General features: G+C 30.3%; 2 protein-coding genes across 2 annotated transcripts; one reads left to right on the plus strand and one right to left on the minus strand.

Annotated features, from left to right (window-relative positions):
* Positions 1 to 215: 215 nt before the first annotated feature.
* On the plus strand, positions 216 to 4,806 carry LOC145947707 (uncharacterized). The gene is made up of 4 exons (XM_083057483.1): positions 216 to 455; positions 3,495 to 3,770; positions 4,024 to 4,087; positions 4,277 to 4,806. The coding sequence occupies exons 1-4, from the start codon at positions 433 to 435 to the stop codon at positions 4,448 to 4,450; spliced, it is 537 nt and encodes a 178-aa protein (XP_082913609.1). The 5' UTR covers positions 216 to 432; the 3' UTR covers positions 4,451 to 4,806.
* A 40-nt stretch (positions 4,807 to 4,846) lies between these two features.
* On the minus strand, positions 4,847 to 8,353 carry LOC145947708 (putative cytochrome P450 6a13). Its single transcript, XM_083057484.1, has 8 exons — positions 8,294 to 8,353; positions 7,670 to 8,020; positions 7,175 to 7,341; positions 6,856 to 7,110; positions 6,591 to 6,762; positions 6,022 to 6,240; positions 5,311 to 5,562; positions 4,847 to 5,102 (listed from the first exon to the last, which is right to left on the minus strand). The coding sequence occupies exons 2-8, from the start codon at positions 7,968 to 7,970 to the stop codon at positions 4,930 to 4,932; spliced, it is 1,539 nt and encodes a 512-aa protein (XP_082913610.1). The 5' UTR covers positions 7,971 to 8,020; positions 8,294 to 8,353; the 3' UTR covers positions 4,847 to 4,929.
* Between the last annotated feature and the right edge of the window lie 63,736 nt (positions 8,354 to 72,089).

The raw sequence follows: 72,089 nt of genomic DNA on the forward strand, positions 1-72,089 counted from the left end.
AAAGTAAGATATGTTTTGCACATAATCTATAACAATATTACTAAAACTGATAATTATCAAAATTAATAAACTTAATAAAAAGAAAGGAAAAATGAAAATATTAATATTCTCAAATTTTGTGATTTTCGTAAATTAAATATTTCATAATTGAAGAAATTATATATTAAAAAAAAAAAATTAAGCTATTTCGAATTAAGTTATTGCATTTTTAAATTGTTTGATCATTATAAAATATTTTTATAGCCATATTTCTTCAACTTGACACATAAGCTATTTGAACATATCGGTTTCGATGAGCATTGTGATGACGATCCTGCGACTATAGAAATTAGGGCAGATTTTATTACGACTGCTTGTCTATACAACACACATCCAGATCCAGACATATTCGACAAATGTCGAGCGAAAGCTGTCGCTAAATTACTTGCATATATGGAAGATCCAATCGCAAACAAGTAAGTTCTATTATTATTAAGAAATGTGAATACGACAAATAAATAATCTATAATCTATAACATAAAAACAATTAGTAAATAAAAATTAGTAAATAAAAATGCTTTTTTTTTTATTACTTTTGCTTTATTAAAACAAGATAAGCATGCGTATGTTTGAAATGATATAAAGCATCAATTCTGTTGTCTTATATGTGTAACACGTTGCTGATAAAGAAAGTTAATGCTATATAATTATTAATATAGAAGTCATGTTGCGTGATAATTTGCAGAACAAATTGTTTGTTATAAAGATAAAATCAGTGATTAACAGTGAATAACCTTATTGACGCATCATATTTCCCTTGCTAAAAAAAGGCATGTTAAGTCGATTCTCAAGAGTCTCGAAATATTGTTGCTTCTTTTACGCGATGATGATTGGCTGTCTCGATTCGCGCTATTCGTAGCATCGTGAGGCTGTCATTGCGAGGGATAGCAGTTTGATAGTTTGTCCAAAATAAAATAAAATAAAATAATAATATGTTTTAAATATGTTATAATACTTATATGTAGAGATATAGGTATGTATGTAGAGATCAGTGAATGACAGCCTCTCGATGCTACGAATATAACGCATAACACGTATCGAGACAGTTAATCAGAATCGTGGAAAAGAGGCAACAATAGACTTGTTTTCTATTCCTGCACTGATGAATAAGTGGTGCAATAAGTTAGAATGAGACAAATATATTTTGTGTCTCACTCTAACTTATTGCACCAGTGTGCACAGTTCAGCCAGTGCAAAAATAGAAAACAAGGCTCATATTTGCGAGAATCGACTATATATAGATGTCTTTTTAAAAAAAAAAGTAGAACAACACAAGCGTGCGCTATGCGCGCGCCATTTATCAGTTTTATATTAAAAAAGAATGATATTATTAAAAAAATTATATGTTTTGACAGAATTAGCTGATAACTGTTAAAAAATATTAATCGAGTTTAAAGTTCCATAACATTTTATTTAAAACATATTAGTTGGCCTATTATTCACGTTATTAATTTTTGAAATTTATACGAGCGGATTATTGATATTTTTTAGTTTAAAACATATTATTATTTTAATTTTTAAAACATATTATTTAAATCTATATTTAGCAAATTAACGCTTTAATCAGACGATTTCTGTCAAAAAATACTTCTGAAGCGTTAACTTGCTAATTAAATTTCAATTCAAATTCAAATTAATAATATGTTATAAAAATTAAAATAATAATATGTTGTAAATAATATATGTGTTATAATACTTTATCCTTGATTAATATTTTTTGACAGAAATCATCTGATAACTGTCAAAAATATTAACCCAGTTTAAAGTAGCTAATTTCTATTAAAAAATATTAATAAATGTTTTCGTCAATAATCGTAATTAGTCTCGATGTTGTGATTATCTCGATTATCAAAAGATTCTTATAGAAAAATCTATTTTTTGTTCGCACTTTTTGTTATAGATTTAAATACTGAATTTTTATGCATTGCATAATTAATTAATATATATTTTTTTTATGCACCGATTGCAATGCATTCATAATAATATGTGAACTAATTATGCAATAAAATATATAAAAATTCATTATTTAAATCTTTAACAAAGAACAAAAAAATAGAATTTTCTACAAGAATTTTTCGATTAAAATATTTGCGCTTGTAATAGATCGCGCGTCTGTACACATCCATCACGCTGCACGTCTCACGCGAGACTGACTGCAAGACTCTAAGCAGCGGCAGCGGTATCGCCAAGCACAACCTATACGTCCGCCACGCTGCGCGTCTTGCGCGAGACTGAAGACTGAATCTCGATTCTCGAGACATTGCGATTGCGAGACTGGATCACTGATCGTCAGTCTCGCGCGAGACGCGCAGCGTGGCGGATGTGTAGGCTACGTTTGGCGATACCGCTGCTCAGAGTCTTGCGGTCAGTCTTGCATGAGACGTGCAGCGTGATGGATGTGTACAGACGCGCGATCTATTAAAAGCGCAAATATTTTGATCGAAAAACTCTTGTAGAAAATTCTATTTGTTTGTTCTTTGTTAGAGATTTAAATAATGAATTTTTATATATTTTATTGCATAATTAATTCACATATTTTTATGCATGTATTGCAATCAACGCATAACAAAATATATTAATTAATTATGCAACGCATAAAATTTAATATTTAAATATAAAACAGAAAGTGCAAACAAAAAATAGTATTATCTACAAGAATCTTTTGATAATCGAGATAATCACAACATCGAGACTAATTACGATTATTGACGAAAACATTTATTAATATTTGTTGATAGAAATTAGCTACTTTAAACTCGGTTAATATTTTCGACAGTTATCAGATGATTTCTGTCAAAAAATATTATTCAAGGAAAAAATATTATTCAAAGTATTATAAGATATTATTTACAACATATTACTATTTTAATTTTTATAACATGTTAAGACTTTGAAATTTAATTAGCAAATTAACGTTTTAGTAATATTTTTTGACAGATATCAGCTGATTAAAGCGTCAATTTGCTAATTAAATTTTTAAATAATATGTTTTAAAAATTAAAATAATAATCTGTTTTAAATAATATGTTATGGTACTTTAAACTTCATTAATATTTTTTGACAGTTATCAGCTGATCTGTCAAAAAATATTATTTTTTTAATAATATTGTTCTTTTTAATATAAAACCCAAGAATGGCGCATGCGTAGCGCGCGCTTGTGTTGTTCTAGTATGTTAAAAAGAGTGATACAAAAATCAGCTGATAACTGTAAAAAATATTAATCGAGTTTAAAGTTCCATAACATTTTATTTAAAACGTATTATTATTTTAATTTTGAAAACGTATTATTATTTAAATCTATAATTAGTAAATTGACGCGTTATTCTAGTTATTATAAAACAAATAATAATAATAAAACGACATTAAAGTCATATGTAACGTATGATTTTTTAAATGTATTTAATGAATTTAAATATTAGAGTCTTATAAATTTTTATTTTAATTTTGTATTATAGAATTTCATCTGATCAACAATTTATTTGCTTTGGCCTGATACAAGCAAATGAATCTATCTGGAATCAGTTTCTGCAGAAAGAAAATGAGACATCAAGGAATCATCGCATGTTTCTTGGTTGTTCAGAGAATTTAGACATCGTCGAAAAGCACTTAAATTATTTTGAGGGAAATTATCGTTATGGTTATCTTTTTACAAATATGCTTGAGAGTTTGTCAAATGTGCAAGATGCAGCTATTGATTTCTTTATTAAGAAATTCGACAAGATTGTCGCAGAGTAAGTAACTTTTTTAAAATGTAATTAATATTCTTTTAATGTATGTTTTGTCTTCCTCTTTCTGAAAGATATGTACGTGTTTGATGCATGATGTAATTGTGCTCATATAAAGCAAAATATTTATGTGTATAAATAACCTTTGCTTATATTAATTTATGTAGATATTTATCTGCTCAGAGATAGATATAATAAAAAAAATTATATTTAATAACCATTTTTAAAGCAATTTTAAATAATATATATTTTATAATAGCCGAGCTGATAAATTTATCCTTCCCCTCATTATTATGAATATTCGGGAAGATCAAATTGAAAAGGTAAAATAATATTTTTATATTCTATTAGTAAAATTTTATATTAAAGATAAAATAATACTATTATTATATTATTACATTATTATTACATTATTATTTTATTATTTATCATATAATATTATATTATTTTAAATATTTACACAGTCTGTTTTTCTACGTGTATATTGAATTTTGAAATAACTTGTGTTACAGATAAAAGCTTTTGCTGAACAACATGGACTTGATATAAGTATGTACTTAGCCGATAGGAAAGAAAACTTATCCAAAATTAATAATAACTTATCCAAAATTCGTAATGCTCTCGAAAACAACCAATTCTCTGTTGCGATGCACATTACACTAAATAATGATACATCAAGAAAATAAAATCAACTTAATAAATAAAATCAATTTAATAAATAAATGTGCAAATATCAAAATATTATAAACAATAATAAAGTTATTGTATACCATTAATTATAAATCTGATATAGTCTGTTTTTATAAATAATAGATTTATTTTATTATTTATCTATACATACATATATGTATATGTTTTGATTTTCTGTTTTTTAGTTTTTAGATCTTTATATTACTTGCGATATTATACTTGATTAATATAAATAATTGACATTTTATGTTGCAAATTATAAAATGGTGTATCTTAATTTTGCAGCACACTGTTGCATATATATATTTTACAAAAGCTTGATATATTTTACAAAAATTTAATAAAACATCACACACACACACATATATTTATTTATTTATTAACCGAATTAATTAATATTCCCGTATACACATAAATTGCTCCAATTTATCCAATATAAATTATATCTTATTATTGTCATAAATTAAAATTGCTTCTATTCTTGTAAACGACGATGGATCTTCAACCATATTCCAGATTTACTTGCCAACGTAAGACAAGTCGGTGCAAATTGTAATGGAGTAGCAGTCTTTTCACTTAGTTCCACTTTATAATTCGCCATAAGAGTAACAAGACCTACTTTTGTTTGGAGATAGGCAAATTTCATTCCTGGTTACAATGGAAATAAAATATTACGAAAAGTATACACTATTAATAATTTTATATAATATAAAGCAAGTATATATATATGTATAATATGTAACATTTTTCTCTAGTAGTATTAATGTTTTGAAAAATATAAGAGATTTTTTATTATAGCAAGATAACATATGTTTATATCAACGTTGTTCAACAATTAAATATTTAAATAAATTACCAATACAGATGCGTGGTCCATTGCCGAAAGGTAGATATGTGTGATTATCATGAAGCATCTTATTCTCACCAATAAATCGATCCGGATCGAATACATTTGGATTTTTATAATAAAGCGGGTCGTGATGGATTGCATAAATAGGCACGAGAACTTTTGTACCTTTTTCTAAAACAACATCCGAATCGGGAATTCTGTATGATTCTTCGCAGATTCTTTGCGTCGCACCAACAGGTGGATACTTTCTAAGTGTTTCTAAAAGTGTGACATCTCTTTAAAATTGTCAATATCTCTTAATTAATATAAACATGATTATATAATAATTTATAACCGTGAAATATCAAATTATATGTCTCATTCTATTTCTTTTTGTTTGCATTTTATGCATTTTGCATTTTATGTAATACATGAAGATCGTAATAGTAATAAAAACTACTTGATAATTCTAAATAGAAACAAATAAAAAAATATTGTTAAACAACTTATATTTTATCTTCCGAATTTAATTTTAATAACAATTTGTAAATTAAAATTATCTTAATGATCAAGTGCTGATAATTGAGTGTGTGTGTGTGATCATTGATTTTACTAGCTATTACTGAAACTGTTCAATTCTGTCGCTGGAAATGTTTTGCGATTTGTGCGATAAATTTTGCAAACATATTTACATTTTACTATTCAATCATCGAAATTTCCATACGAATAAAAACTTACCGCGAACTATGCAATCGAGATACTTCATTTCGGATATAGCATCGTAAGAGAAACAGCCGTGCTTCTTGTAGGCGGTTCGTATTTCGTCGTATAATTTTTCTTGAATCTTAGGATTAGCAGCCAACTCATACATACTAAAGCTCATAGTCGTTGATGAGGTATCGAAGCCAGCCAGAAAGAATATAAAAGCCTGGGCTGTGATAAGCCTGTCATCGATGACTGAAACATGTCAAAACAATCGATTTTTTATGTATTTGCATATTAATAATTTGAAGAAATATATAAATGGATTATGCTTTATATACATGTATCATTTAAAAAATTTAATTAATTTATATTTAGATTTATACAAAAATTTAGTTTTTTTTTCTCTAATTATATTATGTTATTCTCGGAAAACGCGCCGCTTATAATATTATTAATATTGCAAATAAATATTGAATTATATATAAATATATAAATATTATATATAAGAGTATATTATATATAATTTAATTATATAAATAATTATATAATTAAACATATATAAAGCTGTGCTTAGAATAAAATCTAAAATATTTTTCTAATACCTATATCATTAGATTTGAATGCCATGTTTTGCGATTGTCCTGGTGCATCTTCTATCTTTCTTTCCTTATATCTTAAATCTATCAAAGTTTGCATAATATCATTTCGTGTTATATTATGCATTTCTCTGTGTGTAATTACTTCTTTCACTATCTTCGTGAAGTAGATGGTAACCTATATAAGATGCAATATAATCAATATAAATTATAAATTAAACAAATATTTTTCTCTCTCTTGCTGTTTACTTATAATAAATTGATACGTTACATCCAGAGGTATAAACCGAACCGATAACCATTTGAATATTCTGGGCATGTAATCGCGTATATATCTCTTCATCGCTATTTCTAACGACGGATCTACGACCTTTTTACACATTTTCCGAAATTCGGAATCATCATTTTGTATCGTATTAGTTTTGAGCCCGAAGAAACAAGTTGCGATGATTTCACTGGTGAATTTGGCAGTAAGATTTTGAAATTCGACGGGCTCTTCATTGTCTGCGTATTGGTCTACAAATTGCTAAACCAGACAATTACTATTAGTTGAATGCAAGATCTATAACTTGACAAATATAGTGAGGTACCTTAAACTCTTTTGACACTTCTGTCATCAATTCAAATACATGTCGAGTTTTGCTGGTTGTGAAGGCTGATGTGAGCTTCGTGCGCAATTTTCGCCACCGTTGTCCACTGATATTAACTAAATTCGCGCTAAGCGGATCAGCATGTTCGTTTATCACTACGCCGCGACCTAAATAGGACTATGAATAAATAATTTGCAATTACCAAGTGTAATTATATTCACTCGAATACAATCACCATGCTACAAAAGTCGCATTAAAATTTTATTATTTATCACTTAAAGAAATTAAGACTATTTATTATTACTTTTCATTACAATTATAAGAACAGAAAAAAAGGGATAAAAATAGACATAGAGAATTAATTTCGGGAAATTAATTAGTGCAACGACAATAAATTTAATTATACATAGAACCAATTAGATGAAAATATTTTTACATTAGAAAAAGAGTTTAAAAGTTAAAATAGTTAAGAACAAGATTTTCGCAGTGACTTACTCTGAAAGCAGGCAAAGTCTTTCACAAGCACACATTTAATTAGTTTTGGATCTCTCAGCAAAAGAACCGGTGTTATAAGTTCATATATACCGACGAAAGGATATCCTTCGTACTGTCTGTATATCATCTGAAGACTTTCAGCGACTGTAATCTTGAACATCGATGCATTTCGGCTATTTCCGAAAAACGAAAATTTAAGACAAGGCACGTTTCTTCTTAACCAGTAGGTATGAAGTTTCGTCCAGTAGTAATAGTACAGTAGTAAAACGCATGATGAGACCAGCAGCAATAATAAAACCATTGTTTAGGATAACGAATTATAATATCATAAAATATTTAACATTAAATTTTCTGAAAATATATAAGTTATTAGAATAATTACATTAGAGTAACTACTTAAAGTTAAATAAAATTAAAGTTTTATTTTATATTTAAATTTAAACAAACACAATTGACACATACACACACACACATATATATACTATCATAGAACTATTATGTCGAATATCGAATAATTTATCTTATATACGTTTCATATTAGATTTGTAAATAAACAAATATTAAAAAGGCTTTCAAACTTATAATGAGAATAGTTGAATATTGATATATTTTGATTAAACTTACTTTTTCTATGAGTGTGACTAAGTTTTGAATTATAAATACATTGCCCGTCTTTTCGAGAAATATTTCGATATTCGAAAGATGCGCGAACAACTGCAAGCTATATTGAGAAATGCAATCTTATATACTCTTGCATAACAAATATATGCGTCTGGTTTTTTTGGATCAAGGTCTCATATAAAGTTACTTTCTTTTAATCAAATAAGGTGGAGATATCATTTTTTCTTCCTTTCTATATTTAACATTGATATCTGCAGCACTGTGTATGTGAATAAATATCATGTAATCAGTCATTGCAAAATATTTATATTAATTTAAGTAAATATATTCAAGAAACAATAATAAAATAATTTTAAATAAATTTTTAACTCTCTTTTGATACAATACATTGACTTTCATTGAAATTTTAATATTAATAATTTTGATACATTTTTGATTTATCTAAACATATCCATTACGAAAAAATTTGTTGTTGCAAACCCTATATGGCGCAGACATAAATTATGTATATTACATAAAAGAATTTGTAGGCTTGTATCTGTTTGGTATAAAAATAATCTTTTAACAATGTACTATCAAAATATACAAGAAATGAATTTTTGACTTCTCTAAATATAGTAATATACATAATATAAGTATGCGCCGCATAGGGTCCGCGGCAACAAAGTGTCGACTAATTAACGATTTAATGAGCTAATTTCTATAAAAAAAAAATTAATGGTGTTTAAATAAAAGTTTTATAATTTTTTTAAATATCAATATTTTTATTACAAAATCGACGAATGGCGCGCGCGTAGTTCGCGCTTTTATTGTTCTAGTAATATATTTGATACTATTGTACACAAGTAATACATATTTATAACATCAAGTTGATGAATTATTGATCAATTAACGTAAATAATTATCGCTATGTCCATTTCTAAAAAGTGCATGTTAAGTCGATTCTCGAAAGTCTCGAATTATTGTTGCCTCTTTTCCGCAATGCTGATTGGTTCTCTGTCGATTCGCGTTGTGTGTTATATTCGTAGCATCGAAAGACTGTCATCGCGAGGGTTAACAGTTAGCAGTTTGACCAAAATAAAATTAAATAAAATAATAATATGTTTTAAATAATATGTGATAATACTTTAAGCTTAATTAATATTTTTGACATTCGCGTTGTGTGTTATATTCGTAGCATCGAAAGGCTGTCATCGCGAGGGTTAACAGTTAGCAGTTTGACAGTTAGTCTAAAATAAAATTAAATAAAATAATAATATGTTTTAAATAATATGTAATAATACTTTAAGCTTGATTAATATTTTTGACATTCGCGTTGTGTGTTATATTCGTAGCATCGAAAGGCTGTCATCGCGAGGGTTAGCAATCAGCAGTTTGACAGTTAGTCCAAAAAGTAAAATAAAATAATGTTTTAAATAATAAGTTATTATACTTTAAACTTGGTTAATATTTTGGCGGAAAAAAGGCAAAAATACTTGCGAGAATCGACTTAATGTCTTTTTTAGAAAAAGATTAGAATAACAAAAGCGCGCGTTACGCCATTCCTCGATTTTAAATAAAAAATTAATATTTTTATATAAAGTTTGTTTAAACTTGGTTAATATTTTTTGATAGAAATCAGATGATTAAAGCATTACATTGCTAATTAAATTTTAACATAAAAATATGTTATAAAATTTAATATAATAATGTTATAAATAATATGTTATAATGCCTTATCTGTGCGATTAATATTTATTGACAGAAATCAACTGATAGCTGTTATAAATATTAATCGAATTTAAGGAATTATAATACATTATTTATAACATATTATTATTTTAAATGTTATAACACATTCTTATTTTAAGAATTAATTAGCAATTTTACGTTTTAATCAGCTGATTTCTGTAACAAAAATATTAATCGAGGATAAAATATTACAACATATTATTCACAACATATATTGCTATATATCTTAATTATTATAACATATTATTATTTTAAAATTTAATTAGCTCACTATATTAATATTTTTTAATTTATTCATTTAATTATAAAGTAATATATTTATTAAGTTAAAAATAGAAGTGAGACATAAATCCAAATTAACAATTAAGGTTCCGTAGCAATTTTTAAGGACAAATATTTCCTAAATAAGACTCATAAATATATTTCGTCCGACACTTTTCGATAATCTTAATATAATTCGAATTGCGAATGCGCAGTAGAAATGAGTATCGACATCTATTACCGCGATATATGTATATAGAGACGCATAATATTAAAAATTAAAATTTTAAGCCGCTGACCCCATACGGCGCGGATTTATTTTACGCATATTAAACCAAAAAGTTTGTAGGCTGATATGGTGATGGTACCATCATAAGGTGCAGGCAATGTACTGTTGAAATATATGAAAGATTAATTTTTGGTTCGCTTTAAAATATTGAAAATTAAAACTTTTTACCCGCGAACCCCATACGGCGCGGATTCATTTTACGTATATTAGACCAAAAAGATTAATATTAGATTAATATTAGATTAATATTTTTTGACAGAAATCAGCTGATAGCTGCTATAAATATTAATCGAGTTTAAGGAATTATATATTACATTATTTAAAACATATTATTTTAAATGTTATAACATATTCTTATTTTAAAAATTAATTAGCAAATTAACGTTTCAATCAGCTGATTTCTGTAACAAAAATATTAATCGAGGATAAGATATTACAACATATTATTTACAATATATTGCTATTTTAATTTTTATAACATATTACTATTTTAAAATTTAATTACCTTACTATAATAATAGTTTCTAATATATTTATTTAATTAAGAAGTAGTATATTTATTAAGTTAAGAATAGAAGTGAGACATGAATACAAATTTACAATTAAGGTTTCGTAGATATAATTTTTAATACAAAAATTATTTTCTTAATTAGAGTCACAAATATATTTCGTCCGACACTTTTCGATAATCTTGATATAATTCGAATTCCGAATGCGCAGTAGAAATGAGTTTCGACATATATTATCGCGATATATGCATGCAGTCACGCATAATTCGTAATAATATGCAGACAATGTACTGTTAAAATGTATATAAGATTAATTTTTTGCACGTCTTGAAATATCGAAAATTGAAATTTTTAAGCCGCAAATCCCATACGGCGCAGATTTATATAACGTATATTAGACCAAAAAGGTAGTACGCCGGTATGCTTATGGTACAAAGATAATCTGCAAACAATACACTATTGAAATATATATACGATGAATTTTTGGCTCGCCTTAAAATATTAGATATCGATACTTTTTTACAGTTGACCTTATGCGACGCAATCTTATTCTATGTATATAAAGTTAAAACATATGTACGCTGTTGTCTGCTTGGTACCAAAAGATTCTGTAATCAATGTACTATTAAAATTTATAATCGATGAATTTTTGGCTCGTCTTAAAATATTGGAAATCGATACTTTTTACCGCTGATCCTATGCGACGCAACCTTATTTTATGTATATCAAATTAAAAAATTTGTACGCTGGTGTCTGTTTGGTACCAAATGCTTCTATAATCATTGTACTATTAAAATGTATAATCGATGAATTTTTGGCTCGTCTTAAAATATTAGAAATTGATACTTTTTTGACGCGGACCCTGTGCGACGCATCCTTATTTTATGTTTATCAAATTAAAAAATTTGTACGCTGGTGTCTGCATGGTACGAAAAGATTCTGTAATCAATGTACTATTATAATGTATAATCGATGAATTTTTGGCTCGCCTTAAAATATTAGAAAACGATACTTTTTTACCGCTGACCCTATGCGACGCATACTTAATTTAAGTTTAACGTATTTAAAAATTTGTACGCTGGTGTCTGCATGGTACCAAAAGATTCTGTAATCAGTGAACTGTTAAAATGTATAATCGATGAATTTTTGGCTCGTCTTAAAGTATTAGAAATCGATACTTTTTTACCGCTGACCCTATATGACGCATCCTTAATTTATGTATAGCAAAAGAAAAAATTTGTACGTTGTTGTCTGCTTGGTACCAAAAGATTCTGTAATCAATGTACTATTAAAATGTATAATCGATGAATTTTTGGCTCGTCTTAAAATATTAGAAATTGATACTTTTTTGACGCGGACCCTGTGCGACGCAACGTTATTTTATGTATATCAAGTTAAAAAATTTGTACGCTGGTGTCTGTTTGGTACCAAATGATTCTATAATCAATGTACTATTAAAATGTATAATCGATGAATTTTTGGCTCGTCTTAAAATATTAGAAATTAATACTTTTTTGACGCGGACCCTGTGCGACGCATCCTTATTTTATGTTTATCATATTAAAAAATTTGTACGCTGGTGTCTGTTTGGTACCAAATGATTCTGTAATCATTGTACTATTAAAATGTATAATCGATGAATTTTTGGCTCGTCTTAAAATAATAGAAATCGATACTTATTTACCGCTGACCCAATGCGACGCATAGCTATTTTATGTATATCATTAAAAAATTTGTTCGCTGGTGTCTGCATGGTACCAAAAGATTCTGTAATCAATGTACTATTAAAATGTATAATCGATGAATTTTTGGCTCGTCTTAAAATATTCGAAATTATTACTTTTTTGACGCGGACCCTGTGCGACGCATCCGTATTTTATGTTTATTGTATTAAAAAATTTGTACGCTGGTGTCTGCATGGTACCAAAAGATTCTGTAATCAATGTTCTATTAAATTGTATAATCGATGAATTTTTGGCTCGTCTTAAAATATTAGAAATCGATATTTTTTACCGCTGACCCTATGAGACGCAACCTTATTTTAAGTATATCAAGTTAAAAAATTTGTACGCTGGTGTCTGTTTGGTACCAAGTGATTCTGTAATCAATGTAGAATTAAAATGTATAATCGATGAATTTTTGGCTTGTCTAAAAATATTAGAAATTGATACTATTTTGACGCGGATCCTGTGCGACGCATACTTATTTTATGTTTATCATATTAAAAAATTTGTACGCTGGTGTCTGCATGGTACCAAAAGATTCTATAATCAATGTACTATTAAAATGTATAATCGATGAATTTTTGGCTCGTCTTAAAATATTGGAAATCGATACTTTTTTACCGCTGACCCTATGCGACGCAACATTATTTTATGTATATAAAGTTAAAAAATTTGTACGCTGGTGTCTGTTTGGTACCAAATGATTCTATAATCAATGTACTATTAAAATGTATAATCGATGAATTTTTGGCTCGTCTTAAAATATTGGAAATCGATACTTTTTACCACTGATCCTATGCGACGCATCCTTAATTTAAGTTTAACGTATTAAAAAATTTGTACGCTGGTGTCTGCATGGTACCAAAAGATTCTGTAATCAATGTACTATTAAAATGTATAATCGATGAATTTTTGGCTCGTCTTAAAATATTGGAAATCGATACTTTTTTACCGCTGACCCTATGCGACGCATATTTAATTTAAGTTTAACGTATTAAAAAATTTATGCGCTGGTGTCTGCTAGGTACCAAAAGATTCTGTAATCAATGTACTATTAAAATGTATAATCGATGAATTTTTGGCTCGCCTTAAAATATTAGAAATCGATACTTTTTTACCGCTGACCCTATGCGACTCAACATTATTATATGTATATGAAGTTAAAAAATATGTACGCTGGTGTCTGTTTGGTACCAAATAATTCTATAATCAATGTACTATTAAAATGTATAATCGATGAATTTTTGGCTCGTCTTAAAATATTAGAAATTAATACTATTTTGACGCGGACCATGTGCGACGCATCCTTATTTTGATTATCGTATTAAAAAATTTGTACGCTGGTGTCTGCATGGTACCAAAAGATTCTGTAATCAGTGTACTGTTAAAATGTATAATCGATGAATTTTTGGCTCGTCTTAAAATATTGGAAATCGATACTATTTACCGCTGATCCTATGCGATGCAACCTTATTTTATGTATATCAAATTAAAAAAATTGTACGCTGGTGTCTGTTTGGTACCAAATAATTCTGTAATCATTGTACTATTAAAATGTATAATCGATGAATTTTTGGCTCGTCTTAAAATAATAGAAATCGATACTTTTTTACCGCTGACCCTATGCGACGCATAGCTATTTTATGTATATCATATTAAAAAATTTGTACGCTGGTGTCTGCATGGTACCAAAAGATTCTGTAATCAATGTACTATTAAAATGTATAATCGATGAATTTTTGGCTCGTCTTAAAATATTCGAAATTATTACTTTTTTGACGCGGACCCTGTGCGACGCATCCTTATTTTATGTTTATTGTATTAAAAAAATTGTACGCTGGTGTCTGCATGGTACCAAAAGATTCTGTAATCAATGTTCTATTAAATGTATAATCGATGAATTTTTGGCTCGTCTTAAAATATTAGAAATCGATATTTTTTACCGCTGACCCTATGAGACGCAACCTTATTTTATGTATATCAAGTTAAAAAATTTGTACGCTGGTGTCTGTTTGGTACCAAATGATTCTGTAATCATTGTACTATTAAAATGTATAATCGATGAATTTTTGGCTCGTCTTAAAATAATAGAAATCGATACCTTTTTACCGCTGACCCTATGCGACGCATAGCTATTTTATGTATATCATATTAAAAAATTTGTACGCTGGTGTCTGCATGGTACCAAAAGATTCTGTAATCAATGTACTATTAAAATGTATAATCGATGAATTTTTGGCTCGCCTCAAAATATTAGAAATCGATACTTTTTTACCGCTGACCCTATGCGACTCAACATTATTTTATGTATATAAAGTTAAAAAATTTGTACGCTGGTATCTGTTTGGTACCAAATGATTCTATAATCAATGTACTATTAAAATGTAAAATCGATGAATTTTTAGCTCGTCTTAAAATATTGGAAATCGATACTTTTTACAGCCGTTCCTATGCGATGCTACCTTATTTTATGTATATCAAATTAAAAAATTTGTACGCTGGTGTCTGTTTGGTACCAAATGCTTCTATAATCATTGTACTATTAAAATGTATAATCGATGAATTTTTGGCTCGTCTTAAAATAATAGAAATCGATACTTTTTTACCGCTGACCCTATGCGACGCATAGCGATTTTATGTATATCATATTATAAAATTTGTACGCTGGTGTCTGCATGGTACCAAAAGATTCTGCAATCAATGTACTATTAAAATGTATAATCGATGAATTTTTGGCTCGTCTAAAAATATTAGAAATTTATACTTTTTTGACGCGGACCCTGTGCGACGCAACATTATTTTATGTATTTGAAGTTAAAAAATTTGTACGCTGGTGTCTGTTTGGTACCAAATTATTCTATAATCAATGTACTATTAAAATGTATAATCGATGAATTTTTGGCTCGTCTTAAAATATTATAAATTGATACTTTTTTGACGCGGACCATGTGCGACGCATCCTTATTTTGATTATCATATTAAAAAATTTGTACGCTGGTGTCTGCATGGTACCAAAAGATACAGTAATCAGTGTACTGTTAAAATGTATAATCGATGAATTTTTGGCTCGTCCTAAAATATTGGAAATCGATACTTTTTACCGCTGATCCTATGCGATGCAATCTTATTTTATGTATATCAAATTGAAAAATTTGTACGCTGGTGTCTGTTTGGTACCAAATGCTTCTATAATCATTGTACTATTAAAATGTATATTCGATGAATTTTTGGCTCGTCTTAAAATATTAGAAATTAATACTTTTTTGACGCGGACCCTGTGCGACGCATCCTTATTTTATGTTTATCATATTAAAAAATTTGTACGCTGGTGTCTGTTTGGTACCAAATGATTCTGTAATCATTGTACTATTAAAATGTATAATCGATGAATTTTTGGCTCGTCTTAAAATAATAGAAATCGATACTTTTTTACCGCTGACCCTATGCGACGCATCCTTAATTTAAGTTTAACGTATTAAAAAATTTGTACGCTGGTGTCTGCATGGTACCAAAAGATTCTGTAATCAATGTACTATTAAAATGTATAATCGATGAATTTTAGGCTCGCCTCAAAATATTAGAAATCGATACTTTTTTACCGCTGACCCTATGCGACTCAACATTATTTTATGTATATAAAGTTAAAAAATTTGTACGCTGGTATCTGTTTGGTACCAAATGATTCTATAATCAATGTACTATTAAAATGTAAAATCGATGAATTTTTGGCTCGTCTTAAAATATTGGAAATCGATACTTTTTACAGCTGTTCCTATGCGATGCTACCTTATTTTATGTATATCAAATTAAAAAATTTGTACGCTGTTGTCTGTTTGGTACCAAATGCTTCTATAATCATTGTACTATTAAAATGTATATTCGATGAATTTTTGGCTCGTCTCAAAATATAAGAAATTAATACTTTTTTGACGCGGACCCTGTGCGACGCATCCTTATTTTATGTTTATCATATTAAAAAATTTGTACGCTGGTGTCTGTTTGGTACCAAATGATTCTGTAATCATTGTACTATTAAAATGTATAATCGATGAATTTTTGGCTCGTCTTAAAATAATAGAAATCGATACTTTTTTACCGCTGACCCTATGCGACGCATAGCTATTTTATGTATATCATATTAAAAAATTTGTACGCTGGTGTCTGCATGGTACCAAAAGATTCTGTAATCAATGTACTATTAAAATGTATAATCGATGAATTTTTGGCTCGTTTTAAAATATTCGAAATTATTACTTTTTTGACGCGGACCCTGTGCGACGCATCCTTATTTTATGATAATTATATTAAAAAATTTGTACGCTGGTGTCTGCATGGTACCAAAAGATTCTGTAATCAATGTTCTATTAAATTGTATAATCGATGAATTTTTGGCTAGTCTTAAAATATTGGTAATCGATACTTTTTACCGCTGTTCCTATGCGATGCAACCTTATTTTATGTATATCAAGTTAAAAAATTTGTACGCTGGTGTCTATTTGGTACCAAATGATTCTGTAATCAATGTACTATTAAAATGTATTATCGATGAATTTTTGGCTCGTATTAAATATTGGAAATCGATACTTTTTACAGCTGTTCCTATGCGATGCTAACTTATTTTATATATATCAAATTAAAAAATTTGTACGCTGGTGTCTGTTTGGTACCAAATGCTTCTATAATCATTGTACTATTAAAATGTATAATCGATGAATTTTTGGCTCGTCTTAAAATAATAGAAATCGATACTTTTTTACCGCTGAACCTATGCGACGCATAGCGATTTTATGTATATCATATTATAAAATTTGTACGCTGGTGTCTGCATGGTACCAAAAGATTCTGTAATCAATGTACTATTAAAATGTATAATCGATGAATTTTTGGCTCGTCTAAAAATATTAGAAATTGATACTTTTTTGACGCGGACCCTGTGCGACGCAACATTATTTTATGTATTTGAAGTTAAAAAATTTGTACGTTGGTGTCTGTTTGGTACCAAATTATTCTATAATCAATGTACTATTAAAATGTATAATCGATGAATTTTTGGCTCGTCTTAAAATATTCGAAATTATTACTTTTTTGACGCGGACCCTGTGCGACGCATACTTATTTTATGATTATTGTATTAAAAAATTTGTACGCTGGTGTCTGCATGGTACCAAAAGATTCTGTAATCAATGTTCTATTAAATTGTATAATCGATGAATTTTTGGCTAGTCTTAAAATATTGGAAATCGATACTTTTTACCGCTGTTCCTATGCGATGCAACCTTATTTTATGTATATCAAATTAAAGAATTTGTACGCTGGTGTCTGTTTGGTACCAAATGCTTCTATAATCATTGTACTATTAAAATGTATAATCGATGAATTTTTGGCTCGTCTCAAAATATTAGAAATCGATACTTTTTTACCGCTGACCCTATGCGACGCATCCATAATTTAAGTTTAACGTATTAAAAAATTTGTACGCTGGTGTCTGCATGGTACCAAAAGATTCTGTAATCAATGTACTATTAAAATGTATAATCGATGAATTTTTGGCTCGCCTCAAAATATTAGAAATCGATACTTTTTTACCGCTGACCCTATGCGACTCAACATTATTTTATGTATATAAAGTTAAAAAATTTGTACGCTGGTATCTGTTTGGTACCAAATGATTCTATAATCAATGTACTATTAAAATGTAAAATCGATGAATTTTTGGTTCGTCTTAAAATATTAGAAATTGATACTTTTTTGACGCGGACCATGTGCGACGCATCCTTATTTTGATTATCATATAAAAAAATTTGTACGCTGGTGTCTGCATGGTACCAAAAGATTCTGTAATCAGTGTACTGTTAAAATGTATAATCGATGAATTTTTGGCTCGTCCTAAAATATTGGAAATCGATACTTTTTACCGCTGATCCTATGCGATGCGATCTTATTTTATGTATATCAAATTAAAAAATTTGTACGCTGGTGTCTGTTTGGTACCAAATGCTTCTATAATCATTGTACTATTAAAATGTATAATCGATGAATTTTTGGCTCGTCTTAAAATATTAGAAATTGATACTTTTTTGACGCGGACCCGTGCGACGCATCCTTATTTTATGTTTATCATATTAAAAAATTTGTTCGCTGGTGTCTGTTTGGTACCAAATGATTCTGTAATCTGTGTACTGTTAAAATGTATAATCGATGAATTTTTGGCTCGTCCTAAAATATTGGAAATCGATACTTTTTACCGCTGTTCCTATGCGATGCAACCTTATTTTATGTATATCAAATTAAAGAATTTGTACGCTGGTGTCTGTTTGGTACCAAATGCTTCTATAATCATTGTACTATTAAAATGTATAATCGATGAATTTTTGGCTCGTCTCAAAATATTAGAAATCGATACTTTTTTACTGCTGACCCTAAGCGACGCATCATTAATTTAAGTTTAACGTATTAAAAAATTTGTACGCTGGTGTCTGCATGGTACCAAAAGATTCTGTAATCAATGTACTATTAAAAAGTATAATCGATGAATTTTTGGCTCGTCTTAAAATATTGGAAATCGATACTTTTTACCGCTGTTCCTATGCGATGCAACCTTATTTTATGTATATCAAATTAAAGAATTTGTACGCTGGTGTCTGTTTGGTACCAAATGATTCTGTAATCATTGTACTATTAAAATGTATAATCGATGAATTTTTGGCTCGTCTTAAAATAATAGAAATCGATACTTTTTTACCGCTGACCCTATGCGACGCATAGCTATTTTATGTATTTCATATTAAAAAATTTGTACGCTGGTGTCTGCATGGTACCAAAAGATTCTGTAATCAATGTTCTATTAAATTGTATAATCGATGAATTTTTGGCTCGTCTTAAAATATTAGAAATCGATATTTTTTACCGCTGACCCTATGAGACGCAACCTTATTTTAAGTATATCAAGTTAAAAAATTTGTACGCTGGTGTCTGTTTGGTACCAAGTGATTCTGTAATCAATGTAGAATTAAAATGTATAATCGATGAATTTTTGGCTTGTCTAAAAATATTAGAAATTGATACTATTTTGACGCGGACCCTGTGCGACGCATACTTATTTTATGTTTATCATATTAAAAAATTTGTACGCTGGTGTCTGCATGGTACCAAAAGATTCTATAATCAATGTACTATTAAAATGTATAATCGATGAATTTTTGGCTCGTCTTAAAATATTGGAAATCGATACTTTTTTACCGCTGACCCTATGCGACGCAACATTATTTTATGTATATGAAGTTAAAAAATTTGTACGCTGGTGTCTGTTTGGTACCAAATGATTCTATAATCAATGTACTATTAAAATGTATAATCGATGAATTTTTGGCTCGTCTTAAAATATTAGAAATCGATACTTCTTTACCATGACCCTATGCGACGCAACCTTATTTTATGTATATCAAGTTAAAAAATTTGTACGCTGGTGTCTGCATGGTATCGATTTCTAATATTTTAAGACGAGCCAAAAATTCATCGATTATACATTTTAATAGTACATTGATTATAGAATCATTTGGTACCAAAAGATTCTGTAATCAGTGTACTGTTAAAATGTATAATCGATGAATTTTTGGCTCGTCTTAAAATATTGGAAATCGATACTTTTTACCGCTGTTCCTATGCGATGCAACCTTATTTTATGTATATCAAATTAAAGAATTTGTACGCTGGTGTCTGTTTGGTACCAAATGATTCTGTAATCATTGTACTATTAAAATGTATAATCGATGAATTTTTGGCTCGTCTTAAAATAATAGAAATCGATACTTTTTTACCGCTGACCCTATGCGACGCATAGCTATTTTATGTATATCATATTAAAAAATTTGTACGCTGGTGTCTGCATGGTACCAAAAGATTCTGTAATCAATGTTCTATTAAATTGTATAATCGATGAATTTTTGGCTAGTCTTAAAATATTGGTAATCGATACTTTTTACCGCTGTTCCTATGCGATGCAACCTTATTTTATGTATATCAAATTAAAGAATTTGTACGCTGGTGTCTGTTTGGTACCAAATGCTTCTATAATCATTGTACTATTAAAATGTATAATCGATGAATTTTTGGCTCGTCTCAAAATATTAGAAATCGATACTTTTTTACTGCTGACCCTAAGCGACGCATCATTAATTTAAGTTTAACGTATTAAAAAATTTGTACGCTGGTGTCTGCATGGTACCAAAAGATTCTGTAATCAATGTACTATTAAAAAGTATAATCGATGAATTTTTGGCTCGTCTTAAAATATTGGAAATCGATACTTTTTACCGCTGTTCCTATGCGATGCAACCTTATTTTATTTATATCAAATTAAAGAATTTGTACGCTGGTGTCTGTTTGGTACCAAATGATTCTGTAATCATTGTACTATTAAAATGTATAATCGATGAATTTTTGGCTCGTCTTAAAATAATAGAAATCGATACTTTTTTACCGCTGACCCTATGCGACGCATAGCTATTTTATGTATATCATATTAAAAAATTTGTACGCTGGTGTCTGCATGGTACCAAAAGATTCTGTAATCAATGTACTATTAAAATGTATAATCGATGAATTTTTGGCTCGTCTTAAAATATTCGAAATTATTACTTTTTTGACGCGGACCCTGTGCGACGCATCCTTATTTTATGATTATTGTATTAAAAAATTTGTACGCTGGTGCCTGCATGGTACCAAAAGATTCTGTAATCAATGTTCTATTAAATGTATAATCGATGAATTTTTGGCTCGTCTTAAAATATTAGAAATCGATATTATTTACGACTGACCCTATGAGACGCAACCTTATTTTATGTATATCAAGTTAAAAAATTTGTACGCTGGTGTCTGTTTGGTACCAAATGATTCTGTAATCATTGTACTATTAAAATGTATAATCGATGAATTTTTGGCCCGTCTTAAAATAATAGAAATCGATACCTTTTTACCGCTGACCCTATGCGACGCATAGCTATTTTATGTATATCATATTAAAAAATTTGTACGCTGGTGTCTGCATGGTACCAAAAGATTCTGTAATCAATGTACTATTAAAATGTATAATCGATGAATTTTTGGCTCGTCTTAAAATATTCGAAATTATTACTTTTTTGACGCGGACCCTGTGTGACGCATCCTTATTTAATGTATATCAAGTTAAAAAATTTGTACGCTGGTGTCTATTTGGTACCAAATGATTCTGTAATCAATGTACTATTAAAATGTATTATCGATGAATTTTTGGCTCGTCTTAAAATATTGGAAATCGATACTTTTTAACGCTATTCCTATGCGATGCAACCTTATTTTATGTATATCAAATTAAAAAATTTGTACGCTGGTGTCTGTTTGGTACCAAATGCTTCTATAATCATTGTACTATTAAAATGTATAATCGATGAATTTTTGGCTCGTCTCAAAATATTAGAAATCGATACTTTTTTACCGCTGACCCTATGCGACGCATCCTTAATTTAAGTTTAACGTATTAAAAAATTTGTACGCTGGTGTCTGCATGGTACCAAAAGATTCTGTAATCAATGTACTATTAAAATATATAATCGATGAATTTTTGGCTCACCTTAAAATATTAGAAATCGATACTTTTTTACCGTTGACCCTATGCGACGCATCCTTAATTTAAGTTTAACGTATTAAAAAATTTGTACGCTGGTGTCTGTTTGGTACCAAATGCTTCTATAATCATTGTACTATTAAAATGTATAATCGATGAATTTTTGGCTCGTCTTAAAATATTAAAAATTGATACTTTTTTGACGCGGACCCTGTGCGACGAATCCTTATTTTATGTTTATCATATTAAAAAATTTGTACGCTGGTGTCTGTTTGGTACCAAATGATTCTGTAATCATTGTACTATTAAAATGTATAATCGATGAATTTTTGGCTCGTCTTAAAATAATAGAAATCGATACTTTTTTACCGCTGACCCTATGCGACGCATCCTTAATTTATGTATAGCAAAAGAAAAAATTTGTACGTTGTTGTCTGCTTGGTACCAAAAGATTCTGTAATCAATGTACTATTAAAATGTATAATCGATGAATTTTTGGCTCGCCTTAAAATATTAGAAAACGATACTTTTTTACCGCTGACCCTATGCGACGCATACTTAATTTAAGTTTAACGTATTTAAAAATTTGTACGCTGGTGTCTGCATGGTACCAAAAGATTCTGTAATCAGTGTACTGTTAAAATGTATAATCGATGAATTTTTGGCTCGTCTTAAAGTATTAGAAATCGATACTTTTTTACCGCTGACCCTATATGACGCATCCTTAATTTATGTATAGCAAAAGAAAAAATTTGTACGTTGTTGTCTGCTTGGTACCAAAAGATTCTGTAATCAATGTACTATTAAAATGTATAATCGATGAATTTTTGGCTCGTCTTAAAATATTAGAAATTGATACTTTTTTGACGCGGACCCTGTGCGACGCAACGTTATTTTATGTATATCAAGTTAAAAAATTTGTACGCTGGTGTCTGTTTGGTACCAAATGATTCTATAATCAATGTACTATTAAAATGTATAATCGATGAATTTTTGGCTCGTCTTAAAATATTAGAAATTAATACTTTTTTGACGCGGACCCTGTGCGACGCATCCTTATTTTATGTTTATCATATTAAAAAATTTGTACGCTGGTGTCTGTTTGGTACCAAATGATTCTGTAATCATTGTACTATTAAAATGTATAATCGATGAATTTTTGGCTCGTCTTAAAATAATAGAAATCGATACTTATTTACCGCTGACCCAATGCGACGCATAGCTATTTTATGTATATCATTAAAAAATTTGTTCGCTGGTGTCTGCATGGTACCAAAAGATTCTGTAATCAATGTACTATTAAAATGTATAATCGATGAATTTTTGGCTCGTCTTAAAATATTCGAAATTATTACTTTTTTGACGCGGACCCTGTGCGACGCATCCGTATTTTATGTTTATTGTATTAAAAAATTTGTACGCTGGTGTCTGCATGGTACCAAAAGATTCTGTAATCAATGTTCTATTAAATTGTATAATCGATGAATTTTTGGCTCGTCTTAAAATATTAGAAATCGATATTTTTTACCGCTGACCCTATGAGACGCAACCTTATTTTAAGTATATCAAGTTAAAAAATTTGTACGCTGGTGTCTGTTTGGTACCAAGTGATTCTGTAATCAATGTAGAATTAAAATGTATAATCGATGAATTTTTGGCTTGTCTAAAAATATTAGAAATTGATACTATTTTGACGCGGACCCTGTGCGACGCATACTTATTTTATGTTTATCATATTAAAAAATTTGTACGCTGGTGTCTGCATGGTACCAAAAGATTCTATAATCAATGTACTATTAAAATGTATAATCGATGAATTTTTGGCTCGTCTTAAAATATTGGAAATCGATACTTTTTACCGCTGACCCTATGCGACGCATCCTTAATTTAAGTTTAACGTATTAAAAAATTTGTACGCTGGTGTCTGCAAGGTACCAAAAGATTCTGTAATCAATGTACTATTAAAATGTATAATCGATGAATTTTTGGTTCGTCTTAAAATATTGGAAATCGATACTTTTTTACCGCTGACCCTATGCGACGCATATTTAATTTAAGTTTAACGTATTAAAAAATTTATGCGCTGGTGTCTGCTAGGTACCAAAAGATTCTGTAATCAATGTACTATTAAAATGTATAATCGATGAATTTTTGGCTCGCCTTAAAATATTAGAAATCGATACTTTTTTACCGCTGACCCTATGCGACTCAACATTATTTTATGTATATGAAGTTAAAAAATATGTACGATGGTGTCTGTTTGGTACCAAATGATTCTATAATCAATGTACTATTAAAATGTATAATCGATGAATTTTTGGCTCGTCTTAAAATATTAGAAATTAATACTATTTTGACGCGGACCATGTGCGACGCATCCTTATTTTGATTATCGTATTAAAAAATTTGTACGCTGGTGTCTGCATGGTACCAAAAGATTCTGTAATCAGTGTACTGTTAAAATGTATAATCGATGAATTTTTGGCTCGTCTTAAAATATTGGAAATCGATACTATTTACCGCTGATCCTATGCGATGCAACCTTATTTTATGTATATCAAATTAAAAAAATTGTACGCTGGTGTCTGTTTGGTACCAAATAATTCTGTAATCATTGTACTATTAAAATGTATAATCGATGAATTTTTGGCTCGTCTTAAAATAATAGAAATCGATACTTTTTTACCGCTGACCCTATGCGACGCATAGCTATTTTATGTATATCATATTAAAGAATTTGTACGCTGGTGTCTGCATGGTACCAAAAGATTCTGTAATCAATGTACTATTAAAATGTATAATCGATGAATTTTTGGCTCGTCTTAAAATATTCGAAATTATTACTTTTTTGACGCGGACCCTGTGCGACGCATCCTTATTTTATGTTTATTGTATTAAAAAAATTGTACGCTGGTGTCTGCATGGTACCAAAAGATTCTGTAATCAATGTTCTATTAAATGTATAATCGATGAATTTTTGGCTCGTCTTAAAATATTAGAAATCGATATTTTTTACCGCTGACCCTATGAGACGCAACCTTATTTTATGTATATCAAGTTAAAAAATTTGTACGCTGGTGTCTGTTTGGTACCAAATGATTCTGTAATCATTGTACTATTAAAATGTATAATCGATGAATTTTTGGCTCGTCTTAAAATAATAGAAATCGATACCTTTTTACCGCTGACCCTATGCGACGCATAGCTATTTTATGTATATCATATTAAAAAATATGTACGCTGGTGTCTGCATGGTACCAAAAGATTCTGTAATCAATGTACTATTAAAATGTATAATCGATGAATTTTTGGCTCGCCTCAAAATATTAGAAATCGATACTTTTTTACCGCTGACCCTATGCGACGCATAGCTATTTTATGTATATCATATTAAAAAATTTGTACGCTGGTGTCTGCATGGTACCAAAAGATTCTGTAATCAATGTACTATTAAAATGTATAATCGATGAATTTTTGGCTCGTTTTAAAATATTCGAAATTATTACTTTTTTGACGCGGACCCTGTGCGACGCATCCTTATTTTATGATAATTATATTAAAAAATTTGTACGCTGGTGTCTGCATGGTACCAAAAGATTCTGTAATCAATGTTCTATTAAATTGTATAATCGATGAATTTTTGGCTAGTCTTAAAATATTGGTAATCGATACTTTTTACCGCTGTTCCTATGCGATGCAACCTTATTTTATGTATATCAAGTTAAAAAATTTGTACGCTGGTGTCTATTTGGTACCAAATGATTCTGTAATCAATGTACTATTAAAATGTATTATCGATGAATTTTTGGCTCGTATTAAATATTGGAAATCGATACTTTTTACAGCTGTTCCTATGCGATGCTAACTTATTTTATATATATCAAATTAAAAAATTTGTACGCTGGTGTCTGTTTGGTACCAAATGCTTCTATAATCATTGTACTATTAAAATGTATAATCGATGAATTTTTGGCTCGTCTTAAAATAATAGAAATCGATACTTTTTTACCGCTGAACCTATGCGACGCATAGCGATTTTATGTATATCATATTATAAAATTTGTACGCTGGTGTCTGCATGGTACCAAAAGATTCTGTAATCAATGTACTATTAAAATGTATAATCGATGAATTTTTGGCTCGTCTAAAAATATTAGAAATTGATACTTTTTTGACGCGGACCCTGTGCGACGCAACATTATTTTATGTATTTGAAGTTAAAAAATTTGTACGTTGGTGTCTGTTTGGTACCAAATTATTCTATAATCAATGTACTATTAAAATGTATAATCGATGAATTTTTGGCTCGTCTTAAAATATTCGAAATTATTACTTTTTTGACGCGGACCCTGTGCGACGCATACTTATTTTATGATTATTGTATTAAAAAATTTGTACGCTGGTGTCTGCATGGTACCAAAAGATTCTGTAATCAATGTTCTATTAAATTGTATAATCGATGAATTTTTGGCTAGTCTTAAAATATTGGAAATCGATACTTTTTACCGCTGTTCCTATGCGATGCAACCTTATTTTATGTATATCAAATTAAAGAATTTGTACGCTGGTGTCTGTTTGGTACCAAATGCTTCTATAATCATTGTACTATTAAAATGTATAATCGATGAATTTTTGGCTCGTCTCAAAATATTAGAAATCGATACTTTTTTACCGCTGACCCTATGCGACGCATCCATAATTTAAGTTTAACGTATTAAAAAATTTGTACGCTGGTGTCTGCATGGTACCAAAAGATTCTGTAATCAATGTACTATTAAAATGTATAATCGATGAATTTTTGGCTCGCCTCAAAATATTAGAAATCGATACTTTTTTACCGCTGACCCTATGCGACTCAACATTATTTTATGTATATAAAGTTAAAAAATTTGTACGCTGGTATCTGTTTGGTACCAAATGATTCTATAATCAATGTACTATTAAAATGTAAAATCGATGAATTTTTGGTTCGTCTTAAAATATTAGAAATTGATACTTTTTTGACGCGGACCATGTGCGACGCATCCTTATTTTGATTATCATATAAAAAAATTTGTACGCTGGTGTCTGCATGGTACCAAAAGATTCTGTAATCAGTGTACTGTTAAAATGTATAATCGATGAATTTTTGGCTCGTCCTAAAATATTGGAAATCGATACTTTTTACCGCTGATCCTATGCGATGCGATCTTATTTTATGTATATCAAATTAAAAAATTTGTACGCTGGTGTCTGTTTGGTACCAAATGCTTCTATAATCATTGTACTATTAAAATGTATAACCGATGAATTTTTGGCTCGTCTTAAAATATTAGAAATTGATACTTTTTTGACGCGGACCCGTGCGACGCATCCTTATTTTATGTTTATCATATTAAAAAATTTGTACGCTGGTGTCTGTTTGGTACCAAATGATTCTGTAATCTGTGTACTGTTAAAATGTATAATCGATGAATTTTTGGCTCGTCCTAAAATATTGGAAATCGATACTTTTTACCGCTGTTCCTATGCGATGCAACCTTATTTTATGTATATCAAATTAAAGAATTTGTACGCTGGTGTCTGTTTGGTACCAAATGCTTCTATAATCATTGTACTATTAAAATGTATAATCGATGAATTTTTGGCTCGTCTCAAAATATTAGAAATCGATACTTTTTTACTGCTGACCCTAAGCGACGCATCATTAATTTAAGTTTAACGTATTAAAAAATTTGTACGCTGGTGTCTGCATGGTACCAAAAGATTCTGTAATCAATGTACTATTAAAAAGTATAATCGATGAATTTTTGGCTCGTCTTAAAATATTGGAAATCGATACTTTTTACCGCTGTTCCTATGCGATGCAACCTTATTTTATGTATATCAAATTAAAGAATTTGTACGCTGGTGTCTGTTTGGTACCAAATGATTCTGTAATCATTGTACTATTAAAATGTATAATCGATGAATTTTTGGCTCGTCTTAAAATAATAGAAATCGATACTTTTTTACCGCTGACCCTATGCGACGCATAGCTATTTTATGTATATCATATTAAAAAATTTGTACGCTGGTGTCTGCATGGTACCAAAAGATTCTGTAATCAATGTTCTATTAAATTGTATAATCGATGAATTTTTGGCTCGTCTTAAAATATTAGAAATCGATATTTTTTACCGCTGACCCTATGAGACGCAACCTTATTTTAAGTATATCAAGTTAAAAAATTTGTACGCTGGTGTCTGTTTGGTACCAAGTGATTCTGTAATCAATGTAGAATTAAAATGTATAATCGATGAATTTTTGGCTTGTCTAAAAATATTAGAAATTGATACTATTTTGACGCGGACCCTGTGCGACGCATACTTATTTTATGTTTATCATATTAAAAAATTTGTACGCTGGTGTCTGCATGGTACCAAAAGATTCTATAATCAATGTACTATTAAAATGTATAATCGATGAATTTTTGGCTCGTCTTAAAATATTGGAAATCGATACTTTTTTACCGCTGACCCTATGCGACGCAACATTATTTTATGTATATGAAGTTAAAAAATTTGTACGCTGGTGTCTGTTTGGTACCAAATGATTCTATAATCAATGTACTATTAAAATGTATAATCGATGAATTTTTGGCTCGTCTTAAAATATTAGAAATCGATACTTCTTTACCATGACCCTATGCGACGCAACCTTATTTTATGTATATCAAGTTAAAAAATTTGTACGCTGGTGTCTGCATGGTATCGATTTCTAATATTTTAAGACGAGCCAAAAATTCATCGATTATACATTTTAATAGTACATTGATTATAGAATCATTTGGTACCAAAAGATTCTGTAATCAGTGTACTGTTAAAATGTATAATCGATGAATTTTTGGCTCGTCTTAAAATATTGGAAATCGATACTTTTTACCGCTGTTCCTATGCGATGCAACCTTATTTTATGTATATCAAATTAAAGAATTTGTACGCTGGTGTCTGTTTGGTACCAAATGATTCTGTAATCATTGTACTATTAAAATGTATAATCGATGAATTTTTGGCTCGTCTTAAAATAATAGAAATCGATACTTTTTTACCGCTGACCCTATGCGACGCATAGCTATTTTATGTATATCATATTAAAAAATTTGTACGCTGGTGTCTGCATGGTACCAAAAGATTCTGTAATCAATGTTCTATTAAATTGTATAATCGATGAATTTTTGGCTAGTCTTAAAATATTGGTAATCGATACTTTTTACCGCTGTTCCTATGCGATGCAACCTTATTTTATGTATATCAAATTAAAGAATTTGTACGCTGGTGTCTGTTTGGTACCAAATGCTTCTATAATCATTGTACTATTAAAATGTATAATCGATGAATTTTTGGCTCGTCTCAAAATATTAGAAATCGATACTTTTTTACTGCTGACCCTAAGCGACGCATCATTAATTTAAGTTTAACGTATTAAAAAATTTGTACGCTGGTGTCTGCATGGTACCAAAAGATTCTGTAATCAATGTACTATTAAAAAGTATAATCGATGAATTTTTGGCTCGTCTTAAAATATTGGAAATCGATACTTTTTACCGCTGTTCCTATGCGATGCAACCTTATTTTATTTATATCAAATTAAAGAATTTGTACGCTGGTGTCTGTTTGGTACCAAATGATTCTGTAATCATTGTACTATTAAAATGTATAATCGATGAATTTTTGGCTCGTCTTAAAATAATAGAAATCGATACTTTTTTACCGCTGACCCTATGCGACGCATAGCTATTTTATGTATATCATATTAAAAAATTTGTACGCTGGTGTCTGCATGGTACCAAAAGATTCTGTAATCAATGTACTATTAAAATGTATAATCGATGAATTTTTGGCTCGTCTTAAAATATTCGAAATTATTACTTTTTTGACGCGGACCCTGTGCGACGCATCCTTATTTTATGATTATTGTATTAAAAAATTTGTACGCTGGTGCCTGCATGGTACCAAAAGATTCTGTAATCAATGTTCTATTAAATGTATAATCGATGAATTTTTGGCTCGTCTTAAAATATTAGAAATCGATATTATTTACGACTGACCCTATGAGACGCAACCTTATTTTATGTATATCAAGTTAAAAAATTTGTACGCTGGTGTCTGTTTGGTACCAAATGATTCTGTAATCATTGTACTATTAAAATGTATAATCGATGAATTTTTGGCCCGTCTTAAAATAATAGAAATCGATACCTTTTTACCGCTGACCCTATGCGACGCATAGCTATTTTATGTATATCATATTAAAAAATTTGTACGCTGGTGTCTGCATGGTACCAAAAGATTCTGTAATCAATGTACTATTAAAATGTATAATCGATGAATTTTTGGCTCGTCTTAAAATATTCGAAATTATTACTTTTTTGACGCGGACCCTGTGTGACGCATCCTTATTTAATGTATATCAAGTTAAAAAATTTGTACGCTGGTGTCTATTTGGTACCAAATGATTCTGTAATCAATGTACTATTAAAATGTATTATCGATGAATTTTTGGCTCGTCTTAAAATATTGGAAATCGATACTTTTTAACGCTATTCCTATGCGATGCAACCTTATTTTATGTATATCAAATTAAAAAATTTGTACGCTGGTGTCTGTTTGGTACCAAATGCTTCTATAATCATTGTACTATTAAAATGTATAATCGATGAATTTTTGGCTCGTCTCAAAATATTAGAAATCGATACTTTTTTACCGCTGACCCTATGCGACGCATCCTTAATTTAAGTTTAACGTATTAAAAAATTTGTACGCTGGTGTCTGCATGGTACCAAAAGATTCTGTAATCAATGTACTATTAAAATATATAATCGATGAATTTTTGGCTCACCTTAAAATATTAGAAATCGATACTTTTTTACCGTTGACCCTATGCGACGCATCCTTAATTTAAGTTTAACGTATTAAAAAATTTGTACGCTGGTGTCTGTTTGGTACCAAATGCTTCTATAATCATTGTACTATTAAAATGTATAATCGATGAATTTTTGGCTCGTCTTAAAATATTAAAAATTGATACTTTTTTGACGCGGACCCTGTGCGACGAATCCTTATTTTATGTTTATCATATTAAAAAATTTGTACGCTGGTGTCTGTTTGGTACCAAATGATTCTGTAATCATTGTACTATTAAAATGTATAATCGATGAATTTTTGGCTCGTCTTAAAATAATAGAAATCGATACTTTTTTACCGCTGACCCTATGCGACGCATCCTTAATTTATGTATAGCAAAAGAAAAAATTTGTACGTTGTTGTCTGCTTGGTACCAAAAGATTCTGTAATCAATGTACTATTAAAATGTATAATCGATGAATTTTTGGCTCGCCTTAAAATATTAGAAAACGATACTTTTTTACCGCTGACCCTATGCGACGCATACTTAATTTAAGTTTAACGTATTTAAAAATTTGTACGCTGGTGTCTGCATGGTACCAAAAGATTCTGTAATCAGTGTACTGTTAAAATGTATAATCGATGAATTTTTGGCTCGTCTTAAAGTATTAGAAATCGATACTTTTTTACCGCTGACCCTATATGACGCATCCTTAATTTATGTATAGCAAAAGAAAAAATTTGTACGTTGTTGTCTGCTTGGTACCAAAAGATTCTGTAATCAATGTACTATTAAAATGTATAATCGATGAATTTTTGGCTCGTCTTAAAATATTAGAAATTGATACTTTTTTGACGCGGACCCTGTGCGACGCAACGTTATTTTATGTATATCAAGTTAAAAAATTTGTACGCTGGTGTCTGTTTGGTACCAAATGATTCTATAATCAATGTACTATTAAAATGTATAATCGATGAATTTTTGGCTCGTCTTAAAATATTAGAAATTAATACTTTTTTGACGCGGACCCTGTGCGACGCATCCTTATTTTATGTTTATCATATTAAAAAATTTGTACGCTGGTGTCTGTTTGGTACCAAATGATTCTGTAATCATTGTACTATTAAAATGTATAATCGATGAATTTTTGGCTCGTCTTAAAATAATAGAAATCGATACTTATTTACCGCTGACCCAATGCGACGCATAGCTATTTTATGTATATCATTAAAAAATTTGTTCGCTGGTGTCTGCATGGTACCAAAAGATTCTGTAATCAATGTACTATTAAAATGTATAATCGATGAATTTTTGGCTCGTCTTAAAATATTCGAAATTATTACTTTTTTGACGCGGACCCTGTGCGACGCATCCGTATTTTATGTTTATTGTATTAAAAAATTTGTACGCTGGTGTCTGCATGGTACCAAAAGATTCTGTAATCAATGTTCTATTAAATTGTATAATCGATGAATTTTTGGCTCGTCTTAAAATATTAGAAATCGATATTTTTTACCGCTGACCCTATGAGACGCAACCTTATTTTAAGTATATCAAGTTAAAAAATTTGTACGCTGGTGTCTGTTTGGTACCAAGTGATTCTGTAATCAATGTAGAATTAAAATGTATAATCGATGAATTTTTGGCTTGTCTAAAAATATTAGAAATTGATACTATTTTGACGCGGACCCTGTGCGACGCATACTTATTTTATGTTTATCATATTAAAAAATTTGTACGCTGGTGTCTGCATGGTACCAAAAGATTCTATAATCAATGTACTATTAAAATGTATAATCGATGAATTTTTGGCTCGTCTTAAAATATTGGAAATCGATACTTTTTTACCGCTGACCCTATGCGACGCAACATTATTTTATGTATATAAAGTTAAAAAATTTGTACGCTGGTGTCTGTTTGGTACCAAATGATTCTATAATCAATGTACTATTAAAATGTATAATCGATGAATTTTTGGCTCGTCTTAAAATATTGGAAATCGATACTTTTTACCACTGATCCTATGCGATGCAACCTTATTTTATGTATATCAAATTAAAAAATTTGTACGCTGGTGTCTGTTTGGTACCAAATGCTTCTATAATCATTGTACTATTAAAATGTATAATCGATGAATTTTTGGCTCGTCTCAAAATATTAGAAATCGATACTTTTTACCGCTGACCCTATGCGACGCATCCTTAATTTAAGTTTAACGTATTAAAAAATTTGTACGCTGGTGTCTGCAAGGTACCAAAAGATTCTGTAATCAATGTACTATTAAAATGTATAATCGATGAATTTTTGGTTCGTCTTAAAATATTGGAAATCGATACTTTTTTACCGCTGACCCTATGCGACGCATATTTAATTTAAGTTTAACGTATTAAAAAATTTATGCGCTGGTGTCTGCTAGGTACCAAAAGATTCTGTAATCAATGTACTATTAAAATGTATAATCGATGAATTTTTGGCTCGCCTTAAAATATTAGAAATCGATACTTTTTTACCGCTGACCCTATGCGACTCAACATTATTTTATGTATATGAAGTTAAAAAATATGTACGCTGGTGTCTGTTTGGTACCAAATGATTCTATAATCAATGTACTATTAAAATGTATAATCGATGAATTTTTGGCTCGTCTTAAAATATTAGAAATTAATACTATTTTGACGCGGACCATGTGCGACGCATCCTTATTTTGATTATCGTATTAAAAAATTTGTACGCTGGTGTCTGCATGGTACCAAAAGATTCTGTAATCAGTGTACTGTTAAAATGTATAATCGATGAATTTTTGGCTCGTCTTAAAATATTGGAAATCGATACTATTTACCGCTGATCCTATGCGATGCAACCTTATTTTATGTATATCAAATTAAAAAAATTGTACGCTGGTGTCTGTTTGGTACCAAATAATTCTGTAATCATTGTACTATTAAAATGTATAATCGATGAATTTTTGGCTCGTCTTAAAATAATAGAAATCGATACTTTTTTACCGCTGACCCTATGCGACGCATAGCTATTTTATGTATATCATATTAAAAAATTTGTACGCTGGTGTCTGCATGGTACCAAAAGATTCTGTAATCAATGTACTATTAAAATGTATAATCGATGAATTTTTGGCTCGTCTTAAAATATTCGAAATTATTACTTTTTTGACGCGGACCCTGTGCGACGCATCCTTATTTTATGTTTATTGTATTAAAAAAATTGTACGCTGGTGTCTGCATGGTACCAAAAGATTCTGTAATCAATGTTCTATTAAATGTATAATCGATGAATTTTTGGCTCGTCTTAAAATATTAGAAATCGATATTTTTTACCGCTGACCCTATGAGACGCAACCTTATTTTATGTATATCAAGTTAAAAAATTTGTACGCTGGTGTCTGTTTGGTACCAAATGATTCTGTAATCATTGTACTATTAAAATGTATAATCGATGAATTTTTGGCTCGTCTTAAAATAATAGAAATCGATACCTTTTTACCGCTGACCCTATGCGACGCATAGCTATTTTATGTATATCATATTAAAAAATATGTACGCTGGTGTCTGCATGGTACCAAAAGATTCTGTAATCAATGTACTATTAAAATGTATAATCGATGAATTTTTGGCTCGCCTCAAAATATTAGAAATCGATACTTTTTTACCGCTGACCCTATGCGACTCAACATTATTTTATGTATATAAAGTTAAAAAATTTGTACGCTGGTGTCTGTTTGGTACCAAATGATTCTGTAATCATTGTACTATTAAAATGTATAATCGATGAATTTTTGGCTCGTCTTAAAATAATAGAAATCGATACTTTTTTACCGCTGACCCTATGCGACGCATCCTTAATTTAAGTTTAACGTATTAAAAAATTTGTACGCTGGTGTCTGCATGGTACCAAAAGATTCTGTAATCAATGTACTATTAAAATGTATAATCGATGAATTTTAGGCTCGCCTCAAAATATTAGAAATCGATACTTTTTTACCGCTGACCCTATGCGACTCAACATTATTTTATGTATATAAAGTTAAAAAATTTGTACGCTGGTATCTGTTTGGTACCAAATGATTCTATAATCAATGTACTATTAAAATGTAAAATCGATGAATTTTTGGCTCGTCTTAAAATATTGGAAATCGATACTTTTTACAGCTGTTCCTATGCGATGCTACCTTATTTTATGTATATCAAATTAAAAAATTTGTACGCTGTTGTCTGTTTGGTACCAAATGCTTCTATAATCATTGTACTATTAAAATGTATATTCGATGAATTTTTGGCTCGTCTCAAAATATAAGAAATTAATACTTTTTTGACGCGGACCCTGTGCGACGCATCCTTATTTTATGTTTATCATATTAAAAAATTTGTACGCTGGTGTCTGTTTGGTACCAAATGATTCTGTAATCATTGTACTATTAAAATGTATAATCGATGAATTTTTGGCTCGTCTTAAAATAATAGAAATCGATACTTTTTTACCGCTGACCCTATGCGACGCATAGCTATTTTATGTATATCATATTAAAAAATTTGTACGCTGGTGTCTGCATGGTACCAAAAGATTCTGTAATCAATGTACTATTAAAATGTATAATCGATGAATTTTTGGCTCGTTTTAAAATATTCGAAATTATTACTTTTTTGACGCGGACCCTGTGCGACGCATCCTTATTTTATGATAATTATATTAAAAAATTTGTACGCTGGTGTCTGCATGGTACCAAAAGATTCTGTAATCAATGTTCTATTAAATTGTATAATCGATGAATTTTTGGCTAGTCTTAAAATATTGGTAATCGATACTTTTTACCGCTGTTCCTATGCGATGCAACCTTATTTTATGTATATCAAGTTAAAAAATTTGTACGCTGGTGTCTATTTGGTACCAAATGATTCTGTAATCAATGTACTATTAAAATGTATTATCGATGAATTTTTGGCTCGTATTAAATATTGGAAATCGATACTTTTTACAGCTGTTCCTATGCGATGCTAACTTATTTTATATATATCAAATTAAAAAATTTGTACGCTGGTGTCTGTTTGGTACCAAATGCTTCTATAATCATTGTACTATTAAAATGTATAATCGATGAATTTTTGGCTCGTCTTAAAATAATAGAAATCGATACTTTTTTACCGCTGAACCTATGCGACGCATAGCGATTTTATGTATATCATATTATAAAATTTGTACGCTGGTGTCTGCATGGTACCAAAAGATTCTGTAATCAATGTACTATTAAAATGTATAATCGATGAATTTTTGGCTCGTCTAAAAATATTAGAAATTGATACTTTTTTGACGCGGACCCTGTGCGACGCAACATTATTTTATGTATTTGAAGTTAAAAAATTTGTACGTTGGTGTCTGTTTGGTACCAAATTATTCTATAATCAATGTACTATTAAAATGTATAATCGATGAATTTTTGGCTCGTCTTAAAATATTCGAAATTATTACTTTTTTGACGCGGACCCTGTGCGACGCATACTTATTTTATGATTATTGTATTAAAAAATTTGTACGCTGGTGTCTGCATGGTACCAAAAGATTCTGTAATCAATGTTCTATTAAATTGTATAATCGATGAATTTTTGGCTAGTCTTAAAATATTGGAAATCGATACTTTTTACCGCTGTTCCTATGCGATGCAACCTTATTTTATGTATATCAAATTAAAGAATTTGTACGCTGGTGTCTGTTTGGTACCAAATGCTTCTATAATCATTGTACTATTAAAATGTATAATCGATGAATTTTTGGCTCGTCTCAAAATATTAGAAATCGATACTTTTTTACCGCTGACCCTATGCGACGCATCCATAATTTAAGTTTAACGTATTAAAAAATTTGTACGCTGGTGTCTGCATGGTACCAAAAGATTCTGTAATCAATGTACTATTAAAATGTATAATCGATGAATTTTTGGCTCGCCTCAAAATATTAGAAATCGATACTTTTTTACCGCTGACCCTATGCGACTCAACATTATTTTATGTATATAAAGTTAAAAAATTTGTACGCTGGTATCTGTTTGGTACCAAATGATTCTATAATCAATGTACTATTAAAATGTAAAATCGATGAATTTTTGGTTCGTCTTAAAATATTAGAAATTGATACTTTTTTGACGCGGACCATGTGCGACGCATCCTTATTTTGATTATCATATTAAAAAATTTGTACGCTGGTGTCTGCATGGTACCAAAAGATTCTGTAATCAGTGTACTGTTAAAATGTATAATCGATGAATTTTTGGCTCGTCCTAAAATATTGGAAATCGATACTTTTTACCGCTGATCCTATGCGATGCGATCTTATTTTATGTATATCAAATTAAAAAATTTGTACGCTGGTGTCTGTTTGGTACCAAATGCTTCTATAATCATTGTACTATTAAAATGTATAATCGATGAATTTTTGGCTCGTCTTAAAATATTAGAAATTGATACTTTTTTGACGCGGACCCGTGCGACGCATCCTTATTTTATGTTTATCATATTAAAAAATTTGTACGCTGGTGTCTGTTTGGTACCAAATGATTCTGTAATCTGTGTACTGTTAAAATGTATAATCGATGAATTTTTGGCTCGTCCTAAAATATTGGAAATCGATACTTTTTACCGCTGTTCCTATGCGATGCAACCTTATTTTATGTATATCAAATTAAAGAATTTGTACGCTGGTGTCTGTTTGGTACCAAATGCTTCTATAATCATTGTACTATTAAAATGTATAATCGATGAATTTTTGGCTCGTCTCAAAATATTAGAAATCGATACTTTTTTACTGCTGACCCTAAGCGACGCATCATTAATTTAAGTTTAACGTATTAAAAAATTTGTACGCTGGTGTCTGCATGGTACCAAAAGATTCTGTAATCAATGTACTATTAAAAAGTATAATCGATGAATTTTTGGCTCGTCTTAAAATATTGGAAATCGATACTTTTTACCGCTGTTCCTATGCGATGCAACCTTATTTTATGTATATCAAATTAAAGAATTTGTACGCTGGTGTCTGTTTGGTACCAAATGATTCTGTAATCATTGTACTATTAAAATGTATAATCGATGAATTTTTGGCTCGTCTTAAAATAATAGAAATCGATACTTTTTTACCGCTGACCCTATGCGACGCATAGCTATTTTATGTATATCATATTAAAAAATTTGTACGCTGGTGTCTGCATGGTACCAAAAGATTCTGTAATCAATGTTCTATTAAATTGTATAATCGATGAATTTTTGGCTCGTCTTAAAATATTAGAAATCGATATTTTTTACCGCTGACCCTATGAGACGCAACCTTATTTTAAGTATATCAAGTTAAAAAATTTGTACGCTGGTGTCTGTTTGGTACCAAGTGATTCTGTAATCAATGTAGAATTAAAATGTATAATCGATGAATTTTTGGCTTGTCTAAAAATATTAGAAATTGATACTATTTTGACGCGGACCCTGTGCGACGCATACTTATTTTATGTTTATCATATTAAAAAATTTGTACGCTGGTGTCTGCATGGTACCAAAAGATTCTATAATCAATGTACTATTAAAATGTATAATCGATGAATTTTTGGCTCGTCTTAAAATATTGGAAATCGATACTTTTTTACCGCTGACCCTATGCGACGCAACATTATTTTATGTATATGAAGTTAAAAAATTTGTACGCTGGTGTCTGTTTGGTACCAAATGATTCTATAATCAATGTACTATTAAAATGTATAATCGATGAATTTTTGGCTCGTCTTAAAATATTGGAAATCGATACTTTTTACCGCTGTTCCTATGCGATGCAACCTTATTTTATGTATATCAAATTAAAGAATTTGTACGCTGGTGTCTGTTTGGTACCAAATGATTCTGTAATCATTGTACTATTAAAATGTATAATCGATGAATTTTTGGCTCGTCTTAAAATAATAGAAATCGATACTTTTTTACCGCTGACCCTATGCGACGCATAGCTATTTTATGTATATCATATTAAAAAATTTGTACGCTGGTGTCTGCATGGTACCAAAAGATTCTGTAATCAATGTTCTATTAAATTGTATAATCGATGAATTTTTGGCTAGTCTTAAAATATTGGTATTCGATACTTTTTACCGCTGTTCCTATGCGATGCAACCTTATTTTATGTATATCAAATTAAAGAATTTGTACGCTGGTGTCTGTTTGGTACCAAATGCTTTTATAATCATTGTACTATTAAAATGTATAATCGATGAATTTTTGGCTCGTCTCAAAATATTAGAAATCGATACTTTTTTACTGCTGACCCTAAGCGACGCATCATTAATTTAAGTTTAACGTATTAAAAAATTTGTACGCTGGTGTCTGCATGGTACCAAAAGATTCTGTAATCAATGTACTATTAAAAAGTATAATCGATGAATTTTTGGCTCGTCTTAAAATATTGGAAATCGATACTTTTTACCGCTGTTCCTATGCGATGCAACCTTATTTTATTTATATCAAATTAAAGAATTTGTACGCTGGTGTCTGTTTGGTACCAAATGATTCTGTAATCATTGTACTATTAAAATGTATAATCGATGAATTTTTGGCTCGTCTTAAAATAATAGAAATCGATACTTTTTTACCGCTGACCCTATGCGACGCATAGCTATTTTATGTATATCATATTAAAAAATTTGTACGCTGGTGTCTGCATGGTACCAAAAGATTCTGTAATCAATGTACTATTAAAATGTATAATCGATGAATTTTTGGCTCGTCTTAAAATATTCGAAATTATTACTTTTTTGACGCGGACCCTGTGCGACGCATCCTTATTTTATGATTATTGTATTAAAAAATTTGTACGCTGGTGTCTGCATGGTACCAAAAGATTCTGTAATCAATGTTCTACTAAATTGTATAATCGATGAATTTTTGGCTCGTCTTAAAATATTGGAAATCGATACTTTTTACCGCTGTTCCTATGCGATGCAACCTTATTTTATGTTTATCAAATTAAAGAATTTGTACGCTGGTGTCTGTATGGTACCAAATGCTTCTATAATCATTGTACTATTAAAATGTATAATCGATGAATTTTTGGCTCGTCTCAAAATATTAGAAATCGATACTTTTTTACCGCTGACCCTATGCGACGCATCCTTAATTTAAGTTTAACGTATTAAAAAATTTGTACGCTGGTGTCTGTTTGGTACCAAATGATTCTGTAATCAATGTTCTATTAAATTGTATAATCGATGAATTTTTGGCTCGTCTTAAAATATTAGAAATCGATATTTTTTACCGCTGACCCTATGAGACGCAACCTTATTCTAAGTATATCAAGTTAAAAAATTTGTACGCTGGTGTCTGTTTGGTACCAAATGATTCTGTAATTATTGTACTATTAAAATGTATAATCGATGAATTTTTGGCTCGTCTTAAATTAATAGAAATCGATACCTTTTTACCGCTGACCCTATGCGACGCATAGCTATTTTATATATATCAAATTAAAAAATTTGTACGCTGGTGTCTGCATGGTACCAAAAGATTCTATAATCAATGTACTATTAAAATGTATAATCGATGAATTTTTGGCTCGTCTTAAAATATTCGAAATTATTACTTTTTTGACGCGAACCCTGTGTGACGCATCCTTATTTAATGTATATCAAGTTAAAAATTTGTACGCTGGTGTCTATTTGGTACCAAATGATTCTGTAATCAATGTACTTTTAAAATGTATAATCGATGAATTTTTGGCTCGCCTTAAAATATTAGAAATCGATACTTTTTTACCGCTGACCCTATGCGACGCATCCTTATTTTATGTATATCAAATTAAAGAATTTGTACGCTGGTGTCTGTTTGGTACCAAATGCTTCTATAATCATTGTACTATTAAAATGTATAATCGATGAATTTTTGGCTCGTCTCAAAATATTAGAAATAGATACTTTTTTGACGCGAACCCTGTGCGAAGCATCCTTATTTTATGTTTATCATATTAAAAAATTTGTACGCTGGTGTCTGCATGGTACCAAAAGATTCTGTAATCAATGTACTATTAAAATGTATAATCGATGAATTTTTGGCTCGTCTTAAAATATTGGAAATCGATACTTTTTACCGCTGTTCCTATGCGATGCAACCTTTTTTTATGTATATCAAATTAAAGAATTTGTACGCTGGTGTCTGTTTGGTACCAAATGCTTCTATAATCATTGTACTATTAAAATGTATAATCGATGAATTTTTGGCTCGTCTCAAAATATTAGAAATCGATACTTTTTTACCGCTGACCCTATGCGACGCATCCTTAATTTAAGTTTAACGTATTAAAAAATTTGTACGCTGGTGTCTGCATGGTACCAAAAGATTCTGTAATCAATGTACTATTAAAATGTATAATCGATGAATTTTTGGCTCGCCTTAAAATATTAGAAATCGATACTTTTTTACCGCTGACCTTATGCGACGCATCCTTAATTTAAGTTTAACGTATTAAAAAATTTGTACGCTGGTTTCTGCATGGTACCAAAAGATTCTGTAATCAATGTACTATTAAAATGTATAATCGATGAATTTTTGGCTCGCCTCAAAATATTAGAAATCGATACTTTTTTACCGCTGACCCTATGCGACTCAACATTATTTTATGTATATAAAGTTAAAAAATTTGTACGCTGGTATCTGTTTGGTACCAAATGATTCTATAATCAATGTACTATTAAAATGTAAAATCGATGAATTTTTGGCTCGTCTTAAAATATTGGAAATCGATACTTTTTACAGCTGTTCCTATGCGATGCTACCTTATTTTATGTATATCAAATTAAAAAATTTGTACGCTGGTGTCTGTTTGGTACCAAATGCTTCTATAATCATTGTACTATTAAAATGTATAATCGATGAATTTTTGGCTCGTCTTAAAATAATAGAAATCGATACTTTTTTACCGCTGACCCTATGCGACGCATAGCGATTTTATGTATATCATATTATAAAATTTGTACGCTTGTGTCTGTTTGGTACCAAATTATTCTATAATCAATGTACTATTAAAATGTATAATCGATGAATTTTTGGCTCGTTTTAAAATATTCGAAATTATTACTTTTTTGACGCGGACCCTGTGCGACGCATCCTTATTTTATGATAATTATATTAAAAAATTTGTACGCTGGTGTCTGCATGGTACCAAAAGATTCTGTAATCAATGTACTTTTAAAATGTATAATCGATGAATTTTTGGCTCGCCTTAAAATATTAGAAATCGATACTTTTTTACCGCTGACCCTATGCGACGCATCCTTATTTTATGTATATCAAATTAAAGAATTTGTACGCTGGTGTCTGTTTGGTACCAAATGCTTCTATAATCATTGTACTATTAAAATGTATAATCGATGAATTTTTGGCTCGTCTCAAAATATTAGAAATAGATACTTTTTTGACGCGAACCCTGTGCGAAGCATCCTTATTTTATGTTTATCATATTAAAAAATTTGTACGCTGGTGTCTGCATGGTACCAAAAGATTCTGTAATCAATGTACTATTAAAATGTATAATCGATGAATTTTTTGCTCGTCTTAAAATATTGGAAATCGATACTTTTTACCGCTGTTCCTATGCGATGCAACCTTTTTTTATGTATATCAAATTAAAGAATTTGTACGCTGGTGTCTGTTTGGTACCAAATGCTTCTATAATCATTGTACTATTAAAATGTATAATCGATGAATTTTTGGCTCGTCTCAAAATATTAGAAATCGATACTTTTTTACCGCTGACCCTATGCGACGCATCCTTAATTTAAGTTTAACGTATTAAAAAATTTGTACGCTGGTGTCTGCATGGTACCAAAAGATTCTGTAATCAATGTACTATTAAAATGTATAATCGATGAATTTTTGGCTCGCCTTAAAATATTAGAAATCGATACTTTTTTACCGCTGACCTTATGCGACGCATCCTTAATTTAAGTTTAACGTATTAAAAAATTTGTACGCTGGTGTCTGTTTGGTACCAAATGCTTCTATAATCATTGTACTATTAAAATGTATAATCGATGAATTTTTGGCTCGTCTCAAAATATTAGAAATCGATATTTTTTACGGCTGACCCTATGAGACGCAACCTTATTTTATGTATATCAAGTTATAAAATTTGTACGCTGGTGTCTGCATGGTACCAAAAGATTCTGTAATCAATGTACTTTTAAAATGTATAATCGATGAATTTTTGGCTCGCCTTAAAATATTAGAAATCGATACTTTTTTACCGCTGACCCTATGCGACGCATCCTTATTTTATGTATATCAAATTAAAGAATTTGTACGCTGGTGTCTGTTTGGTACCAAATGCTTCTATAATCATTGTACTATTAAAATGTATAATCGATGAATTTTTGGCTCGTCTCAAAATATTAGAAATAGATACTTTTTTGACGCGAACCCTGTGCGAAGCATCCTTATTTTATGTTTATCATATTAAAAAATTTGTACGCTGGTGTCTGCATGGTACCAAAAGATTCTGTAATCAATGTACTATTAAAATGTATAATCGATGAATTTTTGGCTCGTCTTAAAATATTGGAAATCGATACTTTTTACCGCTGTTCCTATGCGATGCAACCTTTTTTTATGTATATCAAATTAAAGAATTTGTACGCTGGTGTCTGTTTGGTACCAAATGCTTCTATAATCATTGTACTATTAAAATGTATAATCGATGAATTTTTGGCTCGTCTCAAAATATTAGAAATCGATACTTTTTTACCGCTGACCCTATGCGACGCATCCTTATTTTAAGTTTAACGTATTAAAAAATTTGTACGCTGGTGTCTGCATGGTACCAAAAGATTCTGTAATCAATGTACTATTAAAATGTATAATCGATGAATTTTTGGCTCGTCTTAAAATATTGGAAATCGATACTTTTTACAGCTGTTCCTATGCGATGCAACCTTATTTTATGTATATCAAATTAAAAACTTTGTACGCTGGTGTCTGTTTGGTACCAAATGCTTCTATAATCATTGTACTATTAAAATGTATAATCGATGAATTTTTGGCTCGTCTTAAAATATTAAAAATTGATACTTTTTTGACGCGGACCCTGTGCGACGAATCCTTATTTTATGTTTATCATATTAAAAAATTTGTACGCTGGTGTCTGTTTGGTACCAAATGATTCTGTAATCATTGTACTATTAAAATGTATAATCGATGAATTTTTGGCTCGTCTTAAAATAATAGAAATCGATACTTTTTTACCGCTGACCCTATGCGACGCATCCTTAATTTATGTATAGCAAAAGAAAAAATTTGTACGTTGTTGTCTGCTTGGTACCAAAAGATTCTGTAATCAATGTACTATTAAAATGTATAATCGATGAATTTTTGGCTCGCCTTAAAATATTAGAAAACGATACTTTTTTACCGCTGACCCTATGCGACGCATACTTAATTTAAGTTTAACGTATTTAAAAATTTGTACGCTGGTGTCTGCATGGTACCAAAAGATTCTGTAATCAGTGTACTGTTAAAATGTATAATCGATGAATTTTTGGCTCGTCTTAAAGTATTAGAAATCGATACTTTTTTACCGCTGACCCTATATGACGCATCCTTAATTTATGTATAGCAAAAGAAAAAATTTGTACGTTGTTGTCTGCTTGGTACCAAAAGATTCTGTAATCAATGTACTATTAAAATGTATAATCGATGAATTTTTGGCTCGTCTTAAAATATTAGAAATTGATACTTTTTTGACGCGGACCCTGTGCGACGCAACGTTATTTTATGTATATCAAGTTAAAAAATTTGTACGCTGGTGTCTGTTTGGTACCAAATGATTCTATAATCAATGTACTATTAAAATGTATAATCGATGAATTTTTGGCTCGTCTTAAAATATTAGAAATTAATACTTTTTTGACGCGGACCCTGTGCGACGCATCCTTATTTTATGTTTATCATATTAAAAAATTTGTACGCTGGTGTCTGTTTGGTACCAAATGATTCTGTAATCATTGTACTATTAAAATGTATAATCGATGAATTTTTGGCTCGTCTTAAAATAATAGAAATCGATACTTATTTACCGCTGACCCAATGCGACGCATAGCTATTTTATGTATATCATTAAAAAATTTGTTCGCTGGTGTCTGCATGGTACCAAAAGATTCTGTAATCAATGTACTATTAAAATGTATAATCGATGAATTTTTGGCTCGTCTTAAAATATTCGAAATTATTACTTTTTTGACGCGGACCCTGTGCGACGCATCCGTATTTTATGTTTATTGTATTAAAAAATTTGTACGCTGGTGTCTGCATGGTACCAAAAGATTCTGTAATCAATGTTCTATTAAATTGTATAATCGATGAATTTTTGGCTCGTCTTAAAATATTAGAAATCGATATTTTTTACCGCTGACCCTATGAGACGCAACCTTATTTTAAGTATATCAAGTTAAAAAATTTGTACGCTGGTGTCTGTTTGGTACCAAGTGATTCTGTAATCAATGTAGAATTAAAATGTATAATCGATGAATTTTTGGCTTGTCTAAAAATATTAGAAATTGATACTATTTTGACGCGGACCCTGTGCGACGCATACTTATTTTATGTTTATCATATTAAAAAATTTGTACGCTGGTGTCTGCATGGTACCAAAAGATTCTATAATCAATGTACTATTAAAATGTATAATCGATGAATTTTTGGCTCGTCTTAAAATATTGGAAATCGATACTTTTTTACCGCTGACCCTATGCGACGCAACATTATTTTATGTATTTAAAGTTAAAAAATTTGTACGCTGGTGTCTGTTTGGTACCAAATGATTCTATAATCAATGTACTATTAAAATGTATAATCGATGAATTTTTGGCTCGTCTTAAAATATTGGAAATCGATACTTTTTACCACTGATCCTATGCGATGCAACCTTATTTTATGTATATCAAATTAAAAAATTTGTACGCTGGTGTCTGTTTGGTACCAAATGCTTCTATAATCATTGTACTATTAAAATGTATAATCGATGAATTTTTGGCTCGTCTCAAAATATTAGAAATCGATACTTTTTACCGCTGACCCTATGCGACGCATCCTTAATTTAAGTTTAACGTATTAAAAAATTTGTACGCTGGTGTCTGCAAGGTACCAAAAGATTCTGTAATCAATGTACTATTAAAATGTATAATCGATGAATTTTTGGTTCGTCTTAAAATATTGGAAATCGATACTTTTTTACCGCTGACCCTATGCGACGCATATTTAATTTAAGTTTAACGTATTAAAAAATTTATGCGCTGGTGTCTGCTAGGTACCAAAAGATTCTGTAATCAATGTACTATTAAAATGTATAATCGATGAATTTTTGGCTCGCCTTAAAATATTAGAAATCGATACTTTTTTACCGCTGACCCTATGCGACTCAACATTATTTTATGTATATGAAGTTAAAAAATATGTACGCTGGTGTCTGTTTGGTACCAAATGATTCTATAATCAATGTACTATTAAAATGTATAATCGATGAATTTTTGGCTCGTCTTAAAATATTAGAAATTAATACTATTTTGACGCGGACCATGTGCGACGCATCCTTATTTTGATTATCGTATTAAAAAATTTGTACGCTGGTGTCTGCATGGTACCAAAAGATTCTGTAATCAGTGTACTGTTAAAATGTATAATCGATGAATTTTTGGCTCGTCTTAAAATATTGGAAATCGATACTATTTACCGCTGATCCTATGCGATGCAACCTTATTTTATGTATATCAAATTAAAAAAATTGTACGCTGGTGTCTGTTTGGTACCAAATAATTCTGTAATCATTGTACTATTAAAATGTATAATCGATGAATTTTTGGCTCGTCTTAAAATAATAGAAATCGATACTTTTTTACCGCTGACCCTATGCGACGCATAGCTATTTTATGTATATCATATTAAAAAATTTGTACGCTGGTGTCTGCATGGTACCAAAAGATTCTGTAATCAATGTACTATTAAAATGTATAATCGATGAATTTTTGGCTCGTCTTAAAATATTCGAAATTATTACTTTTTTGACGCGGACCCTGTGCGACGCATCCTTATTTTATGTTTATTGTATTAAAAAAATTGTACGCTGGTGTCTGCATGGTACCAAAAGATTCTGTAATCAATGTTCTATTAAATGTATAATCGATGAATTTTTGGCTCGTCTTAAAATATTAGAAATCGATATTTTTTACCGCTGACCCTATGAGACGCAACCTTATTTTATGTATATCAAGTTAAAAAATTTGTACGCTGGTGTCTGTTTGGTACCAAATGATTCTGTAATCATTGTACTATTAAAATGTATAATCGATGAATTTTTGGCTCGTCTTAAAATAATAGAAATCGATACCTTTTTACCGCTGACCCTATGCGACGCATAGCTATTTTATGTATATCATATTAAAAAATATGTACGCTGGTGTCTGCATGGTACCAAAAGATTCTGTAATCAATGTACTATTAAAATGTATAATCGATGAATTTTTGGCTCGCCTCAAAATATTAGAAATCGATACTTTTTTACCGCTGACCCTATGCGACGCATAGCTATTTTATGTATATCATATTAAAAAATTTGTACGCTGGTGTCTGCATGGTACCAAAAGATTCTGTAATCAATGTACTATTAAAATGTATAATCGATGAATTTTTGGCTCGTTTTAAAATATTCGAAATTATTACTTTTTTGACGCGGACCCTGTGCGACGCATCCTTATTTTATGATAATTATATTAAAAAATTTGTACGCTGGTGTCTGCATGGTACCAAAAGATTCTGTAATCAATGTTCTATTAAATTGTATAATCGATGAATTTTTGGCTAGTCTTAAAATATTGGTAATCGATACTTTTTACCGCTGTTCCTATGCGATGCAACCTTATTTTATGTATATCAAGTTAAAAAATTTGTACGCTGGTGTCTATTTGGTACCAAATGATTCTGTAATCAATGTACTATTAAAATGTATTATCGATGAATTTTTGGCTCGTATTAAATATTGGAAATCGATACTTTTTACAGCTGTTCCTATGCGATGCTAACTTATTTTATATATATCAAATTAAAAAATTTGTACGCTGGTGTCTGTTTGGTACCAAATGCTTCTATAATCATTGTACTATTAAAATGTATAATCGATGAATTTTTGGCTCGTCTTAAAATAATAGAAATCGATACTTTTTTACCGCTGAACCTATGCGACGCATAGCGATTTTATGTATATCATATTATAAAATTTGTACGCTGGTGTCTGCATGGTACCAAAAGATTCTGTAATCAATGTACTATTAAAATGTATAATCGATGAATTTTTGGCTCGTCTAAAAATATTAGAAATTGATACTTTTTTGACGCGGACCCTGTGCGACGCAACATTATTTTATGTATTTGAAGTTAAAAAATTTGTACGTTGGTGTCTGTTTGGTACCAAATTATTCTATAATCAATGTACTATTAAAATGTATAATCGATGAATTTTTGGCTCGTCTTAAAATATTCGAAATTATTACTTTTTTGACGCGGACCCTGTGCGACGCATACTTATTTTATGATTATTGTATTAAAAAATTTGTACGCTGGTGTCTGCATGGTACCAAAAGATTCTGTAATCAATGTTCTATTAAATTGTATAATCGATGAATTTTTGGCTAGTCTTAAAATATTGGAAATCGATACTTTTTACCGCTGTTCCTATGCGATGCAACCTTATTTTATGTATATCAAATTAAAGAATTTGTACGCTGGTGTCTGTTTGGTACCAAATGCTTCTATAATCATTGTACTATTAAAATGTATAATCGATGAATTTTTGGCTCGTCTCAAAATATTAGAAATCGATACTTTTTTACCGCTGACCCTATGCGACGCATCCATAATTTAAGTTTAACGTATTAAAAAATTTGTACGCTGGTGTCTGCATGGTACCAAAAGATTCTGTAATCAATGTACTATTAAAATGTATAATCGATGAATTTTTGGCTCGCCTCAAAATATTAGAAATCGATACTTTTTACCGCTGATCCTATGCGATGCGATCTTATTTTATGTATATCAAATTAAAAAATTTGTACGCTGGTGTCTGTTTGGTACCAAATGCTTCTATAATCATTGTACTATTAAAATGTATAATCGATGAATTTTTGGCTCGTCTTAAAATATTAGAAATTGATACTTTTTTGACGCGGACCCGTGCGACGCATCCTTATTTTATGTTTATCATATTAAAAAATTTGTTCGCTGGTGTCTGTTTGGTACCAAATGATTCTGTAATCTGTGTACTGTTAAAATGTATAATCGATGAATTTTTGGCTCGTCCTAAAATATTGGAAATCGATACTTTTTACCGCTGTTCCTATGCGATGCAACCTTATTTTATGTATATCAAATTAAAGAATTTGTACGCTGGTGTCTGTTTGGTACCAAATGCTTCTATAATCATTGTACTATTAAAATGTATAATCGATGAATTTTTGGCTCGTCTCAAAATATTAGAAATCGATACTTTTTTACTGCTGACCCTAAGCGACGCATCATTAATTTAAGTTTAACGTATTAAAAAATTTGTACGCTGGTGTCTGCATGGTACCAAAAGATTCTGTAATCAATGTACTATTAAAAAGTATAATCGATGAATTTTTGGCTCGTCTTAAAATATTGGAAATCGATACTTTTTACCGCTGTTCCTATGCGATGCAACCTTATTTTATGTATATCAAATTAAAGAATTTGTACGCTGGTGTCTGTTTGGTACCAAATGATTCTGTAATCATTGTACTATTAAAATGTATAATCGATGAATTTTTGGCTCGTCTTAAAATAATAGAAATCGATACTTTTTTACCGCTGACCCTATGCGACGCATAGCTATTTTATGTATTTCATATTAAAAAATTTGTACGCTGGTGTCTGCATGGTACCAAAAGATTCTGTAATCAATGTTCTATTAAATTGTATAATCGATGAATTTTTGGCTCGTCTTAAAATATTAGAAATCGATATTTTTTACCGCTGACCCTATGAGACGCAACCTTATTTTAAGTATATCAAGTTAAAAAATTTGTACGCTGGTGTCTGTTTGGTACCAAGTGATTCTGTAATCAATGTAGAATTAAAATGTATAATCGATGAATTTTTGGCTTGTCTAAAAATATTAGAAATTGATACTATTTTGACGCGGACCCTGTGCGACGCATACTTATTTTATGTTTATCATATTAAAAAATTTGTACGCTGGTGTCTGCATGGTACCAAAAGATTCTATAATCAATGTACTATTAAAATGTATAATCGATGAATTTTTGGCTCGTCTTAAAATATTGGAAATCGATACTTTTTTACCGCTGACCCTATGCGACGCAACATTATTTTATGTATATGAAGTTAAAAAATTTGTACGCTGGTGTCTGTTTGGTACCAAATGATTCTATAATCAATGTACTATTAAAATGTATAATCGATGAATTTTTGGCTCGTCTTAAAATATTGGAAATCGATACTTTTTACCGCTGTTCCTATGCGATGCAACCTTATTTTATGTATATCAAATTAAAGAATTTGTACGCTGGTGTCTGTTTGGTACCAAATGATTCTGTAATCATTGTACTATTAAAATGTATAATCGATGAATTTTTGGCTCGTCTTAAAATAATAGAAATCGATACTTTTTTACCGCTGACCCTATGCGACGCATAGCTATTTTATGTATATCATATTAAAAAATTTGTACGCTGGTGTCTGCATGGTACCAAAAGATTCTGTAATCAATGTTCTATTAAATTGTATAATCGATGAATTTTTGGCTAGTCTTAAAATATTGGTAATCGATACTTTTTACCGCTGTTCCTATGCGATGCAACCTTATTTTATGTATATCAAATTAAAGAATTTGTACGCTGGTGTCTGTTTGGTACCAAATGCTTCTATAATCATTGTACTATTAAAATGTATAATCGATGAATTTTTGGCTCGTCTCAAAATATTAGAAATCGATACTTTTTTACTGCTGACCCTAAGCGACGCATCATTAATTTAAGTTTAACGTATTAAAAAATTTGTACGCTGGTGTCTGCATGGTACCAAAAGATTCTGTAATCAATGTACTATTAAAAAGTATAATCGATGAATTTTTGGCTCGTCTTAAAATATTGGAAATCGATACTTTTTACCGCTGTTCCTATGCGATGCAACCTTATTTTATTTATATCAAATTAAAGAATTTGTACGCTGGTGTCTGTTTGGTACCAAATGATTCTGTAATCATTGTACTATTAAAATGTATAATCGATGAATTTTTGGCTCGTCTTAAAATAATAGAAATCGATACTTTTTTACCGCTGACCCTATGCGACGCATAGCTATTTTATGTATATCATATTAAAAAATTTGTACGCTGGTGTCTGCATGGTACCAAAAGATTCTGTAATCAATGTACTATTAAAATGTATAATCGATGAATTTTTGGCTCGTCTTAAAATATTCGAAATTATTACTTTTTTGACGCGGACCCTGTGCGACGCATCCTTATTTTATGATTATTGTATTAAAAAATTTGTACGCTGGTGCCTGCATGGTACCAAAAGATTCTGTAATCAATGTTCTATTAAATGTATAATCGATGAATTTTTGGCTCGTCTTAAAATATTAGAAATCGATATTATTTACGACTGACCCTATGAGACGCAACCTTATTTTATGTATATCAAGTTAAAAAATTTGTACGCTGGTGTCTGTTTGGTACCAAATGATTCTGTAATCATTGTACTATTAAAATGTATAATCGATGAATTTTTGGCCCGTCTTAAAATAATAGAAATCGATACCTTTTTACCGCTGACCCTATGCGACGCATAGCTATTTTATGTATATCATATTAAAAAATTTGTACGCTGGTGTCTGCATGGTACCAAAAGATTCTGTAATCAATGTACTATTAAAATGTATAATCGATGAATTTTTGGCTCGTCTTAAAATATTCGAAATTATTACTTTTTTGACGCGGACCCTGTGTGACGCATCCTTATTTAATGTATATCAAGTTAAAAAATTTGTACGCTGGTGTCTATTTGGTACCAAATGATTCTGTAATCAATGTACTATTAAAATGTATTATCGATGAATTTTTGGCTCGTCTTAAAATATTGGAAATCGATACTTTTTAACGCTATTCCTATGCGATGCAACCTTATTTTATGTATATCAAATTAAAAAATTTGTACGCTGGTGTCTGTTTGGTACCAAATGCTTCTATAATCATTGTACTATTAAAATGTATAATCGATGAATTTTTGGCTCGTCTCAAAATATTAGAAATCGATACTTTTTTACCGCTGACCCTATGCGACGCATCCTTAATTTAAGTTTAACGTATTAAAAAATTTGTACGCTGGTGTCTGCATGGTACCAAAAGATTCTGTAATCAATGTACTATTAAAATATATAATCGATGAATTTTTGGCTCACCTTAAAATATTAGAAATCGATACTTTTTTACCGTTGACCCTATGCGACGCATCCTTAATTTAAGTTTAACGTATTAAAAAATTTGTACGCTGGTGTCTGTTTGGTACCAAATGCTTCTATAATCATTGTACTATTAAAATGTATAATCGATGAATTTTTGGCTCGTCTTAAAATATTAAAAATTGATACTTTTTTGACGCGGACCCTGTGCGACGAATCCTTATTTTATGTTTATCATATTAAAAAATTTGTACGCTGGTGTCTGTTTGGTACCAAATGATTCTGTAATCATTGTACTATTAAAATGTATAATCGATGAATTTTTGGCTCGTCTTAAAATAATAGAAATCGATACTTTTTTACCGCTGACCCTATGCGACGCATCCTTAATTTATGTATAGCAAAAGAAAAAATTTGTACGTTGTTGTCTGCTTGGTACCAAAAGATTCTGTAATCAATGTACTATTAAAATGTATAATCGATGAATTTTTGGCTCGCCTTAAAATATTAGAAAACGATACTTTTTTACCGCTGACCCTATGCGACGCATACTTAATTTAAGTTTAACGTATTTAAAAATTTGTACGCTGGTGTCTGCATGGTACCAAAAGATTCTGTAATCAGTGTACTGTTAAAATGTATAATCGATGAATTTTTGGCTCGTCTTAAAGTATTAGAAATCGATACTTTTTTACCGCTGACCCTATATGACGCATCCTTAATTTATGTATAGCAAAAGAAAAAATTTGTACGTTGTTGTCTGCTTGGTACCAAAAGATTCTGTAATCAATGTACTATTAAAATGTATAATCGATGAATTTTTGGCTCGTCTTAAAATATTAGAAATTGATACTTTTTTGACGCGGACCCTGTGCGACGCAACGTTATTTTATGTATATCAAGTTAAAAAATTTGTACGCTGGTGTCTGTTTGGTACCAAATGATTCTATAATCAATGTACTATTAAAATGTATAATCGATGAATTTTTGGCTCGTCTTAAAATATTAGAAATTAATACTTTTTTGACGCGGACCCTGTGCGACGCATCCTTATTTTATGTTTATCATATTAAAAAATTTGTACGCTGGTGTCTGTTTGGTACCAAATGATTCTGTAATCATTGTACTATTAAAATGTATAATCGATGAATTTTTGGCTCGTCTTAAAATAATAGAAATCGATACTTATTTACCGCTGACCCAATGCGACGCATAGCTATTTTATGTATATCATTAAAAAATTTGTTCGCTGGTGTCTGCATGGTACCAAAAGATTCTGTAATCAATGTACTATTAAAATGTATAATCGATGAATTTTTGGCTCGTCTTAAAATATTCGAAATTATTACTTTTTTGACGCGGACCCTGTGCGACGCATCCGTATTTTATGTTTATTGTATTAAAAAATTTGTACGCTGGTGTCTGCATGGTACCAAAAGATTCTGTAATCAATGTTCTATTAAATTGTATAATCGATGAATTTTTGGCTCGTCTTAAAATATTAGAAATCGATATTTTTTACCGCTGACCCTATGAGACGCAACCTTATTTTAAGTATATCAAGTTAAAAAATTTGTACGCTGGTGTCTGTTTGGTACCAAGTGATTCTGTAATCAATGTAGAATTAAAATGTATAATCGATGAATTTTTGGCTTGTCTAAAAATATTAGAAATTGATACTATTTTGACGCGGACCCTGTGCGACGCATACTTATTTTATGTTTATCATATTAAAAAATTTGTACGCTGGTGTCTGCATGGTACCAAAAGATTCTATAATCAATGTACTATTAAAATGTATAATCGATGAATTTTTGGCTCGTCTTAAAATATTGGAAATCGATACTTTTTTACCGCTGACCCTATGCGACGCAACATTATTTTATGTATATAAAGTTAAAAAATTTGTACGCTGGTGTCTGTTTGGTACCAAATGATTCTATAATCAATGTACTATTAAAATGTATAATCGATGAATTTTTGGCTCGCCTTAAAATATTAGAAATCGATACTTTTTTACCGCTGACCCTATGCGACTCAACATTATTTTATGTATATGAAGTTAAAAAATATGTACGATGGTGTCTGTTTGGTACCAAATGATTCTATAATCAATGTACTATTAAAATGTATAATCGATGAATTTTTGGCTCGTCTTAAAATATTAGAAATTAATACTATTTTGACGCGGACCATGTGCGACGCATCCTTATTTTGATTATCGTATTAAAAAATTTGTACGCTGGTGTCTGCATGGTACCAAAAGATTCTGTAATCAGTGTACTGTTAAAATGTATAATCGATGAATTTTTGGCTCGTCTTAAAATATTGGAAATCGATACTATTTACCGCTGATCCTATGCGATGCAACCTTATTTTATGTATATCAAATTAAAAAAATTGTACGCTGGTGTCTGTTTGGTACCAAATAATTCTGTAATCATTGTACTATTAAAATGTATAATCGATGAATTTTTGGCTCGTCTTAAAATAATAGAAATCGATACTTTTTTACCGCTGACCCTATGCGACGCATAGCTATTTTATGTATATCATATTAAAGAATTTGTACGCTGGTGTCTGCATGGTACCAAAAGATTCTGTAATCAATGTACTATTAAAATGTATAATCGATGAATTTTTGGCTCGTCTTAAAATATTCGAAATTATTACTTTTTTGACGCGGACCCTGTGCGACGCATCCTTATTTTATGTTTATTGTATTAAAAAAATTGTACGCTGGTGTCTGCATGGTACCAAAAGATTCTGTAATCAATGTTCTATTAAATGTATAATCGATGAATTTTTGGCTCGTCTTAAAATATTAGAAATCGATATTTTTTACCGCTGACCCTATGAGACGCAACCTTATTTTATGTATATCAAGTTAAAAAATTTGTACGCTGGTGTCTGTTTGGTACCAAATGATTCTGTAATCATTGTACTATTAAAATGTATAATCGATGAATTTTTGGCTCGTCTTAAAATAATAGAAATCGATACCTTTTTACCGCTGACCCTATGCGACGCATAGCTATTTTATGTATATCATATTAAAAAATATGTACGCTGGTGTCTGCATGGTACCAAAAGATTCTGTAATCAATGTACTATTAAAATGTATAATCGATGAATTTTTGGCTCGCCTCAAAATATTAGAAATCGATACTTTTTTACCGCTGACCCTATGCGACGCATAGCTATTTTATGTATATCATATTAAAAAATTTGTACGCTGGTGTCTGCATGGTACCAAAAGATTCTGTAATCAATGTACTATTAAAATGTATAATCGATGAATTTTTGGCTCGTTTTAAAATATTCGAAATTATTACTTTTTTGACGCGGACCCTGTGCGACGCATCCTTATTTTATGATAATTATATTAAAAAATTTGTACGCTGGTGTCTGCATGGTACCAAAAGATTCTGTAATCAATGTTCTATTAAATTGTATAATCGATGAATTTTTGGCTAGTCTTAAAATATTGGTAATCGATACTTTTTACCGCTGTTCCTATGCGATGCAACCTTATTTTATGTATATCAAGTTAAAAAATTTGTACGCTGGTGTCTATTTGGTACCAAATGATTCTGTAATCAATGTACTATTAAAATGTATTATCGATGAATTTTTGGCTCGTATTAAATATTGGAAATCGATACTTTTTACAGCTGTTCCTATGCGATGCTAACTTATTTTATATATATCAAATTAAAAAATTTGTACGCTGGTGTCTGTTTGGTACCAAATGCTTCTATAATCATTGTACTATTAAAATGTATAATCGATGAATTTTTGGCTCGTCTTAAAATAATAGAAATCGATACTTTTTTACCGCTGAACCTATGCGACGCATAGCGATTTTATGTATATCATATTATAAAATTTGTACGCTGGTGTCTGCATGGTACCAAAAGATTCTGTAATCAATGTACTATTAAAATGTATAATCGATGAATTTTTGGCTCGTCTAAAAATATTAGAAATTGATACTTTTTTGACGCGGACCCTGTGCGACGCAACATTATTTTATGTATTTGAAGTTAAAAAATTTGTACGTTGGTGTCTGTTTGGTACCAAATTATTCTATAATCAATGTACTATTAAAATGTATAATCGATGAATTTTTGGCTCGTCTTAAAATATTCGAAATTATTACTTTTTTGACGCGGACCCTGTGCGACGCATACTTATTTTATGATTATTGTATTAAAAAATTTGTACGCTGGTGTCTGCATGGTACCAAAAGATTCTGTAATCAATGTTCTATTAAATTGTATAATCGATGAATTTTTGGCTAGTCTTAAAATATTGGAAATCGATACTTTTTACCGCTGTTCCTATGCGATGCAACCTTATTTTATGTATATCAAATTAAAGAATTTGTACGCTGGTGTCTGTTTGGTACCAAATGCTTCTATAATCATTGTACTATTAAAATGTATAATCGATGAATTTTTGGCTCGTCTCAAAATATTAGAAATCGATACTTTTTTACCGCTGACCCTATGCGACGCATCCATAATTTAAGTTTAACGTATTAAAAAATTTGTACGCTGGTGTCTGCATGGTACCAAAAGATTCTGTAATCAATGTACTATTAAAATGTATAATCGATGAATTTTTGGCTCGCCTCAAAATATTAGAAATCGATACTTTTTTACCGCTGACCCTATGCGACTCAACATTATTTTATGTATATAAAGTTAAAAAATTTGTACGCTGGTATCTGTTTGGTACCAAATGATTCTATAATCAATGTACTATTAAAATGTAAAATCGATGAATTTTTGGTTCGTCTTAAAATATTAGAAATTGATACTTTTTTGACGCGGACCATGTGCGACGCATCCTTATTTTGATTATCATATAAAAAAATTTGTACGCTGGTGTCTGCATGGTACCAAAAGATTCTGTAATCAGTGTACTGTTAAAATGTATAATCGATGAATTTTTGGCTCGTCCTAAAATATTGGAAATCGATACTTTTTACCGCTGATCCTATGCGATGCGATCTTATTTTATGTATATCAAATTAAAAAATTTGTACGCTGGTGTCTGTTTGGTACCAAATGCTTCTATAATCATTGTACTATTAAAATGTATAACCGATGAATTTTTGGCTCGTCTTAAAATATTAGAAATTGATACTTTTTTGACGCGGACCCGTGCGACGCATCCTTATTTTATGTTTATCATATTAAAAAATTTGTACGCTGGTGTCTGTTTGGTACCAAATGATTCTGTAATCTGTGTACTGTTAAAATGTATAATCGATGAATTTTTGGCTCGTCCTAAAATATTGGAAATCGATACTTTTTACCGCTGTTCCTATGCGATGCAACCTTATTTTATGTATATCAAATTAAAGAATTTGTACGCTGGTGTCTGTTTGGTACCAAATGCTTCTATAATCATTGTACTATTAAAATGTATAATCGATGAATTTTTGGCTCGTCTCAAAATATTAGAAATCGATACTTTTTTACTGCTGACCCTAAGCGACGCATCATTAATTTAAGTTTAACGTATTAAAAAATTTGTACGCTGGTGTCTGCATGGTACCAAAAGATTCTGTAATCAATGTACTATTAAAAAGTATAATCGATGAATTTTTGGCTCGTCTTAAAATATTGGAAATCGATACTTTTTACCGCTGTTCCTATGCGATGCAACCTTATTTTATGTATATCAAATTAAAGAATTTGTACGCTGGTGTCTGTTTGGTACCAAATGATTCTGTAATCATTGTACTATTAAAATGTATAATCGATGAATTTTTGGCTCGTCTTAAAATAATAGAAATCGATACTTTTTTACCGCTGACCCTATGCGACGCATAGCTATTTTATGTATATCATATTAAAAAATTTGTACGCTGGTGTCTGCATGGTACCAAAAGATTCTGTAATCAATGTTCTATTAAATTGTATAATCGATGAATTTTTGGCTCGTCTTAAAATATTAGAAATCGATATTTTTTACCGCTGACCCTATGAGACGCAACCTTATTTTAAGTATATCAAGTTAAAAAATTTGTACGCTGGTGTCTGTTTGGTACCAAGTGATTCTGTAATCAATGTAGAATTAAAATGTATAATCGATGAATTTTTGGCTTGTCTAAAAATATTAGAAATTGATACTATTTTGACGCGGACCCTGTGCGACGCATACTTATTTTATGTTTATCATATTAAAAAATTTGTACGCTGGTGTCTGCATGGTACCAAAAGATTCTATAATCAATGTACTATTAAAATGTATAATCGATGAATTTTTGGCTCGTCTTAAAATATTGGAAATCGATACTTTTTTACCGCTGACCCTATGCGACGCAACATTATTTTATGTATATGAAGTTAAAAAATTTGTACGCTGGTGTCTGTTTGGTACCAAATGATTCTATAATCAATGTACTATTAAAATGTATAATCGATGAATTTTTGGCTCGTCTTAAAATATTAGAAATCGATACTTCTTTACCATGACCCTATGCGACGCAACCTTATTTTATGTATATCAAGTTAAAAAATTTGTACGCTGGTGTCTGCATGGTATCGATTTCTAATATTTTAAGACGAGCCAAAAATTCATCGATTATACATTTTAATAGTACATTGATTATAGAATCATTTGGTACCAAAAGATTCTGTAATCAGTGTACTGTTAAAATGTATAATCGATGAATTTTTGGCTCGTCTTAAAATATTGGAAATCGATACTTTTTACCGCTGTTCCTATGCGATGCAACCTTATTTTATGTATATCAAATTAAAGAATTTGTACGCTGGTGTCTGTTTGGTACCAAATGATTCTGTAATCATTGTACTATTAAAATGTATAATCGATGAATTTTTGGCTCGTCTTAAAATAATAGAAATCGATACTTTTTTACCGCTGACCCTATGCGACGCATAGCTATTTTATGTATATCATATTAAAAAATTTGTACGCTGGTGTCTGCATGGTACCAAAAGATTCTGTAATCAATGTTCTATTAAATTGTATAATCGATGAATTTTTGGCTAGTCTTAAAATATTGGTAATCGATACTTTTTACCGCTGTTCCTATGCGATGCAACCTTATTTTATGTATATCAAATTAAAGAATTTGTACGCTGGTGTCTGTTTGGTACCAAATGCTTCTATAATCATTGTACTATTAAAATGTATAATCGATGAATTTTTGGCTCGTCTCAAAATATTAGAAATCGATACTTTTTTACTGCTGACCCTAAGCGACGCATCATTAATTTAAGTTTAACGTATTAAAAAATTTGTACGCTGGTGTCTGCATGGTACCAAAAGATTCTGTAATCAATGTACTATTAAAAAGTATAATCGATGAATTTTTGGCTCGTCTTAAAATATTGGAAATCGATACTTTTTACCGCTGTTCCTATGCGATGCAACCTTATTTTATTTATATCAAATTAAAGAATTTGTACGCTGGTGTCTGTTTGGTACCAAATGATTCTGTAATCATTGTACTATTAAAATGTATAATCGATGAATTTTTGGCTCGTCTTAAAATAATAGAAATCGATACTTTTTTACCGCTGACCCTATGCGACGCATAGCTATTTTATGTATATCATATTAAAAAATTTGTACGCTGGTGTCTGCATGGTACCAAAAGATTCTGTAATCAATGTACTATTAAAATGTATAATCGATGAATTTTTGGCTCGTCTTAAAATATTCGAAATTATTACTTTTTTGACGCGGACCCTGTGCGACGCATCCTTATTTTATGATTATTGTATTAAAAAATTTGTACGCTGGTGCCTGCATGGTACCAAAAGATTCTGTAATCAATGTTCTATTAAATGTATAATCGATGAATTTTTGGCTCGTCTTAAAATATTAGAAATCGATATTATTTACGACTGACCCTATGAGACGCAACCTTATTTTATGTATATCAAGTTAAAAAATTTGTACGCTGGTGTCTGTTTGGTACCAAATGATTCTGTAATCATTGTACTATTAAAATGTATAATCGATGAATTTTTGGCCCGTCTTAAAATAATAGAAATCGATACCTTTTTACCGCTGACCCTATGCGACGCATAGCTATTTTATGTATATCATATTAAAAAATTTGTACGCTGGTGTCTGCATGGTACCAAAAGATTCTGTAATCAATGTACTATTAAAATGTATAATCGATGAATTTTTGGCTCGTCTTAAAATATTCGAAATTATTACTTTTTTGACGCGGACCCTGTGTGACGCATCCTTATTTAATGTATATCAAGTTAAAAAATTTGTACGCTGGTGTCTATTTGGTACCAAATGATTCTGTAATCAATGTACTATTAAAATGTATTATCGATGAATTTTTGGCTCGTCTTAAAATATTGGAAATCGATACTTTTTAACGCTATTCCTATGCGATGCAACCTTATTTTATGTATATCAAATTAAAAAATTTGTACGCTGGTGTCTGTTTGGTACCAAATGCTTCTATAATCATTGTACTATTAAAATGTATAATCGATGAATTTTTGGCTCGTCTCAAAATATTAGAAATCGATACTTTTTTACCGCTGACCCTATGCGACGCATCCTTAATTTAAGTTTAACGTATTAAAAAATTTGTACGCTGGTGTCTGCATGGTACCAAAAGATTCTGTAATCAATGTACTATTAAAATATATAATCGATGAATTTTTGGCTCACCTTAAAATATTAGAAATCGATACTTTTTTACCGTTGACCCTATGCGACGCATCCTTAATTTAAGTTTAACGTATTAAAAAATTTGTACGCTGGTGTCTGTTTGGTACCAAATGCTTCTATAATCATTGTACTATTAAAATGTATAATCGATGAATTTTTGGCTCGTCTTAAAATATTAAAAATTGATACTTTTTTGACGCGGACCCTGTGCGACGAATCCTTATTTTATGTTTATCATATTAAAAAATTTGTACGCTGGTGTCTGTTTGGTACCAAATGATTCTGTAATCATTGTACTATTAAAATGTATAATCGATGAATTTTTGGCTCGTCTTAAAATAATAGAAATCGATACTTTTTTACCGCTGACCCTATGCGACGCATCCTTAATTTATGTATAGCAAAAGAAAAAATTTGTACGTTGTTGTCTGCTTGGTACCAAAAGATTCTGTAATCAATGTACTATTAAAATGTATAATCGATGAATTTTTGGCTCGCCTTAAAATATTAGAAAACGATACTTTTTTACCGCTGACCCTATGCGACGCATACTTAATTTAAGTTTAACGTATTTAAAAATTTGTACGCTGGTGTCTGCATGGTACCAAAAGATTCTGTAATCAGTGTACTGTTAAAATGTATAATCGATGAATTTTTGGCTCGTCTTAAAGTATTAGAAATCGATACTTTTTTACCGCTGACCCTATATGACGCATCCTTAATTTATGTATAGCAAAAGAAAAAATTTGTACGTTGTTGTCTGCTTGGTACCAAAAGATTCTGTAATCAATGTACTATTAAAATGTATAATCGATGAATTTTTGGCTCGTCTTAAAATATTAGAAATTGATACTTTTTTGACGCGGACCCTGTGCGACGCAACGTTATTTTATGTATATCAAGTTAAAAAATTTGTACGCTGGTGTCTGTTTGGTACCAAATGATTCTATAATCAATGTACTATTAAAATGTATAATCGATGAATTTTTGGCTCGTCTTAAAATATTAGAAATTAATACTTTTTTGACGCGGACCCTGTGCGACGCATCCTTATTTTATGTTTATCATATTAAAAAATTTGTACGCTGGTGTCTGTTTGGTACCAAATGATTCTGTAATCATTGTACTATTAAAATGTATAATCGATGAATTTTTGGCTCGTCTTAAAATAATAGAAATCGATACTTATTTACCGCTGACCCAATGCGACGCATAGCTATTTTATGTATATCATTAAAAAATTTGTTCGCTGGTGTCTGCATGGTACCAAAAGATTCTGTAATCAATGTACTATTAAAATGTATAATCGATGAATTTTTGGCTCGTCTTAAAATATTCGAAATTATTACTTTTTTGACGCGGACCCTGTGCGACGCATCCGTATTTTATGTTTATTGTATTAAAAAATTTGTACGCTGGTGTCTGCATGGTACCAAAAGATTCTGTAATCAATGTTCTATTAAATTGTATAATCGATGAATTTTTGGCTCGTCTTAAAATATTAGAAATCGATATTTTTTACCGCTGACCCTATGAGACGCAACCTTATTTTAAGTATATCAAGTTAAAAAATTTGTACGCTGGTGTCTGTTTGGTACCAAGTGATTCTGTAATCAATGTAGAATTAAAATGTATAATCGATGAATTTTTGGCTTGTCTAAAAATATTAGAAATTGATACTATTTTGACGCGGACCCTGTGCGACGCATACTTATTTTATGTTTATCATATTAAAAAATTTGTACGCTGGTGTCTGCATGGTACCAAAAGATTCTATAATCAATGCGACGCAACCTTATTTTATGTATATCAAGTTAAAAAATTTGTACGCTGGTGTCTGCATGGTATCGATTTCTAATATTTTAAGACGAGCCAAAAATTCATCGATTATACATTTTAATAGTACATTGATTATAGAATCATTTGGTACCAAAAGATTCTGTAATCAGTGTACTGTTAAAATGTATAATCGATGAATTTTTGGCTCGTCTTAAAATATTGGAAATCGATACTTTTTACCACTGATCCTATGCGATGCAACCTTATTTTATGTATATCAAATTAAAAAATTTGTACGCTGGTGTCTGTTTGGTACCAAATGCTTCTATAATCATTGTACTATTAAAATGTATAATCGATGAATTTTTGGCTCGTCTCAAAATATTAGAAATCGATACTTTTTACCGCTGACCCTATGCGACGCATCCTTAATTTAAGTTTAACGTATTAAAAAATTTGTACGCTGGTGTCTGCAAGGTACCAAAAGATTCTGTAATCAATGTACTATTAAAATGTATAATCGATGAATTTTTGGTTCGTCTTAAAATATTGGAAATCGATACTTTTTTACCGCTGACCCTATGCGACGCATATTTAATTTAAGTTTAACGTATTAAAAAATTTATGCGCTGGTGTCTGCTAGGTACCAAAAGATTCTGTAATCAATGTACTATTAAAATGTATAATCGATGAATTTTTGGCTCGCCTTAAAATATTAGAAATCGATACTTTTTTACCGCTGACCCTATGCGACTCAACATTATTTTATGTATATGAAGTTAAAAAATATGTACGCTGGTGTCTGTTTGGTACCAAATGATTCTATAATCAATGTACTATTAAAATGTATAATCGATGAATTTTTGGCTCGTCTTAAAATATTAGAAATTAATACTATTTTGACGCGGACCATGTGCGACGCATCCTTATTTTGATTATCGTATTAAAAAATTTGTACGCTGGTGTCTGCATGGTACCAAAAGATTCTGTAATCAGTGTACTGTTAAAATGTATAATCGATGAATTTTTGGCTCGTCTTAAAATATTGGAAATCGATACTATTTACCGCTGATCCTATGCGATGCAACCTTATTTTATGTATATCAAATTAAAAAAATTGTACGCTGGTGTCTGTTTGGTACCAAATAATTCTGTAATCATTGTACTATTAAAATGTATAATCGATGAATTTTTGGCTCGTCTTAAAATAATAGAAATCGATACTTTTTTACCGCTGACCCTATGCGACGCATAGCTATTTTATGTATATCATATTAAAAAATTTGTACGCTGGTGTCTGCATGGTACCAAAAGATTCTGTAATCAATGTACTATTAAAATGTATAATCGATGAATTTTTGGCTCGTCTTAAAATATTCGAAATTATTACTTTTTTGACGCGGACCCTGTGCGACGCATCCTTATTTTATGTTTATTGTATTAAAAAAATTGTACGCTGGTGTCTGCATGGTACCAAAAGATTCTGTAATCAATGTTCTATTAAATGTATAATCGATGAATTTTTGGCTCGTCTTAAAATATTAGAAATCGATATTTTTTACCGCTGACCCTATGAGACGCAACCTTATTTTATGTATATCAAGTTAAAAAATTTGTACGCTGGTGTCTGTTTGGTACCAAATGATTCTGTAATCATTGTACTATTAAAATGTATAATCGATGAATTTTTGGCTCGTCTTAAAATAATAGAAATCGATACCTTTTTACCGCTGACCCTATGCGACGCATAGCTATTTTATGTATATCATATTAAAAAATATGTACGCTGGTGTCTGCATGGTACCAAAAGATTCTGTAATCAATGTACTATTAAAATGTATAATCGATGAATTTTTGGCTCGCCTCAAAATATTAGAAATCGATACTTTTTTACCGCTGACCCTATGCGACTCAACATTATTTTATGTATATAAAGTTAAAAAATTTGTACGCTGGTGTCTGTTTGGTACCAAATGATTCTGTAATCATTGTACTATTAAAATGTATAATCGATGAATTTTTGGCTCGTCTTAAAATAATAGAAATCGATACTTTTTTACCGCTGACCCTATGCGACGCATCCTTAATTTAAGTTTAACGTATTAAAAAATTTGTACGCTGGTGTCTGCATGGTACCAAAAGATTCTGTAATCAATGTACTATTAAAATGTATAATCGATGAATTTTAGGCTCGCCTCAAAATATTAGAAATCGATACTTTTTTACCGCTGACCCTATGCGACTCAACATTATTTTATGTATATAAAGTTAAAAAATTTGTACGCTGGTATCTGTTTGGTACCAAATGATTCTATAATCAATGTACTATTAAAATGTAAAATCGATGAATTTTTGGCTCGTCTTAAAATATTGGAAATCGATACTTTTTACAGCTGTTCCTATGCGATGCTACCTTATTTTATGTATATCAAATTAAAAAATTTGTACGCTGTTGTCTGTTTGGTACCAAATGCTTCTATAATCATTGTACTATTAAAATGTATATTCGATGAATTTTTGGCTCGTCTCAAAATATAAGAAATTAATACTTTTTTGACGCGGACCCTGTGCGACGCATCCTTATTTTATGTTTATCATATTAAAAAATTTGTACGCTGGTGTCTGTTTGGTACCAAATGATTCTGTAATCATTGTACTATTAAAATGTATAATCGATGAAAAGCAGTGGTATCAACGCAGAGTACTAATCGATACTTTTTTACCGCTGACCCTATGCGACGCATAGCTATTTTATGTATATCATATTAAAAAATTTGTACGCTGGTGTCTGCATGGTACCAAAAGATTCTGTAATCAATGTACTATTAAAATGTATAATCGATGAATTTTTGGCTCGTTTTAAAATATTCGAAATTATTACTTTTTTGACGCGGACCCTGTGCGACGCATCCTTATTTTATGATAATTATATTAAAAAATTTGTACGCTGGTGTCTGCATGGTACCAAAAGATTCTGTAATCAATGTTCTATTAAATTGTATAATCGATGAATTTTTGGCTAGTCTTAAAATATTGGTAATCGATACTTTTTACCGCTGTTCCTATGCGATGCAACCTTATTTTATGTATATCAAGTTAAAAAATTTGTACGCTGGTGTCTATTTGGTACCAAATGATTCTGTAATCAATGTACTATTAAAATGTATTATCGATGAATTTTTGGCTCGTATTAAATATTGGAAATCGATACTTTTTACAGCTGTTCCTATGCGATGCTAACTTATTTTATATATATCAAATTAAAAAATTTGTACGCTGGTGTCTGTTTGGTACCAAATGCTTCTATAATCATTGTACTATTAAAATGTATAATCGATGAATTTTTGGCTCGTCTTAAAATAATAGAAATCGATACTTTTTTACCGCTGAACCTATGCGACGCATAGCGATTTTATGTATATCATATTATAAAATTTGTACGCTGGTGTCTGCATGGTACCAAAAGATTCTGTAATCAATGTACTATTAAAATGTATAATCGATGAATTTTTGGCTCGTCTAAAAATATTAGAAATTGATACTTTTTTGACGCGGACCCTGTGCGACGCAACATTATTTTATGTATTTGAAGTTAAAAAATTTGTACGTTGGTGTCTGTTTGGTACCAAATTATTCTATAATCAATGTACTATTAAAATGTATAATCGATGAATTTTTGGCTCGTCTTAAAATATTCGAAATTATTACTTTTTTGACGCGGACCCTGTGCGACGCATACTTATTTTATGATTATTGTATTAAAAAATTTGTACGCTGGTGTCTGCATGGTACCAAAAGATTCTGTAATCAATGTTCTATTAAATTGTATAATCGATGAATTTTTGGCTAGTCTTAAAATATTGGAAATCGATACTTTTTACCGCTGTTCCTATGCGATGCAACCTTATTTTATGTATATCAAATTAAAGAATTTGTACGCTGGTGTCTGTTTGGTACCAAATGCTTCTATAATCATTGTACTATTAAAATGTATAATCGATGAATTTTTGGCTCGTCTCAAAATATTAGAAATCGATACTTTTTTACCGCTGACCCTATGCGACGCATCCATAATTTAAGTTTAACGTATTAAAAAATTTGTACGCTGGTGTCTGCATGGTACCAAAAGATTCTGTAATCAATGTACTATTAAAATGTATAATCGATGAATTTTTGGCTCGCCTCAAAATATTAGAAATCGATACTTTTTTACCGCTGACCCTATGCGACTCAACATTATTTTATGTATATAAAGTTAAAAAATTTGTACGCTGGTATCTGTTTGGTACCAAATGATTCTATAATCAATGTACTATTAAAATGTAAAATCGATGAATTTTTGGTTCGTCTTAAAATATTAGAAATTGATACTTTTTTGACGCGGACCATGTGCGACGCATCCTTATTTTGATTATCATATTAAAAAATTTGTACGCTGGTGTCTGCATGGTACCAAAAGATTCTGTAATCAGTGTACTGTTAAAATGTATAATCGATGAATTTTTGGCTCGTCCTAAAATATTGGAAATCGATACTTTTTACCGCTGATCCTATGCGATGCGATCTTATTTTATGTATATCAAATTAAAAAATTTGTACGCTGGTGTCTGTTTGGTACCAAATGCTTCTATAATCATTGTACTATTAAAATGTATAATCGATGAATTTTTGGCTCGTCTTAAAATATTAGAAATTGATACTTTTTTGACGCGGACCCGTGCGACGCATCCTTATTTTATGTTTATCATATTAAAAAATTTGTACGCTGGTGTCTGTTTGGTACCAAATGATTCTGTAATCTGTGTACTGTTAAAATGTATAATCGATGAATTTTTGGCTCGTCCTAAAATATTGGAAATCGATACTTTTTACCGCTGTTCCTATGCGATGCAACCTTATTTTATGTATATCAAATTAAAGAATTTGTACGCTGGTGTCTGTTTGGTACCAAATGCTTCTATAATCATTGTACTATTAAAATGTATAATCGATGAATTTTTGGCTCGTCTCAAAATATTAGAAATCGATACTTTTTTACTGCTGACCCTAAGCGACGCATCATTAATTTAAGTTTAACGTATTAAAAAATTTGTACGCTGGTGTCTGCATGGTACCAAAAGATTCTGTAATCAATGTACTATTAAAAAGTATAATCGATGAATTTTTGGCTCGTCTTAAAATATTGGAAATCGATACTTTTTACCGCTGTTCCTATGCGATGCAACCTTATTTTATGTATATCAAATTAAAGAATTTGTACGCTGGTGTCTGTTTGGTACCAAATGATTCTGTAATCATTGTACTATTAAAATGTATAATCGATGAATTTTTGGCTCGTCTTAAAATAATAGAAATCGATACTTTTTTACCGCTGACCCTATGCGACGCATAGCTATTTTATGTATATCATATTAAAAAATTTGTACGCTGGTGTCTGCATGGTACCAAAAGATTCTGTAATCAATGTTCTATTAAATTGTATAATCGATGAATTTTTGGCTCGTCTTAAAATATTAGAAATCGATATTTTTTACCGCTGACCCTATGAGACGCAACCTTATTTTAAGTATATCAAGTTAAAAAATTTGTACGCTGGTGTCTGTTTGGTACCAAGTGATTCTGTAATCAATGTAGAATTAAAATGTATAATCGATGAATTTTTGGCTTGTCTAAAAATATTAGAAATTGATACTATTTTGACGCGGACCCTGTGCGACGCATACTTATTTTATGTTTATCATATTAAAAAATTTGTACGCTGGTGTCTGCATGGTACCAAAAGATTCTATAATCAATGTACTATTAAAATGTATAATCGATGAATTTTTGGCTCGTCTTAAAATATTGGAAATCGATACTTTTTTACCGCTGACCCTATGCGACGCAACATTATTTTATGTATATGAAGTTAAAAAATTTGTACGCTGGTGTCTGTTTGGTACCAAATGATTCTATAATCAATGTACTATTAAAATGTATAATCGATGAATTTTTGGCTCGTCTTAAAATATTAGAAATCGATACTTCTTTACCATGACCCTATGCGACGCAACCTTATTTTATGTATATCAAGTTAAAAAATTTGTACGCTGGTGTCTGCATGGTATCGATTTCTAATATTTTAAGACGAGCCAAAAATTCATCGATTATACATTTTAATAGTACATTGATTATAGAATCATTTGGTACCAAAAGATTCTGTAATCAGTGTACTGTTAAAATGTATAATCGATGAATTTTTGGCTCGTCTTAAAATATTGGAAATCGATACTTTTTACCGCTGTTCCTATGCGATGCAACCTTATTTTATGTATATCAAATTAAAGAATTTGTACGCTGGTGTCTGTTTGGTACCAAATGATTCTGTAATCATTGTACTATTAAAATGTATAATCGATGAATTTTTGGCTCGTCTTAAAATAATAGAAATCGATACTTTTTTACCGCTGACCCTATGCGACGCATAGCTATTTTATGTATATCATATTAAAAAATTTGTACGCTGGTGTCTGCATGGTACCAAAAGATTCTGTAATCAATGTTCTATTAAATTGTATAATCGATGAATTTTTGGCTAGTCTTAAAATATTGGTATTCGATACTTTTTACCGCTGTTCCTATGCGATGCAACCTTATTTTATGTATATCAAATTAAAGAATTTGTACGCTGGTGTCTGTTTGGTACCAAATGCTTTTATAATCATTGTACTATTAAAATGTATAATCGATGAATTTTTGGCTCGTCTCAAAATATTAGAAATCGATACTTTTTTACTGCTGACCCTAAGCGACGCATCATTAATTTAAGTTTAACGTATTAAAAAATTTGTACGCTGGTGTCTGCATGGTACCAAAAGATTCTGTAATCAATGTACTATTAAAAAGTATAATCGATGAATTTTTGGCTCGTCTTAAAATATTGGAAATCGATACTTTTTACCGCTGTTCCTATGCGATGCAACCTTATTTTATTTATATCAAATTAAAGAATTTGTACGCTGGTGTCTGTTTGGTACCAAATGATTCTGTAATCATTGTACTATTAAAATGTATAATCGATGAATTTTTGGCTCGTCTTAAAATAATAGAAATCGATACTTTTTTACCGCTGACCCTATGCGACGCATAGCTATTTTATGTATATCATATTAAAAAATTTGTACGCTGGTGTCTGCATGGTACCAAAAGATTCTGTAATCAATGTACTATTAAAATGTATAATCGATGAATTTTTGGCTCGTCTTAAAATATTCGAAATTATTACTTTTTTGACGCGGACCCTGTGCGACGCATCCTTATTTTATGATTATTGTATTAAAAAATTTGTACGCTGGTGTCTGCATGGTACCAAAAGATTCTGTAATCAATGTTCTACTAAATTGTATAATCGATGAATTTTTGGCTCGTCTTAAAATATTGGAAATCGATACTTTTTACCGCTGTTCCTATGCGATGCAACCTTATTTTATGTTTATCAAATTAAAGAATTTGTACGCTGGTGTCTGTATGGTACCAAATGCTTCTATAATCATTGTACTATTAAAATGTATAATCGATGAATTTTTGGCTCGTCTCAAAATATTAGAAATCGATACTTTTTTACCGCTGACCCTATGCGACGCATCCTTAATTTAAGTTTAACGTATTAAAAAATTTGTACGCTGGTGTCTGTTTGGTACCAAATGATTCTGTAATCAATGTTCTATTAAATTGTATAATCGATGAATTTTTGGCTCGTCTTAAAATATTAGAAATCGATATTTTTTACCGCTGACCCTATGAGACGCAACCTTATTCTAAGTATATCAAGTTAAAAAATTTGTACGCTGGTGTCTGTTTGGTACCAAATGATTCTGTAATTATTGTACTATTAAAATGTATAATCGATGAATTTTTGGCTCGTCTTAAATTAATAGAAATCGATACCTTTTTACCGCTGACCCTATGCGACGCATAGCTATTTTATATATATCAAATTAAAAAATTTGTACGCTGGTGTCTGCATGGTACCAAAAGATTCTATAATCAATGTACTATTAAAATGTATAATCGATGAATTTTTGGCTCGTCTTAAAATATTCGAAATTATTACTTTTTTGACGCGAACCCTGTGTGACGCATCCTTATTTAATGTATATCAAGTTAAAAATTTGTACGCTGGTGTCTATTTGGTACCAAATGATTCTGTAATCAATGTACTTTTAAAATGTATAATCGATGAATTTTTGGCTCGCCTTAAAATATTAGAAATCGATACTTTTTTACCGCTGACCCTATGCGACGCATCCTTATTTTATGTATATCAAATTAAAGAATTTGTACGCTGGTGTCTGTTTGGTACCAAATGCTTCTATAATCATTGTACTATTAAAATGTATAATCGATGAATTTTTGGCTCGTCTCAAAATATTAGAAATAGATACTTTTTTGACGCGAACCCTGTGCGAAGCATCCTTATTTTATGTTTATCATATTAAAAAATTTGTACGCTGGTGTCTGCATGGTACCAAAAGATTCTGTAATCAATGTACTATTAAAATGTATAATCGATGAATTTTTGGCTCGTCTTAAAATATTGGAAATCGATACTTTTTACCGCTGTTCCTATGCGATGCAACCTTTTTTTATGTATATCAAATTAAAGAATTTGTACGCTGGTGTCTGTTTGGTACCAAATGCTTCTATAATCATTGTACTATTAAAATGTATAATCGATGAATTTTTGGCTCGTCTCAAAATATTAGAAATCGATACTTTTTTACCGCTGACCCTATGCGACGCATCCTTAATTTAAGTTTAACGTATTAAAAAATTTGTACGCTGGTGTCTGCATGGTA

Source organism: Prenolepis imparis, unplaced genomic scaffold (genome assembly GCF_030444845.1).
Source record: "Prenolepis imparis isolate NDT839.2.m4 unplaced genomic scaffold, iyPreImpa1.0 SCAF_124, whole genome shotgun sequence".
Lineage (NCBI taxonomy): Eukaryota > Metazoa > Arthropoda > Insecta > Hymenoptera > Formicidae > Prenolepis > Prenolepis imparis.

Coding starts and splice junctions, on each gene's coding strand:
- LOC145947708 (XM_083057484.1), bottom strand. CDS start 7,970: ATGGTTTTATTATTGCTGCTGGTCTCATCATGCGTTTTACTACTGTAC. Junction 7,111..7,174: donor AAGTGTCAAAAGAGTTTAAG/GTACCTCACTAT, acceptor TGTCTGGTTTAG/CAATTTGTAGACCAATACGC. Junction 6,241..6,590: donor ATTCAAATCTAATGATATAG/GTATTAGAAAAA, acceptor GACATGTTTCAG/TCATCGATGACAGGCTTATC.
- LOC145947707 (XM_083057483.1), top strand. CDS start 433: ATGGAAGATCCAATCGCAAACAA. Junction 456..3,494: donor GAAGATCCAATCGCAAACAA/GTAAGTTCTATT, acceptor TTTGTATTATAG/AATTTCATCTGATCAACAAT. Junction 4,088..4,276: donor GGGAAGATCAAATTGAAAAG/GTAAAATAATAT, acceptor CTTGTGTTACAG/ATAAAAGCTTTTGCTGAACA.